Source organism: Quercus suber, unplaced genomic scaffold, assembly GCF_002906115.3.
Source record: "Quercus suber isolate HL8 unplaced genomic scaffold, Cork oak 2.0 scaffold_1071, whole genome shotgun sequence".
Classification (NCBI taxonomy): Eukaryota; Viridiplantae; Streptophyta; class Magnoliopsida; order Fagales; family Fagaceae; genus Quercus; species Quercus suber.
The window spans coordinates 60,998-125,741 of NW_027070477.1; the positions used below are offsets into that span (position 1 = coordinate 60,998).

The window sequence follows — 64,744 nt, forward strand, 5'->3', positions numbered from 1 at the left end:
GGGGGGGGGGGGGGGGGGGGGGGGGGGGGGTTTGCTGATTTGGGATAAACTGGTGGTTGAGAAAATTGATGTATCTGTTGGTTAGTTCTTTGTTAATGTTCTTCTTAGGGGAGTATTGGATGGTTTTGAATGGGTTTGCATTGGTGTATATGGTTCCAATGCTGATCATCATAGGGCTGCTTTGTGGGAGGAGCTGTCCAGGGTAAGTGTCAAGTGGAACACGACTTGTCTCTTATTCGGTGATTTTAATAGTATTAGATACCCATGTGAGAGGCTTGGTTGTGAGTCTTTTAGCCCAGCCATGTTTGCATTCTCGGTCTTTATTGAGAATAATTATCTAGTGGATTTACCATTGGATGGGGCTTCTTTCACTTGGTTTAGAGACGCTAAGCCGCAAGCTATGTCCCGTATTGACAGGACTCTAGTTTTTGTGGATTGGGTGGATCATTTCAGTAATGTGTCTCCAAGGGTGCTCCCTCGTGTTATCTCTGATCATTGTTCACTTTTGGTGGAAGCTGGTGGAGTTGGTCAGGGTCACTGTGCTTTTAAGTTTGAGAATATGTGGCTCAAAGTTGAGGGTTTTGTCGAGAGAGTTAAACAATGGTGGGAGGGGTATAGCTTTATGGGCTCCCCAAGTTTCATTCTAGATCAGAAATTAAAGGCTCTTAAAGAAGACCTCAAGAAGTGGAATAAGGAGGAATTTGGAAATTTAGCATTTAGGAAGAAGTGTTTGCTGGCTGAATTAATGGGTCTAGATGCTAAGGAGGAACTGTGGGGCCTCTCAAATGCGGAACAATCCTGTCGTACACAGGTTAAAGGTGGTATTGCAGCATTAGCTGCTTTAGAAGAGACTTTTTGGAGACAAAAGTCTCGTGCTCTGTATGTGAAGGAGGGAGATAACAACACTTGGTTCTTTCATAGATTAATGAATTCTGATAGAAGAGCTAATCACATTAGAAGCATTGAGGTAGATGGTGTCTTATATGAGGACGGATCTGCTATACAATCTTAGGTGGTTCAGTTCTATCAAAATCTCTACACAGAGACAAGTATGTGGCGTCCAATGGTGGATGGATTGGATTTTGCTTGCATTGGAGAGGATGAAAAGTTGTCTTTGGAGAGGGAGTTCTCTAAAGAAGAGGTTACCTAGGTTTTGATTGTGATGGAGGGGGATAAAGCATTTGGGCCAAATGGCTTAACCATGGCTTTTTTTTAAAAATGTTGAGTGTGGTGGAGGTGGATGTTATGGCTGTTTTTGAGCACTTTCACAGGTATTTAGTGTTTGAACGGTCTATAAATGCCTTGTTTCTTTCTCTAATTCCCAAGAAAAATAATGCTATTGATGTTAAGGATTTTCAGCCTGTTAGTTTGGTAAGGAGTGTGTATAAGCTGCTGTCTAAGGTGTTGGCAAATAGATTGAGGGTTGTGCTTGATAGTCTCATCTCTGAGTCTTAAAATTCTTTTGTTGGTGGGAGACAAATTTTGGATTCAATGCTCATTGCTAACGAGTGCCTAGATAGCAGATTGAAGAGTCATGTTCCCGGTGTGGTTAGTAAATTGGACATTGAGAAAGCCTATGACCATGTGAATTGGGATGCATTATTCTATTTATTGGGTAGGATGGGTTTTGAGGTGAAATGGAGGAGGTGGATTAAGGCTTGCATAACTACTGTTTGCTTCTCTATTATTGTGAATGGATCTCCGATAGGTTTTTATGGAAGCTCCCGTGGGTTGAGACAAGGTGATCCGCTGTCCCCTCTTCTTTTCCTTTTAATTATGGAAGTACTAAGTAGAATTTGAAGAAAACTAAGGAGTGTGGTCTGCTTCGTGGTTTTCATGTGGGGCCAGTTAACTCTATAGGGGTATGCATTTCACACTTGCTGTTTGTTGATGATACCATCTTGTTTTGTGATGCTTCTAGAGATCAATTGTTGTCTATTAGGATGGCTTTGACTTGCTTCCAAGCATTACTGGTTTGAAAGTAAATGTGGGGAAGAGTGAGATTGTTCTGGTTGGGGAAGTTGGAAATATAGATGCTTTGGCTACCATACTTCGATGTAGGGTGGGTAGTCTGCTTATGAAATACTTGGGAATGCCATTGGGTACTCCATACAAAACAACATCTGTTTGGAATCCTATCTTGGAGAGGATGGAGAAGAAACTCCCAGGTTGGAAGCGTCTTTATTGATCAAAGGTGGGTAGACTTACACTGTTGAAGAGTACTCTTTCTAGCCTTCCTACGTACTATCTATCCTTATTTGTCATCCCTGTAGTTGTGGCTGATAGGTTGGAGCGTATTCAGAGAAATTTTTTATGGGGATCTTCAGAGGAGTGTTTCAAATATCCTTTGGTGGCTTAGGAGAAGGTGTGTTTACCGTTAGAAATGGGTGGTTTGGGGATCAAGAAGTTAGTGCATTTTAATGAAGCCCTGTTAGGGAAATGGTTATGGAGGTTTGGACGAGAAGGCACTCATCTTTGGAGGAGGGTTATTGCATCTAAATATGGAGAGGGTCAAGGGGGGTGGACTACTAAAGCATGTAGAAAGGCCTATGGATGTGGTCTGTGGCGTGGTATTCATGATGGATGGGAGAGTTTCTCCAAACATGTGGCCCTAGTGGTGGGCGATGGCACTCGTATTCTTTTTTGGCATGATAAGTGGGTTGGAGATAACACACTTAAAATGCTCTATCCTCAGTTATGTGTGTTCTAATGATAAGGAAGCTCACATTTCTGATGTAGTATGCGACCAAGAGGGTTGAAACAATAGAATTTGGAATTTGAGATTTTATAGGGATTTTCATGAATGGGAGGGTGTTGGGAGTGACACTTCTCATTGGTGTCTCAATGGGAATGACAAATTTGATACTCAATCCTATTACAATAACATTTGGGGTGCATTTGCCTCCAATTTTCAATGGAAGGGTGTTTGGAAAGTTAGGATTCCTAAGAGGGTGGCATTTTTTGTGTGGACAATGGTTCATGGGCAGATCCTTACATTGGATAATCTAATGCTTAGGGGGCGCATTTTGGTGAATCGGTGTTATATGTGCCATCATAATGAGGAAACTGTGGATCATCTCCTCCATTGTCCTGTAGCTCACTCACTGTAGGTATATATGTTCCAAATCTTTGGGATCCAATGGGTCATGCCAAGCTCTGTGGAAAGCTTGGTGTATTGTTGGAGCTATTGGCTGGGAAAATTTAATTCAGACATATGGAATATGGTTCCTAGCTATTTGATGTGGATTGTTTGGACGGAAAGAAATCGGTGCTCTTTTGAGAATATTGAGAAATCCTTGGTTCAATTACAAGCTCTATGCTAGAAGACTTTATTTGATTGGTCTAGGTGTTGGGGCTTCTCGGATTGTTCTACTATCTTGGAGTTTATTTCTTCTCTTAGTATTGCACTTTAAGTTTTTCCTTGTTGTTTGATGCTGATTGTTTGCTTATTGCATTTCTTTGTGTTCACCATCATGAACACCTTGTATTTGCTTACTTTAGTTTTATATTTTGTTTAATAATACTCTTATTACCTATCAAAAAAAAAAAAAAAGTTTCCTTCCAGAGTTGCATTTTTTTGTTTGGACTACAGTTTTAGGAACTATCTTGACTATTGATAATTTACTTAAGAAGAAGGTGTTGATTCTAGATTGGTGTTATATGTGCAAAAGTAATGGAGAATTGGCAAACCATCTTTTACTACATTGTCCTATTGTTTACGAGTTGTGGTCTATGGAGTTCACCTTGTTTGGTATCCACTAGGTGATGCCAAAGTCTGTAGTTGAGCTCCTTGCTTGTTGGCAAGGAAATTAGGATCATCATCGTAATGGTGTTACTTGGATGGCTATCCCTCATTGTTTGATGTGATGCATTTGGCAGGAGAAAAATAACCGGTGTTTTGAAGATTCTGAAAGGATTATAACTGATTTAAAACTCTATTGGACTGGATGTCTATCATAGGAAGTCATTCTATTTTTTTGGTCTATGATTTGATGGATGCTTGTAATTTTTGTATTTGATTATTTTGTTCTCCTGCTGTATACTTCCTGTATACTTGGGTGACTCATTATTAAGTTTTTGAATAAAATTTCCTTTACTTATCCCAAAAAAAAAAAAAAAAAGGTCCTGCCCTAAATGGCCGAAGGGCCTGGGCTGGAATAGTTTCAGGGAGGCAGCATTGGGCTTTAAAATGAGCCTTAGAAGGCCCAAAGAGGTAACAGGTTTTGGCCTGGTTTCAAGCCCACAGCTGGGTTCTGCAGCTACCCGATGAGTCCATCATTGGGCTTCACAAACCTCCACATATGTTCTGGAATTAAAATCCTATTTGTTGTTAGGCTTTTAAAGGTGTTTATAACTCAAGAAGACTGATCTAACTGAAATAGATCAGTGCTGGAAGAACTTGGATAAGGATAAACACCAGGATAATAACAATTTGATTGGCTTGGAAAGAAGGTTAACTTCTTCCAGCCCATGACCTATAAATAGGGCTGAACATCAAATGAAGAGAGAGAGAGCCTTTGAGGTAAAAAGAGTACTAAAAATCTGCCAAAATTTCCCAATATATACTTCTATCAGAAAAGTGTATCAATTTTTGCTGAAATCTTTTCAGCATATACTGCTGTCGAAGAGAGTTTTCTAAGGGACAAGGTGTACTGACTCAACTAAAATCTCTCCAACATATTCTGCTCTCGAAGAGAAGAATTATGATATTTAAAGAGAAGGGAAAGTTTCTTTTCTTGCTGTAATCTAAAGGAGAAGAGTGACAGGAAATTTCTGTTTTTGCTGGAATTCAAAGTAAAGGAGAAAAAACATGATTGGAGAGGGAGAAAAAGCTTCTCAGCAGATTGGAACTTACAGGTAGAATTGAAGAACACTCAAGAAGATTTCATTCTTGTATTCTATATGTCCAAAACCAACTGTAGTATATAAAGAAGTGTTCTTTGAATCCTATGTTCATCAGTTTATGTTTTTGTTTCTTGTTTGTAATCGGTGGTTGTCTTTAGGCATAATTAACAATCAAGGTTTACCTCTCACCACTGCGCCATTTCAATCATCTGCCACCACGCCATTACAGCAACCGCTGCATCTCTCTTAACCTTCAGCAATAACAAGAAGAACAACCTCCTAGTTTTGGCGCTCTGATGCCTCTCAATCTCAAGAAAGCGCAATGTACGTGTCATCATCCAGGCCAACTTCATGTGCGTCATCATCCAATCCTCCGAAACTTCTAGAAGCTCTGTTTGTGGAGAGGGCAGTGTTGAAGAAGATATGGCTTATTGCATGAGGGTGTTGTGGTTTGGTTGGGTACCAAGGTGTTGGTGGGGTCCATTGATTGGGTGGAACAGAGGGGCATGATTGAGAATGTTTGAATGGTGGGTTCTAGTCTTCTAGATCTGGTTTCTGTGAATGAAGAAATAGAGAGAATAGTAGAATTTTAGAAATAACGCCTATAGAGGCGGAATTTGAAAAGAGAAATCGAAGGTCCCAAATTCTGGCTAAATTTCTCTCATGAAATTTGGAATTCCCTTTATGACACCCGAACAAGGAATTTTAATTGAAAGAGTTTAAAATTCTGTGGTGGGCCTAAATTCTGCCTACAAATCCTTCATCCAAACGCAGCATTATTAATTTTGTGCTCTTTTCCTTTTGAGGTGACTCTCCTCTATTTGTATTTCTTTCTTCCTTTTATTTTTTGGTGTCCTTTTTGTTAGAATATGGGCTAGCGATATATAATATTCTACAACTCTAATTTACTCTACTGTTGTGAATATGACGATGCAGACAATTATAAAATATACTTGAAAAATTGAAACTATTAATCAAGACATGAAAGACTGGCTTCATACGATGCTCCAAAATGTCCTTGTGCCTTTGCTTTTTATGTTAAAGTGTAGGAGTACATACACTTCTGCTTTGTTTAGAATGTGCAACCAAATAACTATGCCTTGCTCTTACCATTGACATTTTCTTGTTTAATAATCTCAATCCTTTTGGCTATCTCGTGCAGCCTGTGCTTGCTGTTATGTATTTGGTGCAGTACATGCCTACCATTGGCTATTGGCTCATGGACAAGGTATGTTCCATACCTTTAAATCAATACATTCTGTTTTATATTTTATGAAATAAAAAAGAACCATTTGTACCTCCTACTACGGCACGTGGACTACTAATATATTGGATGCTAAGTCATTTACTTATTAATCCGATATAATTTTTTGATACTTTTCGGTATTGTTTACTTTGATTTGATGGAGTACTTGATAAAAATAACTTGTAGATCGGTGGAAATCGAGTTGAAGCTGCTGCACAGAAGGGGAACACTTATTCATTGAGCTTACTGTTTGGGAAAAAGAAGGCAGCATAGAAAGCTTGTCTACCATCTATTAGATAGTCAACTAATGCAAGCGCTACCGTAATTTGTGTAATTCATGTATAAACACAAACTATATATGGCCAGGTCCTTTTGTGTAAGAACACAGAAAAAATTCCAAAAGAGACAAAGATGGTTTTGAAGGTGGTAGTTGTTTTGTTGGTGGAGACCATAATGTCATAATACTGTTCAACTCAGTCTAGGCCAACTTATAGGTGTGGTGGCGTTTGGAAGGATCTACATCATTTTTCTTTTTAAATATCCCCATTTGTATGGTAACTTATCGACATGTCGGTTCCTTCTCACAAAGGCGGGTGTGCAATACTTAATCTCCCTTGAAGCAGTTTAGGCTCAAACCGAGCGTGAGCTTGGGAGTACATAGTGCCTCTTAGAAAGAAGCAAATGAGTCGCCACCGGTTATAGGTCCAGGAACCAAAACATGACTCCATGAAGGTCTTTTTACTAGACAAGGTCCATAGTTAGGGTACAAGATGGGAAGAGGTTAAGCACTCCAAGCTCGCCCAACCGTAGTTGGCCTTCATATATTATTGCTTGATTTGGATAAGAGGTAGATTTATCTTAGAAGTTTAAAAGTGTGCGTTTGCATCTAGACCTAGATGTAGTCTACAAGTCATTTGAGACAAGATATAGAAAGCAATGTAGACATGTGAGTATGAAAGCAAAGAGATAGTCATGGAAAAGAAACTGATTCCTAATAATGAACTCAAAGAAATAAGGCATGGCATGGAAAACAACATGATAGAACAAGCATGTGCATATGCATACCCAATCATGCATATATGCGGGTATGCGCATATGGGTACCGAACAGAGTTGCGAATCTTACTCCAAAGTGTATTTAAGTCTTATTAGTAAAGATTATTAATTGAAGTAGAATATTCATTAATTGATATGTATTTTCCTTTTATTAGACTTGAATTGTTTTGATTTGATATTAAGAGCATGTTTGGTAGACTGTAATAGACGTTGTAATGTAATAGTTATTCCTATAGTTTAGTTATTCTTTAGTTTCGTTATGTTTTTATTACAAAGAATAGTCATTTCTTATGAATAGTTATTCTCTAAAATGAGGAATTAACTATTCCTCTTTAAAAGACGGTATTAGTTATTCCTTAGTAAGTGCAATAATTTTTATACTTAATATATTTCCAAATAAACAAAATTTTCATATACATCTAATAATTATAAAAATAAAAAATCATAAAAAAATAGTATATATCTCTCTTAAATTTAAAAATAACAATTTTTAAGGAGATATAATTGTATGAGTAAGATATTTCCTAAAATAAATGTTTAGTTTCAGTCTAATATTATAAGTACAACCAAACTAATGAATATGTTTAATTATTACATTACAACACATTTTATTACTAGTAATAAAGATTACAATTCTTATTATAATCCTCATTCAGTGTACCAAACATACCCTAATAGCTTGCATCTTTTAAGGCTCAAAGAGATTTAATTAATTAGGGTTTGATTGACTTGACATTTGATGTTTCCAATTAAAAATGAATCAATCCCCTTAATTATATTAAAACTACCTTTAAACTTAAATGAATTGAATACTAAGTAGCTATTGACTTAAAGTTTAGAAAGTATTTGAGTATATAATATTTGAAATGATTGCCTTATTTATCTCTGAGGCTTTTAGTTGCCTTATTGAGTTTGAATCATAATTAGAGATTGAATGAGAGAGTGAGCTAGGGTTTGGAGATAGAAAAGGAAAGAGAAAGAAATGTTTTCAGTATTTTACAATTAATTTCAAACAAGGAAGGAAGCAAAAGACAAACAGAATATGCACATTAAAGATAGATAAAAACAGATAAGGAAAGATAATAAAACATGACAATAAAGATAAAGGAAACAGAAAATGCAAGAAATCTAGTTAGGCCCAAATTGGCGTATGCCGTAAGAAGGATGCGTGCGCACTCTTTTACCGGCATAAACACTTCAGACTCAAGGAGGATTTCCAAAAAAATAAAATTAAAAAAGAACCCTAGCCATATGAAAAGTGTGTATGCTAGGGTATGGATGTGTACGCATCCTATCCTGTGCATACGAATCTCGGGGCAAATTAGGGATCTTACATGTTCTTAGTACAAACAACCGAAAGCATAACAGAAACATGAATCAAGGAGGAAAATGTGGGTCATGGAAAAGATTCACATTTCCTCCTCATAGCACTTACAATGATGTAAATTTAACCATCCCCCAGGGTAAAATCGACTACTGCAACTCTGTGGGTGGGAGGATGAGTTAAGTAACATGATTAGGGTCTGCCAAGGGACCCTAAGTAATATGATTGCAAGCTTGGACCAAAATAGAATTTGAATATGAGTGAGAAAAAGATTACCTTCAAATCAACAAAGACCTGGAGATCAATCTCAATCTTAACCCTTTTTGCCTTTCTAGCCTTAAGACTCTAGGTTTAGGTATATTCTGGGAATTTGGCAGAGTTTCAGTAAGGTTTCATTTTTGATGTTGGTAATGGGGGTATTTTTAGGGGAAATGGGTAGCTAGAGTTTAATGACACGTTTGGGCAGCTAGTTTATCAGGTTGGTTGCCCTATAATCTCATCAAATGAAAATTGAATGATTTTAGGCTTTCTGTCCAGAGAGTACATACGCCATAGATTGGGTGCATACGCATTAAATACCCAGCATATGTGTAACAGCCCAGCCCAGCCCCAAAAAAAGAAAAAAAAGAAAAAGAAAAAGGGATCAGATTTTAAGGAGCCACACGTGTGACCCCACTTACCACCACACATTCTCTCAAAATATCTCCCTCTCTCCCTCTTTGGCCGGTCAAAGTAAGTGTCCCTCTACACTTTTCTTTTGTTTATTTCCTCACAAACATAACAAGCACTCCTCCCTCACTCTCTCGCGCTGTGTACCTCCTTCACCACCATCTCCACCATCTTTTCCGACAAGATCACCGCAAAGCTCTCTAGGAACCTCTAAGGCATATTCATCTCTTTTGATTTAAGGTAAAAATTTCTAATCTATTAGTGGGTTTTATACTTTTACTTAAGTTTATTTTAATCTAAGCTTTGATAATAATGTTCATGAGATTTATGAGCTTCTTGGGTGATGTTCTTGTAATTGTGTATATGGGTTTTTGATTTGGTGGGCTTAACTGTTAAATGGTTAAGGGTTTTTACAAATGGTGATCATCTAGGGTTTCTCCATGGTTAAAACTTGGGTTCCTTAAGCAATCGTGTGGGTTGATTTTGTGGAAGTTTGGGTTGATTTTTGGAAGTGTGTTCTTTGCATTTTTGATGACTTTGGCAAATGTGGGTGTGAGTGGGGTGACAACTACGAATTTATGCAAGTTAAGTGTGACTGTGTGAGCATGTACTTTTGCATACCAAGTGTTTGATAAGTTGTTTATATGAAATTTTTGGATTTGATTTCTTGATTTTAATATGCTTTAAATCTGGTGGTTTTAATGTGAGTGAATTCTCAAATAATTTGGGCTAATCTTACAACTATAACAATTTTCTAAAGCTGTCACGTTAGATTTGAGGCAGCCGCAATGCATGATTTTTAATAAATTACAAAAAAATCGTTTTGGGCTGAATTTTCTATGGTACATTGTATACATATAGGGGAATGTTCCCTTAAAGTTTTGAATTAATCAGATAACGTTTCATTGACCAAACAATTTTTACAAAATGGTTGCCCTGCTATGTACTAAATCTGAAAGCAGGACAAAAACACTGAGAAAATGTGGAAGTAATCCCAAACCTTGGTTGATCTTATCTTTAGCATATATATATATATATATATATTATTTAGTACCCAAAGAGATTCATGAGTATGCTATATTATCTTATGATGCACATTATTGCGGCAATGAATTTAAAATGTTTTCGTTGTGTCAACACTATGAGTTTCTTGGATGCTTGTTTGGTTCCCGTTTGGGTAGGGTTACTTGTCTTGGGATGGTCAAGCTAGGCTTTAGGGCCTTAGGTTTGATTTTTGAGCGAATATTCTCGGATTTAGACAAATTCGATAGCATAATTTTGTTGTAGGCCTTGTTATTAATAGGCTTGATACTTGTGCTTCTAGGTTCTAAAGTACTTGGTGATGGAACTAGTAACTTGATTGGTTGAAGGAGGTGCCCGGTTGAGGTAGTTTTGGAATGGACTACTGAGGTAAGTAGTTTTTTAATGGGATTTTGGAAAATAATCATGTTTTGTAAATGTTATTTTTGGGTCAAATACATTTTGGAAAATTATATATGGATATATGCTTTCATAAAAGCATTGTGTTGTGACCCTATTATATATGAAAAGAGCATCATATTTGGTATTGCATTTGGGGAAATGCATGAATTGTTGATATGGAAAAATGAGCATCTTTTATTTAATCTTTGATAAAGAAATCTTGGATTTTATGGTATATTAGAGAATTTAAAGATGCTTATCTTGTTTTGTTATATGGGAAATTCATAGAAAATTTCTTGACAAAAATGAAGTTGAAAACCTTACAAATTTTGTAGAAGTTAGATTATTTAAGATTTTCTGAAACTACCTAGATATGAACTATGTGTTTCAAAGTAATGTAACATGTGAGTTTATGTGGTTTTAACATCATGTCATGTGTGATTTTCCAGTGATCACTCGATTTGGTTTCTGTAGTCTTTGTGACAACGAAATCAAGTCTAGATCAGTGCCCTTTTACTTTGGATGACGCATTCTTCCCTGCTACCTATGGGGAGAAAAGGTTCTTCAATTGTGTGTGGGTGAGGCTGCTGCCTATGGGGCCAAGAGACCACATGCAAGAGAGGTCTTATTTGACGCGCTTTCTCTGCTGCCTATGCGGGGAGAGAAAAACCTTGAGGGTATGGGTGAGGCTGCTGTCCATGGGGCCAAGAGTCTTCATACCAAAGAGGACAATATCATGCTAGTTGTGAATTAGTGGATCTCCTGACCGATCTAAGTGGTAGAGTGGTATATTTGTGATAATTTACCTTATGTTAGATATTATGGCTTTGGGAATTATAGTGTTGGTGCTCACAGATTATAGTATATAGTTTTAAGGTATTTACTTTGAGAAACTTTGTGTTTCATTATTAAATCATTCTTGTCATATTATTATTATTGAAGATGAAACTTACATTTCTCCCATCCCCATTAATTATACTACTTACTGGGCTTTAGCTCATCCCATTCTCCAACAGTTTTTCAGATAAATTTGCTATACCTCGGGTATGGAGCTTGTTTTATTGGTGGTGATTGGAGCATTATGCTAATTGAAAGATTTATGCTATGATTGGTTAGTGACTTGACTTTCTAAATATATCAAGGCAATACCTAATGCTACTAGAGATTGGGTTCCTGAGGTTTGTTAGCCTTGAGTATGGTAGGCCTAGATTTTTGTTGAGGTTGTGTACCTTAGAGAGGATCGTGATTTTGTGTTTATTTTATTTGGAGCGTTAGATTGTTAAACACATTTGGAGACACATGATTTGCAGTTTGTATTGCTTGTAAATGTGTCATAGAGCTCTGACTTGTATTGTGGAGAGATTAATATATTTATTTACTTTATCAAATGGGGAAAAAAAAAATTTCCCATACAGTCTCTCGCAGTCTTGGTTTCTCATACTTTAGACTCTTTTGGGTTTGGGGCGTGACAATATGCACTTTTTGTAAGCCTAGGCCAAATTAGGTCAAAAATGTCTTTTGCGCTTTGGGCTTCCTACATATTTTTCATATTTGGGCTCGAGCTTAGGCTGTATTGGGTTATGCTTTGGCTTGTCATCCTTTTTGGGTTCCATACACAATACTGATCATTTTGGTAGCGATTTGATTTCTTTTCATTGGAACCGGGGGACTTGGATACACGTCAGAACGAAATGAGGTGTCTATAGGGAGATTGTAAGGGTCATATTTTTATGTATTGTCATATTTGAGATCAAAATGCATTATACCTGTAATTGAGTCTTAGTTTCTAGTGGTTCAAGAAGACATTTGTTGAATAAACAAGTGGTATTATTGAAGACACAAATTGCTAAAAAAAACTTCTCAAGAAAAGTTGAATCTTTAAATCTCAATACATGTCAATCTATTGAGAATAAATGAATTTTGATACCTCTAGACACCACGCGATGTATCGAACTTCAAGAAAGCTGAACAGTAATTTCTATTTTAGCCCATGATGACTTGGCAATTCTAGGGATTTGTGTACTAGGCTTCCAAAGCATATAAAAGAATATTACGTAGCCATCATTATAGATAGAGAGATACATGCATAACAGGAGTTTCTACGACATTTGTGCACCTAGGGTTTGTATAAAGTTGCTATTGGTTCACCAACGTGTGGTTTGAATAACTCTACAAGGTACAACAATCAAAAGGCTTGCTATGCTGGTAGTCACAAATATGTTATTTGTGCAAAGGAGAAGTCTTCTTCAAGAAGTAGTCCAATTGGGAGGATTGGAGCTGAGCTTCCTTATAAATTAGTAGGTTTTGTGGACGCCTAAAAATTTCTGATTTAGGGCGGTCCCACATTGGGTCTTTGGCAATGTGACTCTTTGTGCGCTTGTGATTCTATGTGAGGTGTGTGTATGTGAGTCCTTTTTTCTTATTTTTATTTAGGAGTTGCCACTAACCATTGGTTTTATATTTGGTGTGATTGGTCACGTAGGGGTCTAATTCATTTTAGGTTGCCTAATTAATTAAACCAAATTTTAAGGGTTCATTAAATTAAGGCAAACCAAAAAGTCGTGGACCAAAAATCTTGGACTCGGAAGTTTGGTTACATGTGGGGAAGGTGTTAGGCACCCTACAACACCTATCCAAAGATAGTACCTTATTTTAAACGTTATCTTTTTAGTGAAGAAATAGAATACCTAGCATTTTTATTTTTTAAAAGGTTTTGTAAACAATATATATACACACACACATACATGTGAGTAATTATTTACTTATGAAATAACATGTAATATTAACTCCAAAGAACATTTTCAAGCAAGGCATGTGAGTTATTTACATCGGTAGCATATGAGGGAGCATACAAACATGTGAGTAGATTATTTAATAAGTAGGTAACATGTGAATACTAAACTACTATATAAACAAACTACAAATAAAAGAGAGAGTTAGAAGAGTTGCACCTTGTTGTCATCCACAATGTTTCTCATTTATTATCATACAAAAAATATGATAAATAAAATACATTAGTGCCAAAGAAATAGGAGGAACGATGTAAGCTTGATTCATGTTCAATGGTTCAAGAAGATGAACCAGGGACACAAATCTTTAACAAAATTATTCTAAGGAAAAGTTTGAAATTAAAATGTATGAAAAAGATTTACAATATTAACTTTATTTTTATTTTTGCAAGGAGAATTTGGAAAGAAAATTTTTTAACGTTTTTTTTTAGAAGCTTTAAGAAAGATATTTTCAACATTTTTTAGAAAAATCCCTTTTGAGTAGAAAAATATTTCTAAAAAGATTCATGGGTTTTTATTTTTGAAAAGGAAAGAAGTTTTGGGGCTCCAAGAAAAATCCCATAATTTTTATACAAAGACGAGTTTCAAAAGACTTTACTTGTTCAAAAGATTTTTTTTTAATTGAACTGTTTTTTTTTTCCCAATGTGGTAAAAACATTTTTTTTGAAAGCATTCTTATTATTTGAAAACAATTTTTTTGAATATGGAAAGGATAATCAAAACATATTTTGAAAGCATTTTCTTAATGTGATAAAAAAAAATTATTCTACCGTGGTAAAAGTATTATTATTATTATTTTGAAGAAAACATTTCTCTCTTCTTTCTTTTTTTTTTTTTTTTTTTTTTCATTTCAAAAAAAGCCCTCTTCCAATTTTGCTTGTAATTTTGTGGGTAAGCTTGTAAGGGTGGGCAGTTTCTTAATAACTACACCCACCAAATCTCCTTTTATTCTCATGTAAACATCATCTTTATATATATAATATATATATATATATAATTTCTTCTTTATTTTACTTGTTATATGTTATTGTGTAAATATCTCTTTATCTTTGTGTCTATATTACTATTTCCTGTTGTGATATTTTGTTTGTTTCCCTAGATGGGTATTGGACCATCTCCTAGATTTTATATGGAAAGTACCCTTAGGGGGTTCATTCCATCTAGGCATCTAGGGATTTATTTTATCTTGTTTTACATTTATGTCATCCATTTTATTTTCAAGTAATCCCTTCCCCCTTTACATTTATGTCATCCATTTTATTTTCAAGTAATCCCTCCCCCTTTACATTTATGTCATCCCTTTAATTTCTTGCTTCCTACCCTTCCCTTTTATTTTAGGTGAAAATGCACTTTTGGTCCTTACATTTTGGGCCGATTCTCGATTTGGTCCATAATTTGATTTTGCAACTAGGTTAGTTCCTGATTTCAAAAAATCGATTTTATTTTGGTCCCTGCCATCAACCTAGTTACAAAAAAATTTGACGTCGCAAACAGAGTGCCTTGTTGACACATTAAATGCTGATATGGCTATTAAAATTGTGGGTGCCAGGACCAAGAGGGACTGATGAGTCATAGTACTACATGGGGGTATCAATGCCTAAAAGGAAATTCGCCCGAGGAGAGAGGGGTGAGACAAAGTACTCTAGGCGATCCATTGGGAGGAATGGTCTAAAGAGAGAGAACTCATGAGAGTAGGGGAAGTTTCCATTGGTAGCTGTTGCCTCGCATTAAATGGTGGGCACACTTTATCAGCGGCATTATGAGAAGTGACCTTAATACTGTAATTCAAGCTAAGCAAACTCCATCTACCACCTTCTTCAATGTTTAAGGGGACAAATTCACGAAGAGAAATGGGGAGAGGAAAGATGGAAGGCCAGATGCGAAGGAATGGGGAGTAATAAAAAGATGGTTTCAGAAAAAGGGGGCGGACACAAGATCAAAAAAAGAAAAAAAAGGAAGAACATTAGAGAAAGAGAGTGAACAGTGCAACTTTCTGTATAACATTGGCCTCCTGGGACAGGCTTGTAGGGAGACATTTGCTATCTATTTATAACATTAGCCTTTCTTCCTTATTTTTATCCTTCAGAGCCCTCTCTTGTTTTTGTTTCCCTTCTTACAAATTTTATTGATTTGGGCAAGGTTGAATGCAAACTCACTGTTCTAAGGGGCTTAGGCCCTAGATCTTTTGGTCCTTACAAAAATAATAATATTTTATTTAACATTAAGGTGCGGTAGATTTGTTCTGAGTTTATGGCTAACGTAGACCAGGATAGAGAAGAATCGGTTGGCTCATAAAGGGAGAACCAATTTGTTAACTTTGAGCGAATGAGAGATAAGCAACATACCCCAAGTGTTATGGTGGAGTCTTACCACACTAAACGTATGGAGTGGAGTCACTCAAGTACTGGGAGTCATGTCTCACATGATCAGGAGACACAAAAGTTGCAACAGGAGATAAACCACCTACGCAAGAAGTTGAGGTGCATGAAGTATGATAGAAGTAGTCTATCTCCCCATCAAGTGAGGGTTCGAGTGAAAGCAAGGATCGCTCATATTGTCATAGGTCTAGAACTCCATCTAGTGAGTCCTATTTAGCTTCCTCATGCCAAGACAGAAACAGGCATGGGAGGGGATCTTCCCACCATGGCATGGGGAATTATGCAATGAGTAAAGCCTTACAACAAATTTCTAAATCACCTTTTGTTAAGAGAATTAACAAGGCCAAGCTCCCTTATTGATTTCTCAGCCAACTTTTACCATTTACAATGGAGGACTGATCTTGTGGAGCATGTTAGCCATTTTGATCAGAAGATGGCAGTTCATTTTGGTAACAAGGCTCTTATGTGCAAAGTTTTCCCCTCTAACTTTATGCGGTGGCTATGCATTGGTTTGATGCCTTGGAGGAAGGGTCAATTGGGTCCTTTGAGGAGCTGGCGAGGGCATTTGGTGCTAGATGCGTAACGTGCAGTAGAGTCCCTAAGCCAGTTGATTCTATACTGTCTATGACCATGAGGGAAGATGAGACCCTCAGGACTTACTCGGATAAGTATTGGGAAACATATAATGAGATAAATGGGGACTTTGAGGATGTGGTGGTGAGAACCTTTAAGGTTGGCCCCCTACCGAACATGAGTTAAGGAAGTCTTTAACGATGAAGTCTACCCTAAATATGCACCAGCTTATGGATCACATAGATAAGTATAAGCGGGTAGAGGAGGACTAAATCCAGGGAAAAGGCAAGGCTAAGATGTTCACAGATAAGAAGGATCCTCGGGGAGGGGGATATCAGGGTAATCGCCCCAGAAGGGAATTCTCTAATTAGATGTCATCCACGGGACTCAATTGGTCAAGTCGTTGCTTAAAGAACCAGTATATCAAATACTAGAGAAAATAAAGAACAAGCCATATTTCAAGTGGCCCAATAAAATGGGTGAAGACTCATCCAGGAGAAACCAAAGCCTCTATTGCCATTACCATCAGGACAAGGGACATACTACGAAGGACTGCAGGACCCTGCATGATCACTTAAATCAACTAGTGAAGGCAAGGAAGCTCAATTAGTTCTTACATCAACCTACGAGGCAGTTTGGGCACTCGGGAGCTGAGTTTCATAGGGGTGGTGTCCCTCGGCCAGCATTAGGCACTATTAATGAGATTTTTTCCAAGCCAAGGAATGATGTTGGGGCGAGTTTTGGGGTTATGTCTATGGGTGGGGCCCTGATCTAAGGGCCAGGGATCAGGCTCTTAAAAGAACTAGAGTGATGGTCCCCTCTACCTTAGGTTTCTCTAAGGAGGACAAAGAGGGAATGTTTCAGCCACATGATGATGCTTTAGTGGTTACCATTAAGATTGGTGTTATGACATAAACAGGGTACTAGTTGATCAGGGTAGCAAAGCAAAGATCATGTACCCTAATTTGTATAAGGGGTTAAATTTAAAACTCGAAGGCTTGGAAAGGTATGATTCACCCTGAATGGGTTTCAATAGGAGGATGGTGGTCCCCAAGGAATGATAAGGTTACCCATACAAGCTGGGGACGAGGAGGTATAGGTCAACTTCATCATTGTAGAAGCCTATTCCCCCTATACAACTATCTTAGCCAGACCTTGGCTTCATGCTATGGGTGCAATGTCTTCAACCTGCATCTAAAGGTCAAGTATCCCACTCAGGGAAGAGTGGGAGAGTTGGTTGGTAGCCAGGCAATGGCTAGGCAATGTTTGGTGTCAGCAATTACACAGCATCCTACAGATCCTGTTGCGGTAGCAAAGGATCAGGTCCCATAGCAACTAAAGGGCCCTGTAAGGGGGCAGCAGGCCGAGGCGTGTGGAGAGTTGTTTGAGGAGTTAGAGAAGGTGGTAATAGCGCAGGATAAGGAGTGATATTTTCAAGTGGGATCCCAGTTACCACCATTGGAAAAGGCAGAATTGGTGACATTCTTGGAAGTTAACATCGATGTGCTTGCGTGGAGCACTTATGATGTACCGGGGATTAACCCTGGGTTCATATGTCATCAATTGAATGTGAATCCTGAGGCTACACCACATAAGCAACCTCTTTGGTGCTTATCCAAGGAGCATGTCGAGGCAGTAAGGGTAGAAGTAAACAAGCTGGAGCAATTAAGGTGATCTTCTACCCAAATGGTTGGCTAACACTGTGGTAGTAAAGAAGAAAATGGGAAGTGGCGTGTGTGTGTGGATTTCATGATCTAGATAAGTCTTGGCTCGAGGACCCCTTTCTCCTCCTTTAGATTGATCAATCGGTGGATTCAACTATGGGGCATCCTCGGATGAGTTTTTTGGATGCCTTCTAAGGGTATCATTAGACCCTTATCATTATCTGATCAGGGGAAGACAGCTTTTCGTGCTCCTAACAAGAACTATCACTATCGCATGATGCCCTTTGGCCTTAAGAATGCAGGATCCACGTATCAAAGGATGGTTACGCGGATGTTTGAGTCACACAAATTAGGAGGAATATGGAGGCCTACATTGATCACATAGTGATAAAGAGTAAATAGGTAGAAGCATTTGGTAGATTTGGGGGAGTATTCTAAGTATTGAGAGAGCATAAGCTACGTCCGAATGTGTCCAGTGTTCTTTTGGGGTTAGCTCGGGAAGTTTTTAGGCTATATGATAACACATCGAGGGATTGAAGTCAACCTCGATCAAATTAAGGCTATAAACGATTTGCACCTCCTGGAATCCCAAAGAGGTTCAGAAATTGACTGGGATAGCAACAGCTCTAAATAGGTTCATTTCTCGGTCTACAGACATGTGTCGTCCTTTTTTCAGCTTCTTCACAAGTGGAGGGACTTTCGTTGGACCTAGAGTGTGTAGTAGCTTTTGAGGAGCTTAAGCAGTATTTGTCAAGTCCGCCAATCTATCCAGGCCCAGAAGGAGGAAATGTTGTATGCGTACCTGGCAGTTACAAATTATGCTGTCAATTTGGTCCTGGTTAGAAATGAGGATGGGGTCCAATGACCTGTTTACTATGTCAGTAAGTCCTTGCAGGAGGCTGAGACACATTATTTTACCCCTGGAGAAGGTAGTTTGGCTATCGTGCATGCCACCAGGAAGCTTCCTCATTATTTTCAGGCTCACATTGTGGTGGTGCTCACCTAGCTCCCTTTGCGAGCTCTTTTGAGAAAATCAGACTATACAGGCAAAATTGCTAAGTCGGGAACCATGCTGGGTGCCTATGATGTCAAGTACATGCCTTGAACTACTATAATGGGTCAAGTCCTGGCAGACTTTGTGGTAGAATTCATCGAGGGTACATTTAGTGAGGAAGAGAAAGCGTTAAGTGTTATGACCACCTCGGCCATGGTAATTCTCCCTTGGGAAGTTTACACTGATGGGGCAGCCAACCAAAAAGGAGTAGGGATAGGGATTGGGCCTGATACGAGAGGATGCAAGGGTATCTTGCTAAAGTAAAATAGGCTTGGGCCCAGTTTAAGAGTTTTTTTTTTTTTAAAGCAAATCCCTAAGGGACATAACTCCCATGCAGACTTTTTGGCAATGCTGGCCACTTCTCTAGGATCAAATCTTCCTCGAGTTGTTATTGTTGAGGACATGGATGGCTCTAGTCTTATATGAGGGCCTTCGATATGGGTACATAGTCTCCAGGTGGGGCCAAGCTGGATGGACCCTATAGTAACTTTTTTGGAACAAGGATTGTTGCCCAAAAACAAAGGGGAGGTAGAGAAGGAGCGTAGGAATGCTCCTCGTTATTGGCTATTTGAAGAGCAGAAGTTGTACAAGCACTCTTACTTTGGGGCATATTTGTTATGTGTACATCTTGAAATAGTAGAGCCTTTATTGGAAGAGTTACAGGAGGATATATGTGGGAGTCACACAGGTGGGAGGTCTTTGGCTCATAAAACCCTCACCCAGGGATATTGGTGGCCGAGCATGCAGAAAACCTCCCTAGATTATGCGAAGAGGTGTGACCAATGTTAGAGATATGCCCTAAATATTCATCAGCTAGGGGGAGTCCTGAATCCAATCTACAACCCTTGGCCATTTGCTCAGTGGGGCTTGGATATAGAGGGACCATTTCCCCGAGCTATAGGGAATCAAAGGTGGCTCTTCGTCAAGACGAATTATTTTACCAAGTGGGTAGAAGTTGAGCCACTTGTTAATATTAGGGGCATGGATGCTAAGAAGTTTATCTAGAGGAATATCGTCACAAGGTTTGGAGTCCCACACACATTGATCTTGGATAATGGTCTTTAGTTTGACAGTAAAGCATTCCGAAGATATTTTAGGGAGTTAGGGATCAGGAACAGGTATTCTGCACTTGCTTATCTTCAAGGGAATGGCCAAGCCGAGACCATTAACAAGGTTATAGTGTTTGGATTGAAGAAAATATTAGATGACGCTAAAGGGAAATGGGTGGATGAATTGCCCCATGTACTGTGGACTTATCGTACTACACCCTAAAGATCAACAGGAAAGACTCCTTTTTCAATGACTTATGGGGCAGAAGCGGCAATACCCCTGGAGTCAGGATTCCTAACCCTAAGAATTGATTAGTTCAACACTGAGAAAAATAATCGTTTACTTTTGAATAGCCTAGATATGGCCGAAGAAAGGAGAAAGGTGGCTACAGTAAAAATGGCACATTACTAGCAAAGACTTAAGCAAGGGTACGATAAAGGGGTGAGGTTAAGGCCATTAGCTTTGGGAGATTTGGTCTTAAGAAAAGTGGTGGGGACAGCAAAGAACCTTGTCTGGGGAAAACTTGGCCCCAACTTAGAAGGGCCATATAGGATAACCTCTGTAATTGGCATTGGGGATTACTACTTAGAAGACTTGGATGAAAATGCAATTCCTCGTCCTTGGAATGTAAACAATTTGCGGCGTTATTATTATTAATGTCATGAACTTCTTCACCATTTATGTTTAGTGTTTTGGTGCTTCATTATGGATGAATTTGTTGAGGTAATCATTATGTATGGAAAAAGTTCTAAGCATTAAACAGAACCTCGACCTTATTCAACTCCTCGGGTCACAAGTCTTGGGTAAATTAACCTTGTATAGAAAAAGTTCTAAGTGTTAAATAAAAGCTCGGCCTTGTTCGACTCCTCAGGTCACAAGCCTTAGGTAAATTAACCTTGTATGGAAAAAGCTCTAAGTGTTAAACAGAACCTCGGCCTTATTTGACTCCTCGGGTCACAAGCCTTGGGTAAATTAACCTTGAATGGAAAAAGTTCTAAGTGTTAAACAGAACCTCGGCCTTGTTTGACTCCTTGGGTCACAAGCCTTGGGTAAATTAACGGAAAAATTTTTAAGTGTTAAATAAAACCTTGGCCTTGTTAGACTTTGCGGGTCACAAGCCTTGGGTAAATTAACCTTGCATGGAAATAGTTCTAAGTGTTAAACAAAACCTCAGCCTTGTTTGACTCATCGGGTCACAAGTCTTGGGTAAATTAACCTTGGATGGAAAAATAATTTACCTTGGATGGAAAAAGTTCTAAGTGTTAAACAGAACCTCGACCTTGTTCGACTCCTCGGATCACAAGCCTTGGGTAAATTAACCTTGTATGGAAAAAGTTCTAAGTGTTAAACAGAATCTCGACCTTGTTTGACTCCTCGGGTCACAAGCCTTAGGTAAATTAACCTTGTATGGAAAAAATTTCTAAGTGTAAAACAAGATCTTTGTCTTGTTTAGCTCCTCGGGTCAAGTGTTAAACAGAATCTCGACCTTGTTTGACTCCTTGGGTCACAAGCCTTAAGTAAATTAACCTTGTATGGAAAACATTTCTAAGTGTAAAACAAGATCTTTGTCTTGTTCAGCTCCTCGGGTCATGAACCTTGGTCAAGTTAGCATTTACGTAGAATTTTCTAAGTATTGGATTGAACCATAAGTCTTGTTTGCTTCCTCGGGTTACAAGCACAAGGTAAATTGGTTTTCTTTTTAGCATTCCAAGTCTGAAGTGAGGTAAGTTGTTGATTGAAATTTATACTAAGTATTAGAATGTTATTACGAATTGCCCTAAGTGTCAATCCAATAAATTTCTTGAGGTTCATTTTAGATTGATCAGGATAGTATAGGGAATTAATTAAGTTAGTTAAAGATTAGTATGTTCTAGATAATATTAAGAAAGGGGAATAGTGGGGGATATACTTGGGAAAATTAAACTTGAATAGATGGAAAAGTGCAAAGTAAAAATCAGATATTTTCATTGAAGTTCAGGAGTTGGATTACAATAAAAAAAGGATGAGACGTTAACTACACTCAAGCCCTAGTACAAAATTGGCTAAACAGCTCAACCTATAACTAAGTTAGGCTGTAGCCTCTTTTTCTTTTTCTTTCTCCTTCTCTTTCTCCTTTTCCTTCTTCTTCCTCTTCAGTTGCTCAACTTCAGCTACCTCCTCAGATTCCATGTCCACAACAGCTACTAAAGCTAGTTGATTGTGGCCTTGCTCTGCAGGAGGTGTGGCAGTTGAAGTAGAGGTAGGTTAAGCCAAGGTAGAGGCAGGGTTAGGATTAACTGAGGGCTAAGCGAGATTGGGATCAAAACGTAAGGTTGGGGGATAGAATACCTTATCAAAAGGTCGGAGCTCTGATTCAGCACTAACCCCAGCTGCGTTTAGTGCTTCACCCCAGACCTCTAGGCAAAAGGCTCGAGCAACATCCCTAAGTTGGGCTATAAGACTTTGAGCAGTCTTAGTCAAGCCCGCATCATAGGCATCCTACTCGGCCTTGGCCTTTTCAGCATCCTTGGCCTCCAGTTGCTTCTATTGTTGTTTGGCCTTCACCATGGCCAAGGCCAGTTGACTTTTGACCTTTTTCTGAGAAGCCCTTGCCTGTTTTGCCTGTTTCTCAAACCCAACCAAGGCAGACTTGGCATTTTTTCTTGATTTATCTACCTTGGCCAGGTGAAAGAGAGTGTCTTTCAGCCTCTTCTCAGTCTCAGCGTGGGCTTTCTCGGTGGCCTCGAGTTTGCCTTCAGCCTTACGAGCTTGACTTAGGGTGTGGTCCACCCACTCCTCAGCCACGAAGGCTGCTTGCACTGATTGGAAAATTGCTATGGATTAGTATCTTTGCATGTATTATGTTAACTTATGGAAACAAGAGAATGAGTATATACCTTGGCAAGGTCTCTCTTTAGCGAAAGAAAGACCTCACGCTTTCGAAAAGACTACAGCTCCTGCATGTCTTTGGGCAGAAGGAGAGCCTTTTCCAAACATTCTTCCAGAATGCCCAATCTCCCTTTCTACAGATCCCAGAGATTGGCGTCATCCATGATGGGGCTTCCCGAGCTTAGCACAAACATAGGCCTCTAGGCCGAGGCCTTTGGCTGCTGATCCTCCACTGAGCCTTTGGACGTCCCGGAAGGAACGTTCTTTTTCTCCTAAGCCCTAGATTTTGAGGGCTGTTTCGAGGGATGTGTGACTTCTCCCTCTTCAACGTCCTCGGATCCCTTGCCTCCTTAGACCCTTTTTCTTTTCTTGTCCACAGCGTTGTCAGAGGATACACACGTGGGGGCGGGAGTGGGTGGTTGAGTCATTATAGGAACTGCTGGGGAGGCACCCCCAACGTGCGCTGTGAGTAGGGCCAGCAAGTCTGGAGTCTTTTCTTCAAACCTCATCCCTTTGGATATGTCAGCTTCCTCCTAGTTAGTGCTGAATTGGGCATAAGGTGGACTGCATTGGGAAGGGCCGGGGGAATCATCAGGGTCCTCTTGACGGTAGAAGACCTCGAAATCCTTGTTTGTTACTTCTTGGGTGGGTTCGGGAGTGCCCTTTGTATCCTTGTCATTTGAGGGTATGGGCTGCTCGTGAGATTAAAGGAGTCTGGTCACTAGCAAGGCTGGAAGTTAGGCGTCTTGCAATCCAGGTGGAGGAGGATTAGTTAACAAAAAATCAGGGACTGCTACGTCGATTAAGGCTAACCGTTTGTCTTTAGCTCTGATTATGTTCTTCGGGCTTTGGAAGCATTTGGAGAGGGGTTCAAACCCAAGGATTATGTGCATCGCCTGGAGTTGGTCGTCCTTATGTAGAAAAATTTCTGATTTAAGGATTTGGTTTAGGTCAAGAAAATTCACGCGGTTCTTGTTCAGGGCGATGTGGTGTTCGTCCGCAAAAAGAGGGAGTAACATAAGTCATAGGTTAAAGAAAAAATCTTGTAAAAGTTTTTCTTTTTTCCTACACGCATCTAAGGTTTGTGGAAACCTTACCTAGTTCCCCTTCTTGGGTGGGACAGTGTAACCCATGGTGCCAATCACCCAAGATGATAAGGAAGTCCTCGTCCATCCCTTTATTTAACTCAGGTATACAAGATATTAACCTAACAGCGGGGACCCTACATTTGATGTAGTATTTGGTTTCCTTCCCTTTTTGGCAATTGTACACCCAATTCACGTCATGCCATGTAAGGTTGGTTCCCATTTTCTAGTTTATCATATCTACGTTGCCGGGGACCCTAAAAATATTAGGGGAGCATTGTGTGAGGGTCAACCTATAGTTCATCAGGAAGTCTCTAGTGACCCTTCCCATGGGAATTTTCATCTCGCCTTTTATGAATGTGATCATCGAAATCACCACTGAGCCAGCATGTCTATTTATAACCGGCCATTCGCCCAATTCATAGTGTTGAAGTTCAACACCGTTGGGGATCCTATATTTAGCCCTAAAGGTAGCCCAGTCTTCAGGGGTATCTACCAGCCTAGCAAATCTACCCATAGAGATCTATGGTGTAAGAAATGAAAAATCTATGTGTAAAAAATAGGAATCCAAACACATCTACAAGCAATAGAATAGTCTCTCCTCGAGCTGCTGCTTCAATGAAAATTTGCCAAATGAGTAAATGAGGCTAAACCAACCTCAGCCTCTCCTTATATAGGGGTGAAAAATGAGCGGTAAAATTCCCGCTCATAAATGCAGGTAAATGAGGACCATAGGATCATCATCTCACCGTAGAACGTGGGGGAACAAGCAACCGCTTGACATAATAAATACGGGATTGTGAATACCGAAGTGTCAGGAACGTGCTGATGATAAGTGAAAAGACGTTACCACATAGGAACACGTTTGGCACATATCAAATAGGATGTATTACTAAAACTTCACTTTTATCTCAGAGTTAATAGCAAAATTTTTAAGGGGCTATTGTGGGTGCCCAAGGACCGAGGACAGGACTGATGAGTTGCAGTACTAACATGGGGGTATCATATGCTCAAAAAGGAAATTCGCCCGAGGAAAGGAGGGGATGAGACAAAGTACTCTAGGGCGATCCAATTGGGAAGAATGGTCTAAAGAGAGAGAATCAATGAGAGTAGGGGAAGTTTCCAGTTGGGGGTAGCTTGTTGCCTCTGCATTAAATGGTGGGCAACAACTTTATCAGCTGCATTAATGAGAAAGTGACCTTAATACTGTAATTCACAGCTAAGCAAACTCCATCTACCACCTTCTTCAAATGTTTAAGGGGACAATATCACGAAGAGAAATGGGGGAGGGAAAGATGGAAGGTCAGGATGCGAAGGAATGGGGAGTACATAAAAAAGATGGTTTTCAGAAAAATAGGGGCCAGACACAAGAATCAAAAAGAGAAAAAACAGGAAGAACATTGAGAGAAGAGAGTGAACAGTGCAACTTTCTGTATAACATTGGCCTCCTCGGACAGGCTTGTAGGGAGACATTTGCTTATCTATTTTATAACATTAGCCATTTCTTCCTTATTTTTATCCTCAGTTAGAGCCCTCTCTTGTTATTTGTTTCCCTTTCTTACAAATTTTATTGATTTGGGCCAAGGTTGAATTGCACAACTCACTGTTCTAAGCGGGCTTAGGCCACTAGATCTTTTGGTCCTTACAAAAATAATAATAAATATTTTATTTAACATTTTTTAAATACCACGTCAGCATTTTAATTTTTTTTTTTTAAAAGCCACCTTAGAAAATTTGAACAAAAAAAAAATTAATCTAATTTAAACTAAAATCATTTCTTAAAAAAACGAAAATCATTATCTTAGTCTTTTTCCTTTTCTTCTTATTTCTTTAACCTCATCAGCATTTACTAATCTCAAATTCTCTCTTTTTGAAATTATTTTCCTTTTTCTTCTTATTTCTTTAACCTTATCTTTATAAGTCTATTTATTTTTCTAATCGCAAATTCTCTCTCTCTCTCTCTCTCTCTCTCTCTCTCTCTCTCTCTCTCTCTCTCTCTCTCTCTCTCTCTCCATGGACGGAATCTCTCTCTCCACTGTAACTCCATGGCTGGAGCTCACAAGCTTGATGAGGAGAAAACGATCTGCTATGGATGGAGAAAACGATCTGCCATGTACAGTCTTGATGCAGTCTTGGGTCTTTGTTTGGTAGAGTGGCCCTTGAGGGTTTTCATGTGGGAGGCTCATTGGTGGAAGTGGCTGCACACCTATTCCCGATCTACCATGGACGATCCACCCCAAGCTTTATCTCCTATGCCTACGGCTTCACTTGTGCTCTGATTTTTCTCTCATTTCTCATATTGCAAAGCTTTGTTGCTTTTGTTCTGGGTTTGATTTTGTTTTTGTTTTTTGGAGAGAATGTGGAGTTGTTTGATTTTATGGGTTTTGTGTGTGTGTGTGTGTGTGTTTCCCAAGAAAATTTATGGGTTTATGGGTTTGCTGGAGATTGGGTTGGTTACTGTGTTTATGGGTTTGTTTCTTGGGTTTATTTTTTGTTTTTTTGGATTTGATGGAGATTGGGTTGGTTGCTAGATTTGGATTTAGGGTTTGTTAGAGATTGGTTTGGTTGCTTCTTGGATTTGGGAAGAACATGAAGAAAATTTCTTGTTAGTATTTAATTTAATTTTTTCTTCTTGTTTTCATTTGTGTTCTTCTAATATGGGTTTGTGTTCTTTTGTTCTTGTGATTTGAGTTCATGATTACTGGGTTTTTGTTCTTGTGATGGGTTTAAGTTCTTGGTTGATGGGTTTGGTCTGTTGAAGAACATGAAGAACATTAAGAAATGAAAATTTTAATTAAATTAGATTTAAGGTTTTCTTTAATTTTTTTTAAAATTTTTTGAGGTGGCTTTTAAAAAAAAAAATTAAATGCTGACGTGACATTTAAAAAAGGCCAAATAAAATATTTTATTATTATTTTAATAGCCATGTCAGCATTTAATGTGCCAACAAGGCACTCCGTTTGCCACGTCAGATTTTTCTGTTACTGGGTTGATGGAAATGACCAAATAAAATCCATTTTCTGAAATAAGGGATTGACCTAGGAGCAAAATCAATTTATGGACCAAATTGAGAATCGGCCTAAAATGTAAGAACCAAAAGTGCATTTTCACCTTTATTTTATTGCACCTATACACACACACACACCCCCCTAAATAAACAAAAGATTTTCTTTTCCCTCTCTCTTAAATGGTTTTTAAACCTCAAATAAAGTATAATATGGTTGTGTCTCATAAGAATGGTTGATGGCTTAGAACTCCCATTTCTTTAGGATGAAGTATCCATAAGGCTTGAAAAAAATTGAAATCTATTTAAGAGAGATATATAAATAAAAAATATAAAAAATAAACTTTTTCCAATAAACCTTTACAATATTCCTGCACTTTCTTTTAATGTCATTTAAATTTCTGCACTTTAAATTTCAGCTCTTTACTTTTATGTCATTTATTTTTTTGCTCTTTACCTTTTATGTCATTTGAATTTCAGCACTTTACTTACTTTGTTATTTATTTTTCTGTACTTTACTATTGCTCCTTTATATTTCTCATCAATAAGTTATCATAATATAAAATTGTTTAGGTAAAAAATATATATATTTTATATACTTTTCTAAGGAAATGCCTTTTTTTTTTTAATAAAGAAATAAAGTTTCTTTTTCCTCCCTTTTTCTTTTAAAAAAATGCTTTCAAAACAAAATGTTCCCACCTTTTCCTTTTTTTTTCTTTTTTTTTTAAAGGGTGTTGGGTTTCCAAGAGAGAGAGAGAGAGAGAGAGAGAGAGAGAGAGAGAGAGAGAGAGAGAGAGAGAGCTTGTTTTAGAATTTCTAGAGATTTTCTCAGAATTTTTCCACTCTTTTCCTTTCTTTTTTTTTTCTTTTTTTTTTCCCTATTTTCCTCACTATTTTCTCACAAAAGGTTCCTATTTTTCTCAAAAAATGAAGGGGTTTTTATAAGGGGATGAGGCCAAATGGGAGGCTAACTAGGTGTAACATGGCCTCCCATTTCTTGCTCCCTCATCAGCCTATTTTGCATTTTTTTTTTTGTTCCAATATTCATGCAGCTGTTTGAAGGCCTTTACAAAGTCCTTTTTATTCAAAATTTATATTCCTTGAAAGCTATGGATGTCTAGTTTCCAATGGTCTTGGTCTTGTAAGATTTGGAGCTACAGTCATCAAGATATTGCGCTCGGAAGGAAGATGATGCAGTGTTGAAACATTCAGTGATGTTTTTTCTTAAAAATTTTGCACCTTCAAATTCAAGCAGATATCATCAAGAAATATTTAATAAAAGTAGTCAAGACCTTTTTCTTTAAGATGGCTCAGCCAGATCACTCCAGTGCTTGTCCAATCGGTACAATTTATTGCGCGAAGTTGGCCTAAAAATTGCCTGTTTTTTCTTGGGGAAAAAAAAAGTTAGATTTTTATTAGGGTTTTTGGTATTTTGGTGATATCTCATCCATTTTAACTCCAATTTTGGCCCATAAACTGTAGTTTCGAAGGGAAATATATGCCCTACAAGACAGTCCAAAATTCAACTCAATCTGACTGTTGGATAAAAAATTCAACATTTTGACCATACTTGGTTAGGGTTTTGGCCTCAATTGCTATAAAAAGGGTTTTTAAATGTTGTGACCTTTTGATCCACTACCCAATCATGTTGCATTTAATTTTACCCTTTTTGGATTTGAAACTTATAATTTTGCACCTTTTTTCAATTTTTATTTATTTATTTTGGCATTGTTTTGACGCGCAAATCAGGATCGGGCAAAATACAATATCGACAGGGTTTACTATAATTAGGTACTTTGGGATAGGGTAAAATTCCTTGTACTATTCTAGTTAGTTTATTTTTTGGAAGTGGTGACCTAACATTCACCCTGTGGGGTTTTCCCTGTGAGAGTTTTCCCATTGTGATCAAATCTCCATGTCAAACATATTTTCCACTGTACTTAATCTAGTTTGGTAATTTGATTGTGCCTTAACTGGATGTGCATGTAATTTGGACTAATAACTCAACTTGGGTAATTGGCTAATTAAATGGGGTTAATATATAACCCAACAGAGGTTAATCCCTTAGGAAAATGCATGCAATGAAATAAGGTCCCCCCCCCCCCCCCCCCCCCTTCTTATGGACAAAATCTAAATTAAGCTTCTAAGTCCCAAAATTTCATTTCTCTCTATGGAATGCTAATTACAACCTAGCATATATTTAGAACCCTCTTTAACACAAATCAAGGCTTAATCACTTTTAGTCTAAAACTAACAATTAGTCTAATATGAGTGATTAACCAAATTTCACATTGCAAGCCTAAACAAGTAAGAACTAGAGCATATAAATAGCAATATGAAAATGCAGAAAATAAAACAAATCAAAACTAAACACAAGGAAGTGTTTAGAAAGAGGAAAACTAGAGCACCTAGGTGGAAAAATCTCTCCCCCGACCACACTGTTATAAAATATCGACCAAATGAATAGTTGCAGTACAAGTAAGACTATGAACCCTCCAAGCCCATATCCCTTATGTACTTGAGCGCTTCAAGCCCTAGCTAGCAATCGATTTTACCGAGTCCTTTATTCAACCAGCTTCCCAAGGACACTACCATTGAGCAACCAACAGAGAGCCACAGTTAGGTTTGGATTTGTAACAGCTCTTCTGGTTTTCTAACCTTCAACATATACTCACGACACTCAAGGGATTGTGTAGGAGGTGATGGTAATAAAAATTTCTCTCAAGGATGCAGCAATGGAGACAGAAATGGAGAAGAGATGTTAAGAATGTTTCTATCACTTGGGCAAAGGCTCTCTCTTTCTCTACAAGGTGGATAGGATGAACCAAACAATCACAAAATTTCCCAGGAGTTCATTTCCACCAAAGCAAACTATCTAAAAACATTTTTCAAAATTTTATTTGCATAGAAAAAAAAACAATAACCCAAGTGAGCACCTTCAGGCTAAACTCTAGAACCATAAAACCTTCTTGTAAATGTCATATTTTTAAGTAATTGACATATAATATGACAAAACGCACTGAACTTGTATTTTGGGTAGCTCTAAGTGGGTTCAAGTAGACCATAAAAACTTATATATCAACTGTTATGATTGAACACATGAAGATTACTCAAGATTCACTGAAAAAAGTGGACTTGATCTTGTAGAAGACTTTTGTCTTTTGCACTGATCCCAGTATGTGACTAGCACTAGCAACTTAAGAGTTGTTGTTGGGTGCAAAGTTTTTCAATCCAAGCTTGTAGATCTAAAAGCAGCTTGGTACATAACCCAAAGGTGCACAAGAGTGGCAGTAGCTTCACAGGTTTGTGTATCACAGTATATGTCTCCATGTATGTCTCTCTATATGATGACGACTATAAAATAAGTCTTTTATATCTTTAAAAACCCATGAGTTGGTATTTTGGGATAGGCCGAGTAGTGGTAAGATTCCTTATACTTGTAACTACTTATTCTTGATTAGTGGATTCTTGGGAGTAGTGAACTAAAATTCATCCGGTGGAGTTTTTGCCTTGTGAAGGTTTTCTCCATTAGTCAACAAATCACTGTGTTAAATTTACTTTCCACTACTCTTTAGTTTAGTTAGATTGGTGATTTTTTCTTGTCTCTACAATATTGTATGTAATTTGAATAATTAATCAACTTGGGTAATTTTTTTTTATTAACTTGGGTAATTGAATTAATTAACTTGTGTCAATTTATAACCCGACATTTCCCATAAACCAAAGTTTCTCAATATTAAACAATAATAAATTCATATTTTTGAGGTTTCAAGGTTATTTTGGTTATATTCCTAAAAATTCTTTAATTTTCTAGCTTAAGGATGAATAAACTAAGAAATTGGTTCGGGGATTTAGTTACTCCTATGTAAGATATCTATATATTATCGTAGTTGTACCCATATGGATTTAGTTATTCATGGGTTCTAGTTAGCTCAACTAATAAAGTCTTTAATGATTTAATAAGAGATCTGAGGTTTAATCCCCGCCTACACCAAAAACTGATTGTTGTCTTAGTCTGATAACAGAGAGTTAATAATTAGGAGCGGATGCCATAAGTTGAACTCTCTCAAAAAAAAAAAAAAGATTTAGTTATTCATATTATATTCTACTTTTTAAAATATTAATCTTATTGATTTTTCTATATTTTTGTATGTATCACATCTGAAAATCTATCTTGCATGGGATTGTCACCTATTTATGTCCACAAGAAGAATCAATATGCTCTTACCTTGTAAACCACAAATCTAACTGGCAACTCATAATGTTGCCAACGGAGATATCAAGAATTTAAATCCTTCCTCTCCATTGTAATTATCAAATTCATCAAAATAATAATTACAAACCATAAATCTAATACATGATATAAACATTTTTAAAATACTCTCTCTCTCTCTCTCTCTCTCTCTCTCTCTCTCTCTCTCTCTCTCCGATGTAATAGGCCTAAATAACCTAAGCACATCACAAAGCTTGTATAAAATGACTAGACTTTCACTAAATAAATCCCAAAATGTCAATACTCACTTTATAATTTGTCTTTTACATTCTGTTTGTTTTGAAAATGTTTTTCTATTTTTAATTGTTTGTTTGCATGTAAAACGATGTCAAACTTGTAAAATATTTTTCTTTAACCATAAAATATTTTACAAAAACACACAATGGCTCCCCTTCCCCCCATTTTGTGGCTAAATCGCCAATTTGGTGGGTTGGGCAGCCTATGCTAGTGATCTGACGGTCCAGTGGCCATAGATGCCATTTGGGTAATCAGTATTAGCATTGGCCTCTAGTGGTCCGGTCACTAGAGACGTTATTTTGGCAACCAAAGCCACCGTTCTGGCTACCAATTTCAACGTTGGAGCCACTAGAGATGTCGTTATGGTGATGAAAGCCATTGTTTTGACAACCGGTGCTAACAGTCTAGTCACGAAAGACGCTATTTCGACGATGGTTGCCGACAGTACAGTGGCTAGAGTCATTGCTTTGACGACCGATGCCGACGATCTAGTCATCAGAGACATTGTTTGGTCTATCAATTCTGAAGGTTTGATCATCGGACCTCCTGCACTAGCAGCTCCAATTGTTACCATTAACTTAGATGGTTGGTTTGAAATTTTTTTACATGTCACACAAAACACTTGAAATATTTTACGGAAAATGATTTACATGTATAATATTTATGTTTGAAAATATTTTACTTCAAAAAAAAAAAAAAAAAAAAAAACAGAGCATTAGAACCTAAGAAGTTTATTTTCCAGTCTTCGTATCTTTCTCCTCAGTTCGGAAATATAGTGCATATTCCTCATGATTTCCCTTTGAGTAGAGGTTGTGGATGTTGCATTCCTATAACATGCATGACAATAATGAAGTGAAATTTGTTTAGGTCTCAACAGCCTTTTGGCTCTTAAATCAAAGTTGATAATGAAGTGAGATTTTGGTATATTGACCACTTTAATTAAAAGAGGGCTTACTTTAGCTGTCTGGAAGTAAAGAGCAAAACCTTGTTAAATAACTTGAACCATTTATGGAAAAAATGGCACTTATTGAGCTACATAAAAAATAGAAGAAAAAATAGGGGAAAAAAAGAAGAATAAATGAAACTAAGTCTTAGTTTGTTTACTAGTTCTAATCATCTCCTCAACTTGTAAATATCCTTAGTATATCTTGTTAACTTTCTCCTCTCTTTTTTTCTTATCTTCTCTTCTCTTCTCTCTCTCTCTCTCTCTCTCTCTCTCTCTCTCCCTCAAAACATTTCCTTAAACTTTATTTGGTTGGAGGATGGAAAAGTGGGGTAATAAAACATATTAAGTTCCCCTTATATATGTTTGATTGGGGGGTGAAAAAGTAGAGAGATGAAAAAAATCTTATGTTTAGTTGAGAAGAAAAATGAGATGATAAAAAATGTAAATTTGTATAAATTTACTCTCATACTCCTATATAGCATAAACCAACTAATAGTTTAAAAGAAAACAAATTTTTTTTCAATATATAAAAATAACTTAAACATTAAAGTTTGAAAAAAAAAAAAAAAAAAAGAAGAAAGAAGAAGAAAAAGAAAAGAAGTTACATGAAAAACATGAGTGACAGGAGATGGGGGTAGATGGGTAATTTCCATCAACACCCCCGCCCCCCCACCCCACCCGCAGGGGGGTCCTCCTCCTCCACATTTTTTCCTAAAATTAGAGAGATTCCAAAATTACCCAAAATGCTGGCCCTATGGAGAAAACTCCTAGATCCCACCATTTTCTCTCTCATTTTCTCTTCTCAACCAAACACTTTCCCTTATAAATTTTTCTCCACTTTTTTCTTCCTCATTTTCCATCTCCACAATAATTACCCAATCAAATGAGCCCTAAATGACAATGATCACTTTCTCTTTGATAAACATGAACTTTGTAATAAATATTTGGTATGCATAATTGAGAAAATTTAACAGGATGAGTGTTGGTGGGGAGGATGAAAAATAAATATAAATTGTCTTTGTTTGGTTGGTAAGGGGAATGAGAGAAAGAAAAAAGTATTTTGTTTGGATTTTCCATATTGCCCATATTACATAATTAATAAAAGAATAGCAAATTTGGACAAATGGGTTTAAAAGGGCAAAATAGTAAATGCCTTTCTTGTCCACATTTTCACTTCACTTTTCTCTCCAGACAGACCCTAAGATCCTTGGAAGAGCCAAAGGAAGACAAAAGAAACAAAAAAGAATAAATTGAACACTTGAAAAATAGAGGGGGGGGGGGTTGTTGAAGTTTTTGGGCATGCTTTTCTTCCCCTTAGTTTTCTATCATCAACTAAACAATGAAAAATCTCCTATTTACCCTTCCATTCTCTCTCCTCTTTTTCCATCCTCTCTCTTTTCGCCCCAACCAAACATAACCTTAGGAAAGTCAAGTTATATAATTTCATTGCTAAATACTTGGTCCTCTAATATCAAATAAATTTCTTTCATATGAATTTATTTAACAAGGAATTTAATCACTCGTTTTGTGTGTAAACTACCAATCAAAAAAAATCTTAGTTTGTTACACTAGTAAAAATATTCACAATACATATATCAATGAAATTGAAAACATGTTGATAAGTAGGACAAGAGATCCTGTATATTGCAACACCTGAAGGAATAGTCAGATACTGGAAGAGATTGTGATAACCTCTTTTGTCAAGAAAATAGAACACATATATTGTAACACAAAAATATTGTACAATAATTAAGGAATTCCAAAAATTAATGTTAAGAAGGTAAGAATATCTCATCAAAAAGTACCACAATAAAATGGAAGGAAAAAATAAATAAATAAATAAGTACCAATATATTGGGAATGAAACTCACCTTCTTCCCTCCATTGATAATGTGATATTAGGTACGAAATCCCTTGATAAAGGAGCAGAAACTGTTGGTGTGTGTATTTGTTTTTCACTCCTATTAGTCTATTACTAATAGACCTTTTATATATAAATATATTGTTTAAATTATGGTTTATTTTTTGCTTTTTAAATGGGAATTTAAATTATGTTTTAGGTCTGGATGTTATTTTCTTTCCATTTTCACTAAGCTATTTAATGATCAACCATGTGTAATAAGATTTTACCATATATTAATGGTAGAATATGGAGTGATAATTTATGGTTAATTCATTATTGAAATTTTAGTTGCAGAAACTACAATTTTTATTGGCTAATAAATGATAAACTTCTTAGGTTCTAATGCTCTGNTTTATCGAGTCTCAAAATGGTTCTCTAGATAATTTGTTATAAGCTATGAACACAGTGTAATAAAAAATAATTAGGTAAAATCTCACAAAACGAATAAGAAAATTTTCAAAAAAAAGTTATCAAAAAATTTAGATGAACAACTCACAAATGAATGAAAAATTCATAATAATAATAAAAAAATAATAATAATAATTTTTTTTTTTTTTTGCATTTAAACAAATTAAATAATAGATTTTAAGTAATATATATATATATATATCATTTCATCAAATTAAAATATATAAAAAGTCTCAATTCAAATGTCACTTTAGGCCCCAAAATCCCATGGGTTGGCCCAGGTTAAGGGACTAAGTAGTTTTGGAGTTCAGATAAAACATTGCTTCTATGCTGTCAGTTTAAAAACTTGCAAGCTTGTAAATAGTGGCCATTAGTAGTTATCCTTCCATGAATTTGGCCACATTTGTTTAAAAACTTGCAACCTTAAACCTAGTAGATGAGGATGGCCACATTTGTTTTTAGATATAGTAAGAAAAGAAAATCTTCCCCATGACAAAAATGTAGACAAAAGCAAAATTTTTAAAATAAAATGCTTACATTCTTGCACTTGAAGTTTGTGCTCCACTTCCTGTTGAAGATAGGCAAGCTGGTTGTTTTCAGTTATATTCTCATCAAAGTCAACCTGTTATGAGAATCCCATTTGAGAAAAGATAGACAGAAATCTACTTCAGTCTCCGGATACTTGAGCTATAAAAGCATTTGGAAGAAAGAGAAAGGTAAATTACCAAAATCATGTTCAGTCTTTTTTTCAATTCAGCATCTTCCCGTTCCAGTCTTCGTATCTTTCTCCTCAGTTCGGAAATATAGTGCATATTCCTCATGATTTCCCTTTGAGTAGAGGTTGTGGATGTTGCATTCCTATAACATGCATGACAATAATGAAGTGAAATTTGTTTAGGTCTCAACAGCCTTTTGGCTCTTAAATCAAAGTTGATAATGAAGTGAGATTTTGGTATATTGACCACTTTAATTAAAAGAGGGCTTACTTTAGCTGTCTGGAAGTAAAGAGCAAAACCTTGTTAAATAACTTGAACCATTTATGGAAAAAATGGCACTTATTGAGCTACATAAAAAAATAGAAGAAAAAATAGGGGAAAAAAAGAAGAATAAATGAAACTAAGTCTTAGTTTGTTTACTAGTTCTAATCATCTCCTCAACTTGTAAATATCCTTAGTATATCTTGTTAACTTTCTCCTCTCTTTTTTTCTTATCTTCTCTTCTCTTCTCTCTCTCTCTCTCTCTCTCTCTCTCTCTCCCCTCAAAACATTTCCTTAAACTTTATTTGGTTGGAGGATGGAAAAGTGGGGTAATAAAACATATTAAGTTCCCCTTATATATGTTTGATTGGGGGGTGAAAAAGTAGAGAGATGAAAAAAATCTTATGTTTAGTTGAGAAGAAAAATGAGATGATAAAAAATGTAAATTTGTATAAATTTACTCTCATACTCCTATATAGCATAAACCAACTAATAGTTTAAAAGAAAACAAATTTTTTTTCAATATATAAAAATAACTTAAACATTAAAGTTTGAAAAAAAAAAAAAAAAAAAGAAGAAAGAAGAAGAAAAAGAAAAGAAGTTACATGAAAAACATGAGTGACAGGAGATGGGGGTAGATGGGTAATTTCCATCAACACCCCCGCCCCCCCACCCCCACCCGCAGGGGGGTCCTCCTCCTCCACATTTTTTCCTAAAATTAGAGAGATTCCAAAATTACCCAAAATGCTGGCCCTATGGAGAAAACTCCTAGATCCCACCATTTTCTCTCTCATTTTCTCTTCTCAACCAAACACTTTCCCTTATAAATTTTTCTCCACTTTTTTCTTCCTCATTTTCCATCTCCACAATAATTACCCAATCAAATGAGCCCTAAATGACAATGATCACTTTCTCTTTGATAAACATGAACTTTGTAATAAATATTTGGTATGCATAATTGAGAAAATTTAACAGGATGAGTGTTGGTGGGGAGGATGAAAAATAAATATAAATTGTCTTTGTTTGGTTGGTAAGGGGAATGAGAGAAAGAAAAAAGTATTTTGTTTGGATTTTCCATATATTTTCACAAAAACGTTTTTATTTTAACAACTAGTATATATATAAAGCTACAAAATAAAATTTTATTAAAAACAAAAAAAAAAAAAAAAAAAAAGTGGGTGGACAGTCTACAGTCCACCTATACTTTGCTAAAAAAATTCCCTTTTTTATATTTTATTTTTGTCTTTAATAAACAATTTCTATTGAGTATTACTAGGGGTACAACAAAATGTCAACAATTTCGCACATTCTTAAATTAGAACAGCAAAAAAATTAAATTAGAGATTGTGATGGGCAAATTCAAATCCTTTGTTCCAATTTTTTGAGTACTACTTCATGCTCCACCAATCATGATATGTCATATATTTCTTTTTTTTTTTTTCTTTTTCTTTTTTCATTTTCTACTTTGGTTGATAAGTTATGATTGGTGGATCGTAATTAAAGTGGTACATAAAAAATGGGACAAAGAGTTTGTTTTCATGGTGGAGCCATGTGTGAGTTGGCATATTAATTTAGAAATGTTATGGGAAATTATTGTGACATTTTGTTTTGTCCATAGCATTACTCATTTTTTTTATTGGCTAATATTTGGGGTCTAATTAATACTCTTATAAGTATCGAGAAAAAAAAAATTGGTTAAAATTTGGGATCCATGTTCCACTTAGGGGCCTTAAGTGACTGCTTAATTAGCCTAGTGGTAGTGCAAGCCCTACCCTTAGCAAGCTATACACCATACACAACTTATTTTAAACTTCTAGTGGCCTTTAAATGTGATTCTTTAATTCATATGAACACTCATTTTGGTGTGCTTAGCCAAAAGTATGATTGTTCCACCAATGCGAGTGATTGAAAAAAGAATATGGTATTAACATGAATATTTAACGCCACCTTCTTAGGTAGACCCGAAAGGCATGGGACTCATCCTTATGTGAAAGGAGCGTTATATATGCTTCTTACACCATATACTAGCATGGGACCCATTTCTATGTTAGACGGGTGTTACATATGCTTGTTACACCATTTATCCTCTCTAGCTATTGGCACTTTATCCTTATATCACCTTTGTTAGTAGCATGTATGACCTTAAATAATGTTGTATTTCTTTCAATGGTAGCACTGAATTTTGCTATGGAGGAGGAGAACAATGAGCTAAGACGAATTATTTGCCAACAGCAGCTACTACCAGGTGAGGATGTGAACAACAACCCCATTGAGCCTTCTACAAACCAGGCTGAGGAGAATGCTCAGGATACTGACCTAAAGCCTAAGGAGTGAGAGCAAGTGAATCTGTAGTGATGGCCAGTTATAGAAGAACCAAAATATGACTATGCATGAATAAAGGAATAAGGCCAAAACATATATCCTGGTTCTTCAAACATAATAACAATTTATGAGCTGTTTGAGCATATATTTGTCATATATGACTGCTGAAATTATCTTTGATAAAAACTTGGCTTGCTAGTTCTGGTGCAGTTGAGCTAAGATATTTAATAGCAGATTTGTTCTCACATTGTTCTATGAGTTTCAGTATATTGATGAAATACATCATTTCTAATTATAGTCTAGAGAGACCAAGAAAATCAGCTACCTTAGATTATAACCAAATGCTACCATGTACAAATAGGTTCCGCAGTCCTATCAACTCTTTATGGTTTCTCTCAAGTAGACTCCCTTGGTTATCCATAGTTATGAGTGTTAATTCGGCAGCCAATGTTCCCAATATACTGGCTTGACGGTTAGGTCTTTGAACTCTGAAATTTATCTATTATCTCCGGCATACAAAATAAAATAGAAATATATGTTGCTTGTCATGGTGATTTTATTTTTATTTTTTTCGCGATTCAATATAATTGGATTTTGGGGCTGAAAATTGGATGTGGGGTCCTTACTTTAACAGAGGGTGAAGGCAAATCAAGATTTTGGAGGATTAAGATTTTAATCTACTTAGTTATCCCAAATGAGCTGTGTACATGAATGGAACTATTTATTGGATGATATCTGGTAAATATAATTAAGTAGGTAAAAAACGATGTCAACCCCAAGCTGGTTCAGATTGCGCCCTAAAGTTAAGATTTAAAGTAGTGTTGAGAGGTTTGTTGTGTTATTCTTTTGCCAAAGAGTACAATGGGTGTATGAGTTCAAGCCTGATTGAACTAGAATTTGAGTCAATGTGTATAGAATTAGCTGTAATTTTACTAATATTACGGAAACATTTATTCCTTTGAGACGGAAGAACAATGCTTTCTCATTGCAGACAAGAATTGTTAGTACTCATTGATGAAAAAAAAAAAAAAAAAACATGTTCAAAAGTTGGAATTTAAGCATAGGCTTTTCTATCATGGTTTGCATCCCTTATGATGGTTCATATACCACATGATTATATATATATATATATATTGACAAGTAAAATAATACACAAAATATTCAGCATGTATTCTATTCATGATTTATATGCACGGTGAGGCGTGGTCATCCATATTCCGTTGTAAGGGAAAAAAAAATTGAATCATAAGCCTTATCATGAGTTTCAACATGTATTCTCGTGTGATGGAAATGATGCATATTACGGAAACATTTTCTCGTTAACACAAAGCATATGTTGCTCTTTGCAAGGTCAATATCCAATTCTAACCCTCCTATTTACGAGGTCAGTATCCCATTCCAACCCTCCTATTTACAAGACAATCTCATGTGACCGCTCTCTTATATCATATAAAACCTACATATTTGTAATCCAATAAGAAATAAGTCCCATAAAAATTAAAACCATCTCATTAGATACTTTTTTTTTTCTTTCTTATTTATATTGTTATGATCCTGCCAAAGGCCTTGTAGCTGAATTGACGCCTCCCTATGTACAAACAAAATGCTTAGAGGTCTATGAGAAAATGGTTCGAGCTGGGAGATTGTAGCATGTTAGTAATTATTTCTCAAAAAAAAAAATTGTTATGATTCTAGTATCTCACATGGTTTAAGCGTAAACTTAACCACATGTTTATAAGCTCTTAACCACCCTTCTCTTGCAAGCCAATCTTCAAGGGTAAGTTCTACCCATGAGTTTGTAAAATATACTCTATAGCATAAGGCCCCAAAATAAAAGGCTTGTTGTTGCGGTAAAACAAAAATCTAACCAATTTTCATTTAAAGATTTTCCCTATTTCATTTTCTTATGTTTGGGAGCAACCTTAAATATGATGAAAAACAATATCCTAACTTTTCTTATTTAGCTTAAAGATGGAGTTGTTTTCCCAAAAATTTTAGCGGAAAACAATTTCTGAAAAGCAAGTCATTTTTTATGTTGATCAAATATAGTTTTCTTTTGACTAATTTTTTTTTATGCTAACAAACACTGAAAAACTCGAAAAACTATATTTATACCAGGTTTTTTCATAGAAACAAACAGAAGCAAACTTTACACATCCAAGTGCTGTCAACAGATGAAGGGAACAAAGAAAGGGGAAGGGATCAACCAGCAATTTATTATAGGTATAAAAAGGGGAAGGGAACAAAGAGAGAAGTTATTGTAGCCACAGGTGCTTTAATTAGCATTCAAGAAAACTATGTAGAAGACGGAAAACAGTGAGCGAGCAGGCATGAATCTCCAATTTAACTAACGTTTTTAAAAGTTTTAAGTTGCAACATGTTATGATTCCCAATAGAATTCAAATGCATCTGTGGAAATTTTGAGGGCTTTAGCCTTCTTCTGAAGGCTATCTCATTAAAAGAAATGATTTCCAATTGGAATAATAACAAAAATTTTACAGACAGCAAAGGTCAGTCTATAGCTCCACACATCCTAGATGTTAGAGGCAACCAAACCCATCATCTTCTCCGCACAGCAGGAGTTGGCCCACGCTGGACAGCCCCTGGCTGCTGTGCTTGGCCACCACCTTGTTCTTCCGGCATATTCATTGCTTGGGTTATGGCATTCATGACGATCAGTCCAAGGGGGATCAGGTACATCCACTGATATGGCCACAATCCAATGGTGTACAAAATTATTGTGATGAAAGAATGATTAAGGGGCGAAAAGTACTTACTACAAAAATTAAGGGGAAAAAGTTTAAGAAAACAATTAATTCTTAGGTACTCACATATTTAGCCCAAAAGGACCTTTCTGGTGGCGGTACAACTTCACCCTCTGCAGTCTCTCCAAGAATTTCTTCAGAAAATACTGGAGCTCTGCAAGTAAGAAATTTACAACTATCAACATGACTGATAAACCATTTAGAAAGACATAAAGATTAGTACATTGATAAAGTAATGACTGCACTTGAAATATTTAATAAAAAGCACCAAATCAATTAGCAGTCTTGAACATAACCTAATCAAATAGACAGATTGACCATATGAACTTGGATGGACGAAACAGGTAACATTATAATTTTTTTGAGCCGACAAGAAGGAAACATTATAATTTTTTTTTTTTTTCTTTCAGTAAACTTTTCTGGAAAACTCCATTGAACTTTTTCTGAGAATTAATTGCAGCAACATACCATACCAGATGCTACTTCTACAAGGTGGAAAGAATTAACAATATCAGACTAGTTACCTTGGTGCCTGCTCGCTGTTCTTCAAAACCGTGTGTGACTTGAAAGACCACTTTGCAGGCTGAAATAGGGTCAACAAAAAAACATGAGGAGTAACATTTTTTGCTACACATCATGCTCCACAGCTTAGTCTCTTATCACTCTCCAGATGAAAAGTTCTAGTCGCAAAATTTAAAATAAATGCTGCTCGTCAACCAGCCAAAATCAAGATAATGAAATTCGTCATCTAAATATCAGCTGCCATTGTTGGATTTAAGCACATCATATGATTAAAATTCCAAGTTTTCAAAGATACAAGCATTGAAGAACAAAAAGCCCCCACCCCCCCCCCTCCCCCCACCTCTCTCTCTCTCTCTCAATAAAGTAGTAATTATGCCACAACAAAGATTGCTAGGATTGTAGCATCTTAACTGATTTACTACTACTTCTATAAAGCACAGCCAAGAAATACCACTCCAAGGCCAAGAGAAACCTCTCTGGTTAGGGCTTCATTTCAACTCAGCCATTACTTAAGGGGTAAAAGCCTTAAAGGGATCAAAGAAAAATCTGAAACCAGCTAAAGAGCTGGGATGCACAGACGCGGCAAAACGGCCGCCACACCTACGTCCGACACGGCCCGACGCGGCAACGTGCGAGGGACTCCGTTGCCTACACATCGGTGCCGCGTCTAGGTTTTTTTTTTTTTTTTTTTCACGACTCACGCCGACGTGGTGCAAACTCGGGCCAATTCGCTCTGAATCAGGCTGATTTGCGCCGACTCAGGCTGTATCGGCCGCAACCACCAATATTGGCATCGAACCGGCCGATTAAGGCCAAAACTCAAAAAAAAAAAACAAAAAAACAAAAGGTGCCAAACACACCGTTTGTACAAAAACCCTATATCTCAGTCTGCAATTATCTCTATCTCAGTTCTCATCTTCAACTCTCTCTCTCTTTGATCTCTGTGCTCCATGCCACAGCTCTCAAGCCTCTGGCCTCTGCTCTCCATCTCCCCTCTCTCACACAATCTCACTCTCAACTCACTCTCACACGCACACAATCTCATGCTCAAGAGTCTGAACTCTCAACTCACTCACACTCTGCTCTCCGTCTCCCCTCACGTATCAATCTCAAGCTTTCAATCTTAGTTTTTCATAGCTCTCACATGCTTTGACTATTACTCAATGGGTCTATGATTTGATTTTTTAATTTTTTAGATAAGCTGTAATGTAATAATGTTGTGACTTGGATTTGATTTTTTATTTAGTTAATAGTTATTACTCATTGTGATTTGTGATTGCAAATCTATGAACACTGAATTGTGATTTGATTTTTTAAAATTTTTTATATAAGTTGTCTATAATGTTGTGAGTCTTGTGACACCGGGGTTTGATTTTTTATTTAGTTAATAGTTATTATTAATTTATGAACTTGTGGGTTGTATTTAATTTATGAACATCATGTTTTAGTTATTATCTACTACTACTCTTAAATTTGGTATACGTTTATATAATGTGAAAATATATGCATAGCAATATATTAAAAATATAAATATAAATATTTTTAATAATTTTTTAATTGCCACACCCCGCTACACCTGCGTCCTACTTTTTCAAAAATTGCCAAGTCTCGCACCCACACCCGAATCCAAAAACGGACCCATGCTTCATAGCTAAAGAGTCCCAGATAGTCAAACAATGGTAAACTATTTTTATATCAGATAAAAATTCCAATTTTTTGGTTCATTCAGTAACATGAACAAAAAACAAAGATCAATTTGACTTACAAGTTTCAGTTGCCGGGGATGTGGACATGCCCCGGGGGCACCATAATTTACGGCCAAGATATTGACACCTTCCTGCAAAAATGAAAAATAAAAAATTAACAAACAAATAAATGGAGGAAAACATCATAAAATTACACAACCTAGATCCATCAAACAATGACAAAGCATTGAATCATAAAACAACCATCTGTCCAACGTATTGATGAAACTAAGTGTCAAATCCATATCAATAAGAAATTTGTTCTGGCTGAACCTACTGATTTGACATCTCATTCTAGACTAGTCGATTTAAAAGATATTGTTCAAATTTTTCTGTAGGAAAATACAAAACATTAGTTATTATTTTATTTGTATAAAACTCAACAAATAATAAAGAAGTTCCCCCAAATGTAAGATTCCTCTGTATGCAACCAAATATAAACTTTAGCAACAATTTTCTATCCATTTACAGAGTAGAAATGTTAATAGAGGTGTTAGCATACAATTAAGATTCAGATAAAGCAAATCATCTTAGATCAAGTGCATCTTCTGCACATATTTTCATCTAACTCTGTTTCATTTCCCAATCTTCTCAATGCCTCCAAAGAGTTATACACAATGTAAACATGCAATAACATTTTTTTTTTGATAGGTAATCATAAGAATTATTAATGAAAAAAGTAGGAAAAATACAAGTTGTTCATGATGATGAACAACAGGAAACGAAAAAAAAGAAAAAAAAAATCTGGAAATAAATCTAAGTGAAAGCATAAACTCATGTAGAGAGGAACAATTAGTAAAACCCCAACAACGAGACCAATCAAAGAGACTATGCCAGCAAAGCACAATTAACTCTTCCAACGTCTTCTCAGAGTCCTCAAAAGAGTGGTGGTTTTGTTCCAACCATACAATACACATCAAACAAATTGGGATCAAATTCCAAACATTCAAAGTATAATTCCCAAGCCATTGATGCCAGCACAAAAATAAACCTGCCACCGAGTCTAGCATGACCCAATACATGTCGAAGACCTGAAGCATATAAATCCAAAATGTATGTGTAACAAGACAATGTAGAAGTAAGTGGTCCACTGATTCCCCATCACAACGACACAAACAACACCGATTTGCCAAAGAACATTCCCTAAGCATGAGATTATCCAGAGTAAGAATCCAACCATGAGCAGCCGTCCACAAAAGGAAAGCTACTTGCTTAGGAACCTTAGATTTCCAAATACCCTTCCAAGGGAACAAAGAACTCTGAGCAACCCAAATCTTATGGTAGAAAGACCGGATGTCAAACCTACCATTACCTTTGAGACGCCAACAAAGAGCATCACTTCTTATACCCCGGGGAATGTGAGATTGGATAAACGCAAGAAGTGAATAAGATGCAACTAGCTCCCAGTCTTGAAATTCCCTATAAAGTCTAAAAGCCCTAATTCTAACATTTTCCCCCCTCCGGAAGCCACAAAACCTCAGAGATACAAGCTTCCTTGTCAATTGAACACACGTAGAGCTCAGGATATAGGGATTTGAGGGTATTATAACCAATCCACTTATCATGCCAGAAACAGATACGAGTACCATCACCCACTAAAAATGAAAGATGCTTAGAAAAGCTCTCCCTCTTGAATACTACGCCATAGGCACATCCATGAGCCCTCCTGCAAACTTTAGTGCTCCAGAGATAGTTAACTTCATGTCCATATCTCCAGATTCTCCACAGCCATTTCCTTAACAAGGCTTGCTTAAAAGACACCACATTTCTTGTCCCCAAACCGTCCACCTCAATGGGTGAACACACCTTTTCACAAGCCATCAAAGGGAATTTGAAGCACCCCTTTGAAGACCTCCAAAGAAAATTCCTCTAGATACTTTCTAATCTTTCAGCCACAGCCTTAGGAATGGTGAACAAAGATAAATAGTAAGTTGGGAGACTTGAGATAGTACTCTTCAATAACGTGAGCCTACCACCCTTAGATAAATAGAAACGCTTTCACCCTGATAGTTTCTTCTCCATCTTCTCCAAAATAGGGTCCCAAATAGAAGTTGTCTTAAACGAAGTTCCTAAAGGCATTCCCAAATATTTCATAGGCAAATTGCCCACTCTACGCCAAAGAATATTAGCCAAGACATCCAAGTTATTCACCTCCCCAACAAGTAGAATCTCACTTTTTCCAACATTAACCTTCAACCCCGTAAAAGCTTGAAAACAAGACAAAACCAACCATAGAAAGAAGCTGTCCCCTAGAAGCATCACAGAATAAAATAGTGTCATTCGCAAACAACAAATGGGAAATACGCATGCCAACAGAATTCCCTACTCCCTCTTGAAAATCCCGAATAAGATCGCTCTCCTTTGTCTTCCTCAAAATTCTGCTCAAGACCTCCATTATCAAAAGAAACAAAAGGGGGGATAGTGGATCACCTTGTTGCAAACTGTGGGAGCTTCCAAAAACACCTTCAGGGGAGCCATTTACTAGGACAGAAAAACAAGTATAAGTAACATAGGCCTTAATCCACCCCCTCCATTTCACCCTAAAACCCATCCGACACAACAGATAAAACAAAGCATCCCAATTCACATGGTCATATGCTTCTTCAATATCAAGCTTGCAAACCAAACTCACAGCTCTTCAACCTACTATCTAGGCGCTCATTAGCAATGAACACTGAATCTAGAATTTGCCTTCCACCAACAAAGGAATTTTGAGACTCAGAAATGAGATTATCCAACACTGCCTTCAATCTGTTAGCCAACACTTTTGACAGCAACTTACACACACTGCCCACCAAACTGATAGGGTGAAAATCTTTAATATTAATGGCATTACTCTTCTTAGGAATAAAAGTGAGAAAAGAAGCATTCATAGACCGCTCGAACACGGAGTGTCAATGAAAGTGTTCAAAAAAATCATAACATCCTTTTCCACAACACTCCAGCATTTGTGAAAAAAAGCCATCGTGAACCCATCCAGACCAAGGCCTTTATTCCCCTCCATCTCCCTCAGGACCTGGATGACTTTCTCCTTCGTGAATTCTCTCTCTCTAAGGACAACCTCTCTTCCTCCTTTATACATGCAAAATCTAACCCATTCGTAGTAGGGCGCCCCACTTCGGTTTCCTCATACAACTTCTAGTAGAAATGAACTACCCAAGATCGCAAATCAGACTCATCCTCATAAAGAACACCATCAACCTCAATCCTCTTAATTTGGTTAGCTCTTCTATGGGAGTTTGCTAAAATATTAAAGAATTGAGTATTGTTGTCGCCCACCTTCACATACAAGACACGAGACTTTTTTCTCCAGAAAGTCTCCTCCATAGAAGCCAAATGTTCTATGTCACCTTTGATCTGAATACGACAATTCTAATCCTCATTCGAAAGGTCTAGGAACTCTTCCACCAACAAAGGAATTTTGAGACTCAGAAATGAGATTATCCAACACTGCCTTCAATCTATTAGCCAACACTTTTGATAGCAACTTACACACACTGCCCACCAAACTGATAGGGTGAAAATCTTTAATATTAATGGCATTACTCTTCTTAGGAATAAAAGTGAGAAAAGAAGCATTCATAGACCGCTCGAACACGGAGTGTCAATGAAAGTGTTCAAAAAAATCATAACATCCTTTTCCACAACACTCCAGCATTTGTGAAAAAAAGCCATCGTGAACCCATCCAGACCAAGGCCTTTATTCCCCTCCATCTCCCTCAGGACCTGGATGACTTTCTCCTTCGTGAATTCTCTCTCTCTAAGGACAACCTCTCTTCCTCCTTTATACATGCAAAATCTAACCCATTCGTAGTAGGGCGCCCCACTTCGGTTTCCTCATACAACTTCTAGTAGAAATGAACTACCCAAGATCGCAAATCAGACTCATCCTCATAAAGAACACCATCAACCTCAATCCTCTTAATTTGGTTAGCTCTTCTATGGGAGTTTGCTAAAATATTAAAGAATTGAGTATTGTTGTCAATGAAAGTGTTCAAAAAAATCATAACATCCTTTTCCACAACACTCCAGCATTTGTGAAAAAAAGCCATCGTGAACCCATCCAGACCAAGGCCTTTATTCCCCTCCATCTCCCTCAGGACCTGGATGACTTTCTCCTTCGTGAATTCTCTCTCTCTAAGGACAACCTCTCTTCCTCCTTTATACATGCAAAATCTAACCCATTCGTAGTAGGGCGCCCCACTTCGGTTTCCTCATACAACTTCTAGTAGAAATGAACTACCCAAGATCGCAAATCAGACTCATCCTCATAAAGAACACCATCAACCTCAATCCTCTTAATTTGGTTAGCTCTTCTATGGGAGTTTGCTAAAATATTAAAGAATTGAGTATTGTTGTCGCCCACCTTCACATACAAGACACGAGACTTTTTTCTCCAGAAAGTCTCCTCCATAGAAGCCAAATGTTCTATGTCACCTTTGATCTGAATACGACAATTCTAATCCTCATTCGAAAGGTCTAGGAACTCTTCCACCAACAAAGGAATTTTGAGACTCAGAAATGAGATTATCCAACACTGCCTTCAATCTATTAGCCAACACTTTTGATAGCAACTTACACACACTGCCCACCAAACTGATAGGGTGAAAATCTTTAATATTAATGGCATTACTCTTCTTAGGAATAAAAGTGAGAAAAGAAGCATTCATAGACCGCTCGAACACGGAGTGTCGATGAAAGTGTTCAAAAAAATCATAACATCCTTTTCCACAACACTCCAGCATTTGTGAAAAAAAGCCATCGTGAACCCATCCAGACCAAGGCCTTTATTCCCCTCCATCTCCCTCAGGACCTGGATGACTTTCTCCTTCGTGAATTCTCTCTCTCTAAGGACAACCTCTCTTCCTCCTTTATACATGCAAAATCTAACCCATTCGTAGTAGGGCGCCCCACTTCGGTTTCCTCATACAACTTCTAGTAGAAATGAACTACCCAAGATCGCAAATCAGACTCATCCTCATAAAGAACACCATCAACCTCAATCCTCTTAATTTGGTTAGCTCTTCTATGGGAGTTTGCTAAAATATTAAAGAATTGAGTATTGTTGTCACCCACCTTCACATACAAGACACGAGACTTTTTTCTCCAGAAAGCCTCCTCCATAGAAGCCAAATGTTCTATGTCAACTTTGATCTGAATACGACGATTCTAATCCTCATTCGAAAGGTCTAGGAACTCTTCTCTAGCATCTAAACCCAATAATTCAAACAGCAAGCTCTTCTTTCTAAAGGCCAAATCCCCAAACTCCTCCCTATTCCATTTTTCTAATCAACTTTCAGAGCCTTTAATTTTTGGGCCAAAACAAAACTTGGAGAGCCCACAAAACATTACCTAGTCCACCATTGCTGAACTCCTTCACCAAATCCCTTAGCTTTCAGCCACATACTCTCAAATTTAAAGGCACAACAACCCCGACGAAAACCATCAAATTCCAAAAAAAAGGGACAATGGTCCAAAATAACCCAAGGAAGCACCCTTTGAGAGACATTCCCAAAATGATCCTCCCAATCTAATGATACCAAAGCCCTGTCTATTCTCAACATAGAGGATATTCTAGAATCTCTAAACCAAGTGAAATAAACCCCTCTAATGGTAAATACACTAAGAAATTGCTCTCTATAAAAAGACTCACAACCAAGCCTCTCACTCAGGGTATCTAATAATGTTGAAGTTACCTACCAAGCAACATGCCATGGTCAACCTATCACGCACCCTTGACAACTCCTCCCACAAAGCAGCCCTTTGACCATCATCATTAGGGCCACATACACTTGTACAAGCCCAAACAAAACCATCCACCACCCCTCTCAATAAGACATTGATAGAAAACTGTCCAACCATAACATCCATTTTTTCAAAAACCCTCTTATCCCAAATCATCAAGACCCCTCCTGAAGACTGGACCGCATCTAACACCACCCAGTCAATGAAAGGACTACCCCATAAACTCCGAACAAAAGCAGCATCAATAGAGTATACTTTAGTTTCCTAGAAACAAACAAAATCACATTTCCACTCTTTAAGAAGTTTCTTACAAACCTATCTCTTCCGGGGATTGTTGAGCCCCCTTACTCTCCAAGACAAAAGTCACAAATTCATTTAAAATTACCAACACCCCCTACAACATTAGAAGAAACTCTATTCGTACTCCTAGAGGAGATACCATCATAATTAACAGAAGAAATCAGCCTCTTAAGCTCTCTGGGACCTCTTGTCCTTGGGTTTACAGTTCGCTTAGCCACCTCATCCTTGGGCACCTCAAGACGTTCTAGTTCAAGAAGACAAAATAGAACTAGAAATTGAGCTGCATGTTTCACAATTGGAAAGCCCACCATATTACAAAAAATCTTCATCAACTTCTGTCACCTGAGTACCCTTTACAAATCCTGAACCAGCAACAAATCTCTGAGTTTGCTGGGATCCCACCGAGACAAAGGGTCACATCCAACAAACAATTATCATTCTCTCCACTACCACAGCCATGGTCATCAACCCCACTGTTATCCCGCGGTAGAAGGAGAAGCCTAGAATCACTCTGAAGTTCCCCAACATAATCTGCTAACCTCTGCTGTGTCGTATCATCATGGTGGCTACACCTCTGTTCACTACCCATACCACAAACTCAGCTTCCACCCCATTACCCAAGTCTGAAAGAGAAGAAAAACAATTTTGAACCACCCATATGTGCCGACAAAGGATCGGCAACACTTCTTTCATAATCGGAGACTCAAACCCCACCGCCGCCGAGCTAACCACCATCTCTCCGGTGAACCCAAAATTCCGGTTACCTATCCCACAGGTTACCTTGGCATCAAAACCCATGACCATAGAAGGATCAGCCTCGATGGAATCAAGATTGAACGCAGAAGAGATACACCTTGACGCCAAGTCTGTGCCAATCTCTGGAGCACCAAAAATTCTCATCGGCAACTTCCCATCGCCACTCAAACTCTCACCTACCTATCTCTCTATCGGCTTCAAACCTCGAGACTCGCTCTTGCCCAGTTGGTTCTCTATCGGCTTCAGAACTTGAGACCCCAGCACATATAAGGGTTGGGCTAAGGGCTGAACTAAGAGGCCCTTTACCTTTAGGGTCTTCCAAAGCCAGCATATGGGCTTTGTCAAGCACAGGAAAGTCAGTCCTATTAAAAATAGGAGGAATGGGCCCCTAAGCTTCTTCATTAAAAGGTCCATATTTAGTAACTTCATTGGGCTTTAGCCTAAAGCACTTTCCCTTCCCATCTTTAGGTTTAAAAATTCTCAAAGCCAAATTCTCAGCAGTCAACTTAAAAATAAATGCACGTGTGAGTCTATTTTTGGTAGAACCACAAAGAATCACATTATTAACTAGATTATCTCCAAAAATTTCAAAATTCCTAAGCTTCTGCCAGTTACCATAATTGTTCATAGCTTGCCTATTCCGGCCACCATTGGCTGGCAAAAAAACATCGCTCTCACCTCCATTACCTGGCCTTGATTTGTCAACAAATAAGAAGAAGCCTAACTCTTTGTGAAACAAAGACCACCTAGAATGGTTAGTGCTTGCTGGTATCATAACACACCCTCGGTGAGCCCCACTATAGTACTCTGCTACGGCCACAAAAAGGCCAGCCTTATTCGATCTCCCACAAAATTTCAATAACTTATTATTCCAATAACATTATCCAAGATGAATACAACACCCTATTGCTAAAATAGTCTCCACCAACCAAATTACAATCCTGATCCTAATCCAAACAATGACTTTAAAATAAATAAATATAAGGCAACAAGAATTGTTAGAAATATAGACAGAATGAATCTCAAAATGTGGTACTTTCAATACAACGCCAAACTGGTACCCTTCATAGGCTAGTATAGTGACGATTTAGTCCTAGTTTAAGTTCCCAAAGCAAAAGAAACAAAATGGGGAAATAGATTTTATAATGGGCATAGAACTTAATAATTTTTAAACCAACCACAAGGGAGATTTTAAGTTTCTCCTGTCTGTTTTGCCCCATACTCCCATCCCATTATCTACTACCAAAAAACTTAACAAAGTTGGCACCCTTTTTTTTGGTAAACACACGCACCTGCTAGGTCTCGAACCCACCACAAAGGGACAGTTGAGCTATAGCTCATTGGCATCACTTACCAAATTCTAAAGAAACATCTATAAGAGACTTCCACTATTTACCCATACTAGAATAGAGGATTGCTAAGTATCAACTCAAGAAAAGAGTATAGTTTGAAAAATCAGAAAAGTGATGAAATCAGAAACAGGAGCAAGAGTGTAGTTTTTCTTTTGATAGGCAGCAAACATGAACTTAGTATGAATCCCAAAGTTGAGAGTACCATGTGTATAACAAAATGTTCATCGAGGCTTTCTCTTGGAAGACATCTCTGCATTTAAACAAAATTGCAAGTTAGTGCTGTCAGGAAGTCAGCCATTACAATCGTACAAAAATGAAACACTAAATGTGTGGATAGTACAATGAGTCCTTCAAACCTAAGGCATGATCTTTGTATAGAGAGAACTTACTGCTTTCACTGAGGATATAACGTATTCCCTCCCAGGGCCAGGGGAGATCAAAACATTGGATGGCAATCTTATCCTATAGAAGTCATCTCCTTTCAGTAGATTCTGCAATAACAGCATCAACATTTCAGTGCAATTGCGCGCAGGCGCAGAAAGGAACACAGGTTTGTTTGGATAAATAACAATAATAATTACTTGAAACTTCTCCTTCTCGACCTCAGTAAAATCATTCCTCGAAAAACGCAGCTTTGTTAGTGTCTGTTACAAGTAAAACTCCAAGTCAGTCCAGCTGCAGCAGCAATATATTGGTATTTCCACGACAAACCTAACCTAAGGCCCGTGTGTAATGTAAATTAGATAATAAGAAGAGAGAGAGAGAGAGAGAGAGAGAGAGAAATGAGACCTGGGCCCCGTGGTTCCAAGTTTTGAGGCGAGCGTTGAAGATGCCAGCAGGAGAGAAATCGGAGTCGCCAAAGGCGTGTTCGAGTGAGAACTGGATCTTCGAATCCTGATCCGACTCCGAATACCTCTTCCGGGTTGGAGGCGGTGGCGATGATGATCGGATGTGGGCGAGATCAGGGAATCCGCCTTCTGAGCCCAAGTCCTCTTCTTCGATGAGGAGTTCATCCGATTGGAAGGCCAGAGATGAGGAGATGAATAGAGACAGACAAAAAGGAAGAAGCAACAACAGCAGCTCACACATTATTATTATTGTTTGCTTCATTCTTCCACTCTTCTACTTCTACTTCTTCTTCTTCTACTTCCAGAGGAGAGAGCAGCAAATATAAATAATTTACAAGATTGGGAATATATGTGCTTTTTGTGTCTTTCGCTCCACTGGGGTCCTCAAATTCAATGACTTTCACAATCCGGGGTGGAGTAGTGTGGCGGAGTTTTTTTAGGGATAATAATAATTATAATAATAATAATATAATGAAAAATTATTGAATACAATATTTTTTTAATTATTAATAAATAAATAGTACTATTAGAAATTAGAAATTAATAAATTCTTTAAAAAAAATAGAAATACTCTTTACTTTTTATTTTATAATAATTCTAATTTCAAATTTTGTAAAACACATCCTCGATGTTATGTTTCCAAATACCATTTTACCACAAAATACGATAAAAACTAAAAGAGGCTATTCTCCTAATATAATTCTTTCGCAACCCTATTTTTTATAATTAAATAACAAAATAAGAAAAACTTAACAAATGCCTTAAATGGATTGCATGAGTTTAACCTAAATCTGAAAAATCAACCTAAGTAAGTTCTTGGTTAATTAATTAAGTTAAACGAATCTAATTTATAGGAATCTAAACAAAAAAACAATTATCTAGATGTCAGATTAATGCAATAGCCACAATAATAGGTCATAATAGTCACAAACTTGACCATTGGATAGAAGGTCTCATGATAATCTAAGTCCTCAATTTGTGAGAAACATTTAGCCACCAACCTATCCTTGTATCTCTCTATTGTACCATTTGATCTATATTTGATTTTATAAGCCTATTTGCAACCAATGGGCTACATATCAGGTGGTAATGGAGTTAAGATTTAAGTCTAATGGATATATAGCTTGAAGAAAGATACCAATTGAGTTAATCTCTCGAATAATAATAAAAAATTTCACAAATGACACGTACAAGATGAAAATTTGTATTTCAAATTTTTTTTTATCAGTTTAGCACGACATCATATTTCGTCAATTGAATTATTTATTTTCTTAAAATAAAAATTCCAAATAGGAGACAAATTTCAAAATTTTCTCAAAATTATTTATTTATTTTAGATAAATAAGAAGACACCATACTAAAATATTTACGAACTTCTTATATTCTTCATTAGATGTCGAAGTGAAAAAATTGTTTTCAAGGTAAATCTCCTTAGCATAAGAACAGTTTCTTTTCCTATAATAATTTTTTGTTTTTGGGGGCGGGGGGAGGGGAGTAAAAAAAAAAAAAAAAAAAGAAAAAAAAAAAAAAAAGAAAAAAAGAAAAAAAGCGTTAGACACAAACACAAACTCAGTTTGGAAACACAATTGGAGTGCAAGAGAATACGCAGGAAACCCCAAAACTGAAAACCCTAGACGCAAATCCTTCTCCTTGGTCGTCACTCCCATCTGAGACAATCTCTTCCCGGCAACGGTAAGCGATCAAAACCCTGCTCTATAAAAAAAACAAAAATTCTAATTTTATATACAAAAATTTTGATTTTCTATTTTCTGATCTGTTAGATAAAGAGGTTTTGTGTGTGTGTGTGTGTTTTTTTGTTGGAATTCTGGATTTTAAGTTTCAATCTTGGAATTCAATCTCAAAGTAAGCAAAAATAGAAATACATGTTTGATATGATTCTCTCTCTTATATACCTACCTCTGTTTTTGTTGTCTCTTTCAATTGATTTTTTGTCTGTTGAATGGATCTTAATATGCTTTTTATGTCGTTTTGGTTTTCAAAATTACATGTTTGATCTGATTCTCTCTCTTATATACCTACCCCTGTTTTTGTTGTCTCTTTCAATTGATTTTTTGTCTGTTAAATGGATCTTAATATGCTTTTTCTGTCGTTTTGGTTTTCAAAATTTGTAAAATTAGACTCAATTGAGAGAATTTTGTATTGGGTTTTTGTTTTTAAATGGATATAGCGGGTAATTTTTTTGTGTATTTTAAAGACATTTCAATGGGTGATATAGTATTTTTGTCTGTAATTTATAGGTCTTAATTTTATGTTTGCTCTATTATTTTAGGCGTTGAATTTTTTTTATGCATGTTGAGGTTGTTTCATTTTGTTAGAAATTCCCAGCCAAGAGGCTTTAGGCTTTGCTTGAGGACTTGTATTTTTATACCATGAATTTTTTTCTTTCCCTGCCTCAGTATTGATAAGTAACAGCTGTTTATAAATGTGTGGCCTTTCAAAAAGCCACACGTTGAGTTATTCCTTTGTTTAAAGTTCCATTGTAAAGGCTAGGTTTGACATGTTGGATTATATTCTTAAAATTTTAATTGAGCATTTGTTTAGGTGTTGAGGAAAAAAACAGTGAAGCAAAAGTAAATTGAAGCACAGTCAGTTGTGAAGGGGTTTTTTAGAAATATTAATCTCCAATTTTTGCTTTGTGATATCATTTTTTATGCAATAAATCTTTGATTACCTATCCAAAAAAAGAGTGAGTTTTGATTTGTTAATTTGCCAATTGTGGATTACTTTATTGGTTTTGGTTGATATTTTTTTAGGTAGAGATTTAACAAAGCAATGAACTATAGCTTTGCTGTTATAATTTTTTTTTCCCCTTCTAATAACCGTTTTCTTTATGTTCTTTCTACTAAGATATGTCTATGCCCTATGGTATTCTACTTGATTTTCATTGCTTATCTTTTTTGCAGATTATTCAATCCAATAGATTTGTGGATAAGCATCTTGCTCCTTCTTCCTTTTTTATTTATTTATTTATTTATTTTTTTTAGGATAAGCATCTTGCTTTGTTTGGTAGTTTGGTGCCTTTTTTTTGTTTACTGCATAATTTTTATTTTTCACAAATTTGTTATTACATTGATATTTTGAGTTATATTTGTTTCTTTTTATCTGTCTATGGTATTTGGATCCTGTTTCAATGAGTGGACCAATACCATTGGGTGTGTAAGTATAACAACTTGAGTTTCTTCCTTTAGTGTTATAATTTTTTCAATGATATGATTATGATTTAAAATGGTTTGGAGAGCTGCAAAGATATGTTTGATCCAAATTCCAAAATGACCAGCTATGCTAATTGTTACTCCCTATAAGATGCATTTAGATGTTATTTATGCTACCACTTCCCCTATTTTTATATCACTAAATTATCCTCTAGACTTATTATATTCATAAATGCTCTTGACTGATTTCTATCTTTGAAAGAGACCCGAATAATGGTAGGTGGCCTCCTTTGCAAATCAAATTCTTTTCGAAGCTACCGGCCAAATTCCACTTTTGATGATAGAATATTGAAGGGTTGATTTGGAACCATTGTAATGTTTGAACAGTAGATCTGGCAGGCAATACTACCAAAAGAGTATAATCAGCCTAACTTATAGTTATCTAATCTAGAAGAAACTTGAACGTCTCTAATTTTGGAAGCCTTGAACTATTTAGAATTGGTTTTCTAAAGGATCTTGATGTTAGTCATTTGCTGTAATTTTAATGACTTAACTTTAAAAAGATTGCATTAAACAACTTCATTTTAGGAGGTTTGGTTGTTTTGGTGTTCTAGGTGTAGAATTGGTGGAAAAAGTAGAGGTAGAGGTAGATGTGGAGATGGAGGAGTATGAAGCCTTTGAAAAGTTTAAAAACGACATCGGACCTTCAAGTATGATATCTTACTTTTGTTTTTTATGTTAAAATATTTTATCCGGTTATTTAATTTTGATTAACTTTGCATTAATTAATGGTTTAATGATTAATATAGATTTGTTGATATTGGGACCAAGAGAAAAAGAAAATGGGTTTTAAATCTTAATCTTAGGTCTCATGTTCTTTTCATTGTTTAGGATTGAATTTAATTTTGAAGTGATGATTTCTCTCTCAATTGTCTATGCTTCTAAGGATATGTTACATCTTTGTCTAATTCTTTGGCTAGATTAAAAAAATTTAGATAAATTATTGACTTTATGTTTGATTTGATTTTATAGATTTTTGTAGATTAGGTATTTTGTTATATATTTACTTTTCATAGTGCTTATTAAAAGTGACTGTATTGGATATTGCATGATAGTGGTAATGTTTTTTAGAGACTTTTAATTATTGATTTTGTCCTTTTCAATGTTGGGCTTTTCTGGGTTTTGCATGTAATGCTATTCTAAAAATTTTAGTTGATAATCTGTTTAAGTTATTAGGGGGGAAAATCAAACGTCTTGATTTGAATTATATGGAGTAGCAAGTATGGTTAAGCTATATATAGGTAAATCATTCCAAATTTTTGTAGCATTCCCTGTTACAATGTTTTGAAGATAAAATGTAAAGGATAGTATTTTTAAAATATATATATATATATATTATGCAAAGGGTTGTAATTTACTGTTTGAGTTTTTTAATCACATTTATGATGAGTATTTTTGCTATATGTTATGTATATTAAGCAAGTTTAGGAGTGATATTGTCAAATTTACATCTTGAGAACTTTGAAATCTTTGTGAACATGTAATTTTTTTGTTTGTCTAATCTTAACTTTTGAGTAAAATTTGATGGCCAAAATTGCACCATATTTGTCACAAATAAAAAGATATATGTTGCAACTAACAATGGCAAAATTGCTGCTTGATGTACATCATTAAAATGTTGAATTTTGGTTAAAAGGTTGATATCAATCTAATTTTTAGCATCTTTCACAATTTTAAGTAAATACATGTAAATTTATTCAAATGTTAATTTTTATGCCTTACAGGGTTTTGAGGAGTACATATATTTGATTTTGGATGATGCTAAAAAAGTCAACATCAAGAGGAAGAGTAAAAAACTTTAGATGGGTTCATCTTAACTTTTAATCTCCCAAATGTGCTCTGAACGTGGTACATCTATTTTGTTATGGGTCGCTTACATCAAAAGAAATGTAGAGGGTAGATTCTTCTTAAGTGATGCAGAGTAGTAGCCGCCCCTCTCTCTCTCTCTCTCTCTTCATAGTGGAAAGTGATTATTTTAGCAATTGTCTAAATTGGCATTATGTTGCCTTTTCAATCCCATTAAGGTCTAGCATCTTTGTTTACTGGCAATGTTAGAATTTAGGTACATATTGGACATCAAGAATGATTAATATAATTTATGAAAGATATATGATTGAATGAGTATGGAGTTAACTATATTTGTGTAATTAATTGTATTGGAGTGTACTTATATCAGTTATATATTTTTAAAATATGATCTCAAGCTCTTGGTTATCAAAATATCTTAGTGCATGTAATAGATTTTATTGGTTTGGTATATAAATTATACCATGACATTGATTTTTTTTTTTTTTTTCATATTAGGGAAGTTATTAATAGTTTTCCCATGTATCGCATGGGTTAGCGACTAGTTGTCTCTAAACGGAAGACTAGCCAGTGCCCTTGGCAGCATAAACCGAAATTGATTATCTGATATTGTATTTTGGCTATTTTCATATTTAACCCCTATTTAATTGTTCTCTCCAAAAATCTTCTATTATATTATTTTGATACTTACTAGGATCTTCTCCATTTAACATAAAACTGTTTCACAGTTTACAATCACTACCCAAATTTTTTTTTTAAAAAGACCTATTGTGGTAGGCAAGCCAAAAGCACTGCTGAAGCCCCAAAAAGTGCTGCTAAAGGTTTTGTACTTGCTGATAAGAATTTACTCTAAGGCCCAAATTCTTGCTTGCAGTTTTAAAGGTTTTGTACTTGATGATAGATATAGTGGTTTTGTTTTGGATGCGAAACATCTGAGGCCAATCTATGCTACTAGTCAAGCTTATAAGGATGATTCACTAAGTCTTTCCTTGCACCCTTTCTATGCATTAGATCATAAAGGATGTGGTTCAAAGTGGATGGATAGTAGAGGGGTTGAATATTGCAACTCAAAGAGGTATTCAATATTCATGCATATAGAGAATCAATAGATAATGAATCTAAAGCCATCTACCAAAGTTATAGAAAAGTAAATAACCAACAAAAATAGACCCACTCATTTTTTTCAGACAACAAAATCGGCTACAGAAGGTAAAGCTTAATTTTGCTGATTTAAGCACCTAATTGATCTTACACATCAAATAACAAACCAAGCTATTGGTTCCACTCACTTATTCACTGCTCTCTTCTGCTCACTTAAAAATTTGTAAGGATATTATTAGGTATAAAAAATAGAGATATATTCTTCTTTCTTATATTAAATAAAAGAGAGAGAGAGAGAGAGAGAGAGAGAGAGAGAGAGAGAAAACAAACATATCATTGCATCATCAGTATACCAATGCTCAACAAGAACATCCAAATCTTCTGGTATGCATCCCTTGGGGCGGTTGTTCTTCTCCCGTACTTTGTTTCTTGGATGCGGTATGTAATGAGTGCTTTTTAGCCTACACTTGTGATCCCTCAAAGCCTTCCCAATTTTTTGTAAGGTAAATGTCTTCAAAGCCGCATATGCAGTAGGATTATCAAGCATAGAGTATTTTCGCTAAAATCAAATAGTTGAGTTAGCAAATTACAATTTTTTTCATGCTCAAATACTTATGTATGACCTAGTAAAAAATGTCATAATTACAAGTATTATAACTTCTTTAATACCTCTACAACATGCCAACACTCTTCTTTTAAGTTCTTCTGGCATGTCCTTCCAATTCAGATATCTAATCGGGCACATGTGGGGTTTCCACACAATAGTACCCAAGAAACCAGTGAAAGCCCTAGCCCCTTCATCAACCGGCTAAAGCATACTATTTAGTGGCAACTCAATTACTTGGTCATCGAGAAGATCTCAAATATCCAAGTACTTGCTTGGCCCACAAGTGGCATGTACAAGTGGCTGCACATCTGAAATTTAAATGAGACAATATCGTTAATTTAAGCCATAACTAGCAGAGTATGATCTTCAGCTTTATAACTTCCAAAACAAAGCTGTCATATATATATATATATATATATGAAATTGAATATATAATGCAAATCAATATTTAAAGTAAGTAAATAGTAAGTAAAAGTGAATGAAATGTTGCTCTAGGCTTCTAGTGGCAGAAACTAATTTTGGAGAGTGGTGGGGGATTTAGTACAGAATGTATTGTTCTGTTTGTTTGTTTGTTTGCTTTTTTTTTTTTTAATAGTATATTGATTTTGGTGAGACCTACTATGATTGAGTTCTTAATCAAATTGTTAACCCCAAACAAGAATCCAAGACCTAGACAGATTCCATGTCTTAAAGAGATCTCAGCCTTATCCCTTGGCCAATACCCAATTCATCATGTAATCCAAGTCTCATTACTTTTATGCTTATTTTTAAAAGAAGTCACAAGTAGAATTTCAATTTGAAAAAGTATATTCAACACATATTCCTAAAAGAATTTTTAAGTTACCAAGCTAATAGCAAAATGTTCATGTAAGCTCATAACTTGCTTAGAAGCTTTGTGCATTTCTTGGTTTGTTTCTTGATTCGCATGTTGTGTAGAAGCTCCTTCCAAGGTTACGCTCTTGGAACGCGTGCGCAAATTTACTTTTCACCTTGCCTTTTCAACTGTCAAAGTCTAAAATAAAAACAAGTATATAAGCACAACAACAAATAAAAAACAAGTTGATATCAAGTAAAGAGTATAGCTATGCTTGCACATTTTCACTTCACCTAGGTAAGCCAATGCAACTCAAAAGACCAAAAGATTCCACATGACCAAAAGATGCAACAAATGAACACTAAACAAATTAAGAAGCTGCCAAACACATTATACACACACTACCAATTGGTTCTTAATACAAATCACAATAATGGAAATGATACAAATCACAATAAAAGCTTACTAGGAAAATAAACTACATTGAATAAAGGAATTGAATTTCCTTGCTGTGCATTATAAACTACACTGACTTAGTGTGTTAGCTATAAGTTAAGCATTAACCAATAATTTTTAGTCTCACTTCGAGTTAGTTCCTAGCCTTAATACCAATAGATTGTATAAATAGCAATTCCCTTGTAATAGTGATCAATGACTTGAATTTGTGAATGCATTAAGCTTAGAGGTTTTCTTGGAACTATGTTCATGCAGAGCTGCTTATCCACCTATAGGTTACTCTAATCAACTCACAATCCTTATTCATTTCCAAAACAAAACAGCAGCCAGCTAATTTCTCCCTGCACCACTTTTTCTTTACTTCTCTCCTTGATATGTTACTCATTTATAAATAAATATATAAATAAAAGAAAGTAAGAAAAAATTGGATAAAATTGATCTACTCCCTTTCTTCCCATCAATTAATTCAAATAAGGGCCAAACAAAAAAATTTCATTAACAATCAAAAAAGAGTAGTAACAGTTTAATTACCACCTGTAAAAAATACCAAAAATCCACTTGCTCAAAAAACTAATCACTGCAATCTAATGTAAAATATTTTAAGTTTGTTACAAAAATTATTAGCAACATGCTCGCAATTGTGACAATTATAGAGCTAGAACATTATTTGTTATCTGGAAACAAAGATTAGATAGAATAGAAGTTAAAACGCTGAAACTAGTTGATAGCAGCATGTTATAATACTGAGAAATTGTGTGAAAATGAGACAAAATACAAATCCACATTTTTATCAAACCCTTTTGGGAACATGAAACTTGTTGGGGTTTATGCCCTAAAATCCAATTTATTGGCATATCATAAATAATTAAATTGTTTAGTTATATGAGACTATCTATAAATAAACTAATGGGACATTATTTTAGTCTATGAGATGCATAGTATGTGATTTATGTGATTTAGTCACAGAAGATATAAATCACAAGTTCTTTGTAAACTCAGAATTTTAGTTCTTAGTCGGTGATGAAATTGGGCATTTCATCTGCGAAGACTATAATATATCAACTAAGATGATTTGTCTTGATCATGGAAGTGGAAACTTCTAGTTGATATGTTTATATGTTTTAAAAGTTAAGACATATTGAACTGGACCGCTGTGAGATTTATTATTCTCCTAACGACTGTCAAATGAATAATAAATATCACGACTTCTATTTACATCAAGTTTAAATCCTGAGAGAATAATAGACCTGATCATGAGATGTAGGTTGCTTTGATATATCATGAATGAGATCTATAAGTTACGGTCAAAATCTCAGTATGTTGGACAACCGTATTTAATGTTGATAGAACATATATTTTTAAGATGGAATTCATAATCTCCTAACGGAGATGTAAAATATTCCTTTGAGATAAGTTTATTAGGTTTGGTTATTCAGAGTGTTGGGCCCAACTATTTTAGTAAGGAGAGACTAAAGTATATATTTATAAAATTGGATTTCATAAATATATGATGAATAACATAAAGGATTAAACCAGGTATTCAAGGATTAAGATGTAGTAATCTTCAAAGTGGCAGTCAACATTCATGACTTTGTATTACTAGGAATATTTTAATAAAGAGGTTGTATGTATAATAAAGTATTGGAATATAATTTATTAACAAGGCCTAGAGTGTAATTATATTCTTATAGTGATATTGAATATAATTAATGGTAACTTTGGACTTGTCAAAAGTTGACAGAAAAGCGCAAGGCCCATTAGAGCTAGAGTTTTATTTGTTCTCTTTGATCTCATCTCAAGCCACAAACTAAAACCTAATTGGGTAGGCCCAAAAGGCTAACCCAATTAGATAATCATTTTTTTATTTAATAAGAGTTATTAAATAAAAAAACAACCAGAATAGTTTTAACGTACGTATGATGAAAATAAAAGAAATCAGTTTTTCTCCATGAGGAGAAGAAGAAGTTTTTTTTTCTTTGAGAGTCTATGTACAAAAGATTGATTGAGAGACCACACATCTCAGGCACCATGTGGAATTGAGATGAAGATTAAAGGTATTCTCAAGTCATAGTTTTGAAATTCACTGCATCAAGGTATGCATCCTGTTCTTTGTTCTAGAATTCATGGTTACATATTATCTTTTATGATTGAAGTAGATCCGTATTTGTTACTTCTGCTGTGTGTTTTGTATGAGATACAAAACTAGATTTTCAAACAAAACTGATAAAGGGATTTGCATTGAACTTCCTGAACTTTGTTTCTCATCATCAGATATTTAAAAAAAAATTAAAAAAATTAAAAAATCCATTAAAAAAAAATCGAAACATCATAGGCTTTGATAGTTCGAGAGAACTTATTGGATTGGGCTTGCTAGGTGCCGGTGACGAGGTGAATTGGGGTTGTTAGGTGGTCACTGAGTTGACAGCTTAGTGATGGTGGTGGGCTTGTTGTGGAGGCAGCAGCGGTGGTGGGATTGAAGGGATTATGGGTCTGTGAGTTAGAGATCAAGAAGGGGAGAGAGAGAGAGAGAGTTGGGTGTTTGTGCTGTGTCTGAAGGTCACGGTGGGTTCATCTTCACCAAAGATGAAGAGAGAGAGAGAGAGAGAGAGAGAGAGAGAGAGAGAGAGTGTGTGTGTGTGTGTGTGTGTGTGTGTGAATATAGAAAGTGATCACGTGATCAGAACTGGTTTATCCCTGAACTACTTGACTTTGCAGTCACAAGAAGGTCTCCTAATTCATTTGTGAAGAGATTTAAGGCCTAAGTGGCCTGATCATACTTGTCCGCGAATTTTGGCCTTTAAGGTCTGCATGATCTGCCGAAATATTTCATGAACAGTTGCAAAGATAATTTTTAACTTTGGATTTCTTTTTATTCTTTGGTCCAACTAGGTTAGCTCTTATTATATAGCGTTTCTACTTAGAAAGTATTTCTTGTTTACGTACAAAACGTAGTACTCATTGTCTCATAATGAAAGGTATGTACTAATATGAGGAGGCCATTGACCTGAATCAAATAATTCTCTCTGTTCAATCAGCACGCTGGTCTTCTAATAGCAGGTCTATCATAAACTTGTCAACAAAAACGATTTTTGTGTTGTACATTCGAACCAGTATCTTCAATTGCAGGGACCCAAGTTTTGTTTTTTCTCCCACAATTTTGAACAAAAAAAAATGTATGTGAGCTTTATTATAACCTGAGTGATATGAACTGTTGTTGAAGTACTTTCCAAAGTTCTAATGTTGTAGCTTGCCAGCCTAAGTTCATATGATTCTATCTCAAGTGCAATCATTATGTACATTTTCATTTGATTGGCACGGCTGCAGTCAAAAAGGAGAAGCAAATATGTAAAACGTTAATGTTTCATTCATTTCCAGTAGAAATATTTGGCCAATTCCTTAAAACCACTAAATGATATTTTCAACATTATTTGGGTACTAAGACACTTAAAAATCAATCATAATATAATGCAATATGTAACCAATGGTTGGCTATTAATATTTCCATAAAAATCTAATATACGCTTCATAACCTAGCTTGATTATGGTCCATTTGCAAACCATGTTCATACAGTTACATGTGTTCGTAAATTTTCTTCATGAATAAAATCAAGTCAAACTCAGCAATGTTTGTATTTGACTCGTTTATTAATTAAGCATTAAATTTAGACATATGACTCACTTCTTTAGTAGGAAATCAAACATAAACAAACTTTTTCAAGTTAGAATTTCAAAAGGTTCAATTGCAAACAAGCTTGATTTGTTTCCATCAATTTCTGGGAACATACTACTATATTTGAGAATTAGTTATATTAGATGTCATTAAGAAAAATATAAATTATTATGGTTGATATAATTCAGTATATGAACATATTGTTAGAATGAAATAAATTATTAGGTAAACCACATAATAATTTTCTTCCTTTTTTTTATAAAGACAATGTGGGACATAGGGCGAACATGAACATTGTCCATTTTGGGGTTAAGATTTTATTCCAAAATCTGACGTTGTACAAAGTTCAATGTCATTAAATTTTTTAAAAACATGGGATTAGATATAATTTTAAATTTGTAACACTTAATTCACTACAAGAAAAATGAGCTATTGTGGCGGGTGAAAAAAATGCCGCTATATGTCGCATATTGCAGCGTTTTTTGGGACTTGCTATACATGGGGTCTATTGCGGTGTTCCATTGGACTGCCGCAATAGTTCTAGTCTTTTGCGGCATCCTACAGCAGCGGTACACAGAACCCCGCAATATATATGTTTTAGTGGCGTTAACTTAGATATAGTGGTGCTCCAAAAACCTACCACAATAAATATAGCATTTTGCAGAAACACTATAGCGGTAGTATAAAAACCACCGCAATATGTAAGTTGTAGCTGCGTTGAGTTGACCTCTGCAATAGGTACCTATTTTGTGGCGTGTCTTCTTAGTTATAGCAATGATTTTGACCACTTCAATAGATCGCTAATTCCCGCCTCCCTAAATTTTGCCTTTATTTTTTTTTTTTTTTTGGCTTTTCATTTTTAGTGCCTTTTCATTTTTGCCAGCTTTAACCAAAAACACTATCTCTCTCATTTTACTCCCAAAATCCAAACA

General features: G+C 36.2%; 2 protein-coding genes, 2 long non-coding RNA genes and 1 pseudogene across 4 annotated transcripts; 4 read left to right on the forward strand and 1 right to left on the reverse strand.

Annotated features, from left to right (window-relative positions):
- Positions 1-6,007: 6,007 nt before the first annotated feature.
- LOC111984857 (uncharacterized) lies at positions 6,008-6,567 on the forward strand (the record flags this gene model as incomplete). Its single annotated transcript, XM_065769169.1, is given in 2 exon segments — positions 6,008-6,073; positions 6,278-6,567. Coding segments are annotated over 2 exon segments (153 nt in total), but the record flags the coding sequence as incomplete, so codon positions are not given.
- Positions 6,568-9,143: 2,576 nt separating this feature from the next.
- Positions 9,144-11,576, forward strand: LOC111984889 (uncharacterized). The gene is made up of 3 exons (XR_002879972.2): positions 9,144-9,379; positions 10,464-10,549; positions 11,011-11,576. It is a non-coding gene; the product is annotated as an uncharacterized LOC111984889 (long non-coding RNA).
- Positions 11,577-16,013: 4,437 nt separating this feature from the next.
- On the forward strand, positions 16,014-17,975 carry LOC111984840 (uncharacterized; annotated as a pseudogene).
- A 22,434-nt stretch (positions 17,976-40,409) lies between these two features.
- Positions 40,410-52,545, reverse strand: LOC111984863 (uncharacterized). Its single transcript, XM_024016483.2, has 8 exons — positions 52,067-52,545; positions 51,859-51,921; positions 51,667-51,768; positions 51,480-51,527; positions 43,145-43,216; positions 41,382-41,440; positions 40,924-41,011; positions 40,410-40,795 (listed from the first exon to the last, which is right to left on the reverse strand). The coding sequence occupies exons 1-8, from the start codon at positions 52,385-52,387 to the stop codon at positions 40,652-40,654; spliced, it is 897 nt and encodes a 298-aa protein (XP_023872251.1). The 5' UTR covers positions 52,388-52,545; the 3' UTR covers positions 40,410-40,651.
- A 1,123-nt stretch (positions 52,546-53,668) lies between these two features.
- LOC111984806 (uncharacterized) lies at positions 53,669-57,479 on the forward strand. The gene is made up of 3 exons (XR_002879959.2): positions 53,669-53,817; positions 55,913-56,008; positions 57,083-57,479. It is a non-coding gene; the product is annotated as an uncharacterized LOC111984806 (long non-coding RNA).
- Positions 57,480-64,744: the final 7,265 nt, after the last annotated feature.

Bases quoted from the DNA above. Each gene is read 5' to 3' on its own strand.
- LOC111984863 (XM_024016483.2), bottom strand. From the start codon at position 52,387: ATGAAGCAAACAATAATAATAATGTGTGAGCTGCTGTTGTTGCTTCTT. The intron at 51,769-51,858 runs GTAATTATTATT...CTGTTATTGCAG, and splicing joins TCGAGAAGGAGAAGTTTCAA to AATCTACTGAAAGGAGATGA. The intron at 40,796-40,923 runs GTGAGTACCTAA...TGGCCATATCAG, and splicing joins GGTCCTTTTGGGCTAAATAT to TGGATGTACCTGATCCCCCT.